Genomic DNA, 72089 nt, shown 5'->3' with positions numbered 1-72089 from the left:
CTTATGTATGTATTTCTTGCAATAAAATATTTATGACAGAATTTTAAAGGGAAGATTGATTGACCAGAGGAGTCAACGGTATTCTGAGTTATTGGAGTTTTGAGTTCTATATTTAATGAATGTAGATTTATCCAAGGTGTGTCCAAATCTTTAAAACCCTCGGCTGTGGTTGGTTGAGCTATTGTCAGTGCTGAGACTGGGGCTATATAAAGCCAAAATAAGAACCTACCAAAGAATCTGGCTTCTCAACCAGCTGTGGTTCATAGAATCATAAATCTATGGATTATAGGTGCCAAATAGAAACACGACGAAGTTCTTACCCAATCATGTCAATTTGCAGAAGAAAAGGCTGGGAGCTAGAAAGGTTTGACCTGCCCAAGGTCAAAAAAGCCCTAACTTGAACCCACATATCCTCCTTCCTAGTCCTGTCTACTTTTCACGGTAGCAGACCTGTTGATTTATCTGATGACTTCAAGTTCTTCATTGAAATTACCCATAGAGTGGCATCATGCAATCACGCCTCAATCTGAGCCACAAGAATCTGACCTGATCAATAAATTCCTGCCTCACTTTTACTCCTTTCTCTTCTCCATCATGGGACTTCAAAGCATCTCTGCCAACAACTACTTCAGGTCCCGCTCAGCTCTTGGCCCCCTGTAATGCCTGTCTTAGCTGATCTCTGCAGAGTCGGAGAGGGTGACGGGTGTGTGTGGTGAAGGGAGGTGGACAGTGACCAGGGAAGACTCTGTGATTTGGAAGGCCCTTTGGTGACACGCATGCACGAAGGACTAGGAAAGAATGGCTTTTTCAAACTGCATAAATAGAAAACCACCGGGCCTGAGCGCTTGCTGCTCCATAATGAACACGCTTGCCTTTTCCTAGCAACATTTTAAGTCAGTAATTGGCCCGACAGGGGATGCGAACTGTACTCTGAGTCACAGAACAGTACAGAAAATCTCAGAATGGCTTCGCCGCCCATCAGGAGAGCCGCCTGTGTGCCAAGCCTTGCAGAGATGCATTCCTGGCATTTGGAGAAATGCAGACGTTCAAAATAAGAAAGGGCTTCGAGGACAACCGTTCCCGGGGTCCCAGGCCTCTTCCACATCTGAAGGCTCTTTGATATGTTCCCCTCCTTCCCTTGGACCCCATATTCTACAGGATGCAACCAGCAAGCTAAACGGCTTTGATTATCTGAAAAATGATGTGTTTCCTACAAAATAACCACAGATGTATGTAACTAAGGATCACTCAGTTAATATGATGCCTTCTCATCTAAAATAATAATGATATCAATAATAATATGATTAATTGGATGCCTACGGGAGCCCAGCTGAGGGATTTGCAAAGCTTGTCTCACTTAATCCTTATTAGAAATTGTCTTCATTTCACAGTTTAGCAAACTGAGGCACAGAGGAGTTCTGTAACTTGACCACGTAGGTTGCAAACTCAGGTTTATCGGACCACAAAGTCACTCTTTTTTTTTTTTTTTTTTTTTAAGATTTAGCTTCAAAAGTATATAGCTCTTAAAAAGTCACGGTTAACCACTACATGCTAAGCCTTTTCATTAGTCTTTTTGAAATACTGACACTTATTAGGGGAATTCTTGTCAATTTCTTCACAAGCTTTTTCAAGGTTGGAGGCTCCAGGTTAAGTATTTTTGTTTTGGTCTCCACTTTTGCCTCAATAGTTAAGACAGTGGAGGCCCAGAGAGGGTTAGAAACTTGCTCACTATTGACCCAACTAAGTAACAGCAATGCTAAATTTAAATCCTAGGTTTGTTTTTAATTCCAGGTTCTGAGCTCTTTATATCCCACTCAGCTGCAGCAAGCAATCCTTGAACACCTACCATAGGGAGAGCCGAGAAGTAGCAAGCATGGCATCAGTCTCCTAACCTACATCCGTGGCAGACATTACTAATCAATCATGGAACTCTTTCCTGCTGCGCCCAGATGTGATTCTAGGCAGGCAACTCCCAATCAGCTGGAATTGGCAAGTGGGACAAATCCTATTTATCATTGGCACCATACACAACACTGTTCAAGGTCCTCAAAATGACACAAAACAGATACAAAATGAGTGTCTGCTTTCAAAAATTTTATCCCATTCAGGAAATTATTTCGGTCCAAAGTAAATTTTTTTTTTTTTCAAAGTATTAAGGCAGACCAACTTCTAATGCTGGTAACTTTTGGAGACAAATGGGCACTATTGTGAGTTGATGTCCACGCCCTGCTCACAAGGTCAAGATAGGCCAGGATGGGGGTAGGGCTGGGGACCGCCTTGAGGGGACTGAATGTGGTTGCTGGGGGACAAGCGCATATGAGAAGACATTGACCCAAGAGAAATGTGTGAGTGCGTGAAGCCAAGGAGGAGGGAAAGGCAATCTCAAGGGGGCAGAGCCAGGATCAGTAGCTGAGAGACGAGGTGGTACCCCCTGGGCTTCATGGACTGCTATAGTTTGGATGTCTGTCCCCCCAAGCCTCACTTTGAAATTTGATCCCCAATTTCGGGGGTGGGGCCCAAATCAGAGGTGTTTGGGTCATCGGGGACAGATCCCTCATAAATAGCCTGGTGCCCTCGTCACGGTAATGAGTTCTTGCTCTGTTAGTTCCTGCAAGAGCTGGTTGTCAAAAAGAGCCTGGCACCCCCTCTTTTCTCTCTTGCTTCCTCTCTCGTCATGTGATCTCTGCACACGTGGTCTCCCTTCACCTTCTGCCATGCATGGAAGCAGCTTGAAGCCCTGACCAGAACCTGAGCAGATGCTGGCACCATGCTTCTTGGACAGCCTGCAGAACCCTGAGCCAAATACCTCCCTTTTTTTTTTTTTTAAATATGTTACCCAGTCTCAGGTATTCTTTTATAGCAACACTAAATGGACTAAGACAGGGACTGCGCTGGGGTTCAAAGGTTGACGGAGCAGGTAGAAAATATTAATGGCTGCATATCCACAACTCCTCTGGACAAGATAGCTCTTCTCTTGGCTTCCTCACCTCTTTTATGCGTGGTCATGGGAAAGGGGAGGGTTATAGAATTGAGAGAGAAGGGTAATATTATACTGGCCCTTCCAAAACCTTTCGGACTCTTTCATTCTCTGAAGTATACTGGGACAAGGACATTTCCTGACTCCTGGGAGTGGTGAATGCCATGTGGTCAGCAAATTCTGGAAACATTCTTCCAGCCAAACAAAGATGGATCATCTTGATTGTTACTTCACCTCCTTAAAGGCCGTGGCTACTGGATGATGCATCTTGAGAACATTAGGAAAGGCAGTCAAAAGAACAAAGGTAAGAGGACCCAAATGTGGAGTGATGGAGATGGAGATGGTGAGAGTTATTAAGACTAGGAGAGCCCAACCCTGGGCTGGGAAGAGAGGGCCTATGAAAATGCCAAAAGGAGTGACTCTATTTCCATTTGGAATTCCAAGAAATGAGGTTTTCTAGAGAAGTTTGTCTCCAGGGTAGAAATTCTATTTCAAGGATATGTCAATGTTTAGAACCAGTCCCCTTCCACAGGCTAGGGGTGCTCAGGTGGGCATTAGTTGTGCCCTCAGCTTGGGGAAGAAGACAGCACGTCCCTGGGCTAAGCAGCTGCTACACCACTTTCCACCAATTCCAACTTGAATAGGTTGCCACTGCCTTCCTAACTCCACCCTTCAACCCCAAGAGGGTGTCTTAGAGATTTAGTCTCACAATTCCGCAGACGGTATTAGTGTTAGCCTCTTCAAACCAATGAGAGATCAGCCCTTGACTGGTGGTTCATTATGTACAATTCAAAATCAACCCCCTGTTGTTCAAACTTCCCTTGTGCCTGGAGCTCTTGCAAGAAGAAATTACATGCTGTCCTAGAGAAAGTTGGAGAAGGTGTATGGGTCCAGCTTGCAATACGTTAGCACATCTTAAAGACACATGTGGTAACAATGTAGTAGATTGTCATGACTGCCTAAAATAGACTTTGCAAGCCGGAATCCTGGGAGAAACAATTTTATGCATAAAAATATTTTTAAATGGTTATTTTATTAGCCCTGTCATCTGTGCAGTCCAGGATTCTGCTCCTGTTGGGAGAAGCAAAGCATTCACCTCCTGGGTATCAGGTGCAAAGGTGATAACTATCTTTCATACATCCCAGGGTCCCTTAATGAGGTCTCTAGGGCAGGGCTCAGGGAACTACAGCCTGTGGGCCAGATCCTGCCCGCTGCTTGTTTTTATACAGTTTCTTCAGAACTCGGCAATTTGTTTGTTTATGGTCTGTGGCTGATTCGTGCTGCATCAGCAGAGTTGAGTAGTTGCAACAGAGACTGAATGCCCGCAGAGCCTGAAACATTTGCTACCCTGGGCCTTTACAGGAAAATGTTTGCCAGTCCCTGATCTGGGGGATCACCTGGGAAACCACTCATCCTCGGATTTTGAAGCTGGGTTCTGTGCTGGTCCATGACCTCCTGAGCTTTTCCCTGCTCTGCTCTGCAAAGCAGGAAACTGCAAAGGGATTGACTCCCACCAGGACATTTGAGCCTCCTGGGTCCACTGGCCTCTGTCTGGGTCCAGCAGCAGTTGGCACCCACAGAAGTCTGAAGAGAGAAAAGGAGGATTACACGTACACACACAGAGACACATATATACACATGCACACACATACAGATATGCACACATGTACATAAACACATGCATGCACACACATACACATACACACATACAGACATGTGCACACATACATAAACACACATACACATGTACACACATATGTACACACAGACACATATACACATGCACACATACAGATGTGCACACACATATATAAACACATATATGCACACACATACACATGTGAGTGCATGCACACACATACACACATACAGACATGTGCACACATACATAAACACATACACATGTACACACATATGTACATACAGACATATACACACGCAAATAATACACATACATACCCATGTATACATACACACTCATGTATACATACACATATATATGCCCATGTGTGTGCACATACATACACATATGTACACATATACACAGGTGTACTCAAACATATACACATATACACACATGCACACACATACACATATGCACACATAGCACACCCACATATATATACTTTGGTCAGCTTCTCCAGTAGCCACCGTGTCCCCTCTGTGGCCCCAGCTCCTGTTGGACTGGCCCGCTGCAATGCCAGCTTCTGCTGAGGTACCCCAGCCCCTGGACTCTGGTAACACTGCACCCCCCACCCCTGCCACCCTTTGAACTTTCAGCCGAGTGGTGGTAGGAACTTCCTGCGATATCCCACCATTGCTATTCAACTGCTCAGCCCTTCCGTCACATATAAAACCAGTTCTCTGTACCAAATTCCCTATTTTAAACCCATAGGTTTGTTTCTATTTGCCTGGTTGGATCTTGACGGGTCCAGGTCCTGAATCCCAGGCCAGAACAAGAAAGTCCTGCTAGAGTCACCTTTTGGTTTTCCACCGTGATGGCACTGTTAGAGTTTTGCTTTGAGTACAGATGGCTCTGTTCTCCCAATTGCGGGGAGCAGACAGCTCCATTAGCTAGGAAATCCTTCTAGGACCATGGGCTTCTCTACCCTCATCAGATGAACACCCATCTCCATCCTCCAATAGCGATCTCCTGCCCACAGTGAGATCAGCCTGCAAGAGGGTGGTACTATCCGTTCTCAGCTCCTGGCTCTCTTGGCCACTCTGGCACACCTGTGCGCTGTGCCTCTACTAGCCAAGAAACGTCCCTTCTGATGCTCTGCTTGTTCTCCAACTGCTCCCACTCCCAGTGCAACTCTGCCCCACTCCAGCCTCTTGGCACAGTGACCCTGACCTCACTCCCACCTCAGACTGTTTGGCCTTTGTGTTCTCGACATTTGAATCTTGGCCCTCGCTGCCCCATCAGTTTTCCAAGATTTTAAATTCAATCCTGAAAAACAAAAGGATCAGTGGTCAAAACATTTTAGAAAATTCTGGTTTCAACAAATTGAAAGAGGCCTCTTCCCTGCAGGACTTCTCAAAGCCTCTAAAATATGAGGCAATCAAGATGGCAGTGGTTTCAAAGCTAATCTGAGTATGGCACTTCCTTTCTCCATGTGGATCATCTCACGGGACACGGGTTCCATGAAGCCTTATCTGCGATAAGATGACTCTTTGTTGATTTGTCCATCCGGATTCCATCCTTCCCTAACCCTCTTCTTTTGATGACAGGATACCTCTCTTGAGTCAGAGACCTTTGATCCCCACCACCACCTCCAACAGCAGGGTTGAAATGTCGCCACGTCCTGTCCCTGGTGATTGGCTGAGGATGGGAATGTATCTAAATTGGGCCAACCAGAGTCCTTACTAGGAATTTCCTAACAAGGGTTTCAGGAAAGACTTGTTCTTTCTTCTACTGGTGATGTTGAGTTGCTAGGATATCAGCCTGCCAGGGGGTCAGAGGGTTGCCAGGTAGAGAGAAGCTACTGGAATAGAAGCCCAAGCCAAAAGAGACCACAGAATTGAAGACAGGGAGAGAGCAGGACCATGACAATATTCCCAAGGCCCTGGACCCAAGCAAAGTCTGAAGCTGGTGTCATCCTTTTGACTTCCTAATTACATGAGCTAATAAATCACACCACCCCATTTTTAAATTTTATTTTTGCTTAAGCTAGTTTGAGTTCACATTTTTTCTCTCACGAATGAAATATGCCTGGCTAATGGATGGAGAAGTCACAGGCTCCTCTGGCTCAAAGTATGTTCCATGCCACTGTGAGTCAGGCATCCCCTGCTGGCCTCGAATCGTCAGAATGCAACCCCCAGCATCAGGGCCTGTGCCTGGAGTTCTGTGCTACCCATTCCAGGTCCCCCAAAGAGAGAAGGCCTTACAGAAGCGGGGGCTTAAACAGGAACAGACAGGTAGAGCAAGGCACAGGTTATCCTGCATCCATAATTCATCTTTCCAAAGCCAGGCCACGTTCTCAACATCCTGGAGCTTCGTCTCGTGCAACCCCACTGGCTGGGATCTAAGGGGTCACCCGGCCCTGTGCCTCCCCCTGAGCTATGCCATGATTCCACATTGGCTCTACATTTTCAGCTTCTCCGCTTTACACTGTTCCAACATCAACAATCATTGATTCCAGCTCTGGAATGACTTACTCAGTGCAACTAGAAAACAACATATGTTGACTTGAATGATGTTCAGATTAATAAATGAGAGACTCCCAAGGCCTTCCAGCTGAGCGGCAGTTTTAATTTGGAAATTACTCATGTGGAATGGCAGAAGTGCCAAGAATACAGGTGTAAACAAGTGGCAGAAATGAGAAGAACCGGATGCGTGAAGAGAACAATGAAAATATCACCTTGCGCGCTCAACACCACTCAACGTTGGAAAAGAGCTTCCGTAAACAATCTTGTTGATACTCAAACCACCCTCTGAGCAGGCACGGATGATTATTCCCATTTTGCAGAGGAGATCATCGAGGTCGCCAAGAATATGAAGTGACCCAAGGTGCCCAAGGTCATGTAGCCAGAGGGGGACAGTCAGAGCTTGAAGGTGAGATGCTGGCTCAGCTCCAGGTCCCTTTCTGCAGCATCCAATGGCGCTGGCTGGCTGGTTTCCATCTCTGATCAACATGGGGCTCTATTTCCCATCTTTCCTGCTACCCCAAGGTCCAAAGTTAGTCCCTCATCAGTAAACACCATTTTCTGGGAATGACTGTGTTTTCCTTCCACTACGAACCTTCCCAGTTGCAACCTGTGGAAACTGTGACTCTAGATTTCAGCTCACAGCATAAAAGGTCAAAGGCTAAGAATAGTATGATAGCAATTAAGGCCTTTTAATTTCCTAATCATTTATTTCTTGATTTGGTAGCTTAAAGCCTATTATGGCAACTTAAGAAATCAGAAAGTATTTTTTTGCTGGGGAGGAGGGTGAAGTTTACCAAAGACAACTCTTAAAATACGGTGGGCACAGGTAAGTTTTATCTCTCTTTACAAATCCAGCCACCTCCATTAAGATGGGCCAATGGTCCCTAATGAGGACAGCAGCTATCGGTTAAGCAATTAATTTTCATTTCTTCGGTGTCTGTCTCCCCAACTCAACCATAAGCTCCAGGAGAAACTGTACCTCCCTTGCTCATTATTCTACTATATATGCCCAGAAGGAGCAGAGCACAGAACACATAGTAGGTGCTTAGATTTGAAAGCAATACAATGATTGAATCCATCCTCCCAGCCACAGGGCTTGGTTGAGGCGTGAGCAATGACTGAAGTTGGTCCAATGAGGGTCAGCCCTGAGACTTTTGCTGAACACTGGGGACAAGAAAACTCTTCTGCCTACTGGTGATTTTAGCTGGACAGGAGCAAACTAGAGCTGTTTGTGGCCAATTTAACCAACTTGCACCTCTCTAGGCATGGAGTTAACACTTTGACTCTAGCAAAGTAGAAGTGAGAAAAAAGAGAATGTGGGACGGCAAAACAAACTGGTAATTGTGTGAATGTCTAGATACAGCCACACCTAATGCTTACGCACCTTTGTATACAGCAGCCAATACATCCTTTGTAGTTTCTTTCTTTTTAGAACAAGATCTCACTCTGCTGCTCAGGCTGGAGTACAGTGGTGTCATGATAGCTCCCAGCAACCTCAAACTCTTGGGCTCAAGTGATCCTCCTGCCTCAGTCTCCCAAGTAGCTGGGACTACAGACATGCACCACCACGCCTGGATAATTTTTTTTTTTTTTTAAGAGATAGGATTACACTATTGCCCAGGCTGGTCTTGAACTCCTGGCCTCAAGCGATCCTCCCACCTCAGCCTCTCAGTGTGCTAGGATTACAGGTGTGAGGCACTGCGCCTGGTCTGTTTGTTTGTGAAAGCTATTTTGAATTGAGTTTCTGTCTTTTACAACCAGAAGAGTACTGATGACTATATCTAGGATATGTAACATTGAGCATAGTGTTAAAATGTAACAGGTGATCACTACAAAGTGAATATTGTTACTAATTATTTACGTGATAGCTGTTTGAACACCTGCTCTGCATCAAGCATAATGCTGATTGTTACGTGCTGAGAATAACCACGACGTACTTGAAGACTTAGGTTCCAGCCCTGCACTTACCTGTGATCTTGGCTAAGTAATTGTCAATCCTATCTGAGCCTCAGTTTCCCTTATCTGTAAGAAGACAGAACTGGAACAGGTCAAACATTGCACATTGGTGGTGGCCAGCTAGCTAGATCCAGCCCTTCTTTCTATGGTTCATTTGTCCTGCACGGTATTTGAAAATTTAGAAAGCGTCATATGAAAATTCAGGTGTCCGGCTTCCATAGGAAAATTGGAAGATCAGCCACATCGGGCCCCCAGGGCCACATGGCAGTGACAAGCGGGTGTTAGGAGAGGCATACAGGCTCTCAGTCTCCCCAGACCCCACTTGTGCCTCTTACCGTATGTTTGTCTGCATGAGCTGCCCCCTTCAGCTCATGCTTCAGCCACAAAAGCATTTGAGTTTGAGTTTTCCAGACCATTCTCTCTCAGCTCTCACATCTTCTGAGATGGAAGAGGGTCAAGGGAAAGAGATTGAACCCAAGAGGGAAAACACCCACCCCGGAAAGCAATCTGTTATTCTAACCTCTCCAGCGGCACTGGTGGGTCCTGGGGCCCAGAGAAACAGCCACAACCAGCGGGCAGAGACAAACAAGCCGAGACTGTCTTTCTTTGCTTTTCAGCCAGACAAAGAAAATCCCTCTCCGGGTAAAGCCTCCTCAGCCGGCTTTGATGTCCCCCTTCCCAGCAGCGGCGCCACTTCAGACAAGAGAGGCAGGCAGGGGCAGGGAGCCCAGAACAAAGCAGCGTTTCCTGGGCTGCTAATTATTCTCCTTCTGTGTAAATAATTATCTGGAAGGGGGAAAAAAAAAACAGTCCACAGCTAAAGAGCTGGAACAGCCAGAGGAAGATGAAAAGAAGTAGGGGATTTGATGTGTCCCTGGGAGCAGTTCTTGAAGGGAAAAGCCCTTCTTACTTCCTGTGTTTTAAACACCTAGTCTGGGACTTTCAAAGCCCCTGGCACTGGCGCTGTAATTAAATCACGGTTCTGGGAGCTGGCGAGGGAGATCCCACCGTGTCTGTGTCTGGCTCCTGCTGGACTCGGCCGCAGTAGAGGCAGGAAGCTTTAGAAGGGAAGGCCTGGAGTCAATTGAGTTTGAACCTGAACCCACCGCTTATTATACATGGAAGTGGGGTCAACTTGCCTATTACAGATGGGATCGGGCACAAGTTGTTTCTTCCCACAGGAACACGGGCTCTTCTAGGGCCTGTGCAGAGGCGGTTCCTTCTGCCTGGAGCACTTCCTCATCCCCTCAACTCTTTGTGTGGTTGGTACATACACACCCACAGTGGACACTGCTGTTCCACCATTGCCCCCTGCACTTACCTCTTCTGTGCACGCCACCCAGCTGCCAGCCACCTGCACCCCTGTCCCTGGCTGCAGTGTTGCCCCTGGGCACTTGAACCCTGGCTGCTCTTGCACGTGGCACATAGAATGAATGCCTTCTGGGAGCATCCCACCACCAGCGACTGATGGGAGTCAGGAGGTGAAGATGGCAGCTCTCTCCTCCCCTAACTGGCACGAGTCTGAGACGCATGTGTGAGTAAATTCTAGTTGCCTGGAGCCATTCCTGGCTCAATAATGCACCTTTTTAAAAAAAAAAATATATATACATTTTTTTATTTCAGAATATTGCTGGGGTACAAAATGTTTAGATTACGTATATTGCCTTTGCCCTACCTGAGTGAGAGCTGCAAGCGTGTCCATCCCCCAGAAGGTGCACACCGCACCCATTAGGTGTGAATATACCTTTTATTGGCTCTTTCCTTTCCCTGTCTCACCTCCTCACGCCTCTGTAAGTGCTTCCCTGGGATCACCTCCTGAATCCACTGCTTTCACTCAAATCCCTGTCTTAGGGTCTGCTTCTGGGGAACTCAAAGTAAGACGGCAGCCTTCAATTCTCAGCTCAAATGTCATTTCCTGGGGGGAGAGCACTCTGACGTCCTGGAACTGATCAGGACTTTGAGTCAAATGTGAGCAAGGTCCCCTCTATATTTTGCTTTTAGCACTAAAGCCATTTGCAAACATATTTTTATAGGTTCCTTTATTTTATTAATGGCTATCTCCCCTGGGCCAAATATAAACTCTAGGAGGGAAAGGACTGTGTCTGTTTTGTTTATTGCATTCTCAGTTCCTGGTATAGAACCTAGCACATCATAAGTGCTCAATAAAAACGTGGTGAGCCTACGTTTCCTTTTGTATAAAATAGGGGCCAATAACAATGTCTATTGCATGGGAAGGATATGAGGATTAAATAACGTAATCCATACAAAGTGACTGAGGTGTGAATTGACAGTGCCTGGAGCCCGGGAGTATTCCAAAAGCTAACAGTCTCTGCAGCCTCGGTTTCCCCCTCTCTCACCCACCACTGGTATCATATACAAAATTTAACTGCTCCTAAAATTTTGTGCACTTGGAATGATTATCCCTGGGTCACAGATGAAGATAATGAGGCTCTCAGAAAGGCGAAGTAACTTGGAAGGAACGGCCAAGATTCCAAATTGGCTCTGTCTGACGCCCGACTCTCCCAGCTCCAGGCTCATCCAAGGGTAAACCCAGACTGAAGGCAGAAGAGGCTGGTGTCTGGGAGGCCCATTAGGAGCAGGTGAAACAGTTCTGGGGATAAACAAATGGCCGAACCAAAGAAGACTCTCACAGTCAGAGAAGCAGGAGCTGGGTGAGAGGAGGCCAACAGATGCCCAGTGGGGGAGAAGTTTGGTAAGTCCCCATCTTTTTGTCCTGGGTGCAAAGAGACGTTTGAGTTTCTCCCTGGAGGCATGGGAGGGACAAATGAATGGGTGTTGGAGCCTCCTCCGGCCTAGCAGAGGAAGTGAGTCAAGTCACAGGAATCTCTCCCTGTCCCCTCCTCTCCTCCTGACAGTGGGGCATTCATCAGCAGGGCATTCAGACACATCCAGGGAGGACATTCAGAAGAAAGAATGGGAAACAGGACACCCCCAACGGCCCAGCCATCCACAAAAGATTCTTTGCAACCCGGGTGTGTACACCTGGTGGGCAGGGGAAGAAAACTTTGCATTTGGCTGTTTGGACACTCCCAAGTCACACCTCTGAGTAAGCACGGCGTTATCTCACATCTGTGAACTGGGAAAGCTGAATCCCAAACAGCCTGTTCCTGAGTCTCTAATCAGCGCCAGATAACTAGAGCCCCTGGCTTTGTGAGGGGCAGGGGGACTTCCTCCCCTCTTACAAGGATCAAAAGAAAGATGACACTTGGTGTTCAGCCCGAGGGACACATTGACATTGTGCTGTGGCGGCTGAGAGCCCTAGCTGCATGGCGGGGCTGGCTGTCTCCGATGCTCCATCCAGGGTAGCAGGAGAAGGTGACAGGATGGGTCTCAGGAGGAATTGTGGGCCGAGCAGCAAGAGTTATTGATGAAGGTGCAGAATTAATTAGCACAGGCCCCAGGTGAGCCTGGGAGTGAAAATGAAGGTGGTTCCTTCCCTCCGTGTTGGAGGAGACAGCAGGTCTGCTGTGGACAGGGTTACTAACCCTAACCCTAACCCTAACCCTGACCCCATTTAAATTTGAATTTGAGATTAAAAAAAAAAAAAAAGAAAGAACAAATAACTGTTAGCATAAGTAGGTCCCATGCAATATTTGGGACATACTTCTACTAAAAAATTATTCATTTTTCTAAAATTCAAATTCACCTGGACATCTTATATTTTATTTGCTACATCTGGCAATCCTAGCTAGTAACTTGGTGGAAATTTAGTGGAGGCTGAGGATTTGTAGCCTGCAGGCTGAGATGTTTTGGTTTGACCAGCACAGTGCTTTCAAAATAAGGAAATTTCATATAAAATCCAGATTTTCACCTTCTCTCGAAATCTGGTCGCATTTTGTTATCAGTCCATCCCCTGCTGTCATCCCCCTAATTTGCTCATTTATTGTTGCTTGCCTGGCCCCTGAATTGTTTGAGTTTGAGACCTGTTGGCTTGGCTCAGGATCCTCGGGGAGAGACTCTGGTTTACCTGCTGCAATGGCGAACCTTCTAGATCAAGAGCCTGAGGTCACGGGGCAGAGAGCAGCTTCATCATGGTGCAGCTCCATTCTCCCTCTAGGCACCTTCACCTGCTCACCTGTGAAACGGAGACAAGTCTCGCTGCCTCACTCTGGAACGTGATGAGGATGGGGTGAAAGCATGAGCATGAAAGGTCTCTGATAAAGAACGTGATCTTGAGCACAGCCTTCGCCAAGACCTCCATCCACGGGTCCCCAACCCCGCAGCCGGCAGGTATTTCCAAAACATGTATCCTGCCACGCTTGCTTGCAAGAGTAAGTTTGAACTCCCTCGCATGGCACTCAAGGCTCAGTGGTTTGGCCACCCCATCCCACCCTGTCTAGCCCAACCATTTTCCACTCAGTACTTCAGGCACTGGATGTCTCTGTTCTTCAGACTCACCCTGTGCTCTCAACACTGGGTCTTTGGGCACAATTCTCCCTTCCCCGGAATGTGCTCCCTGCCCTTCTCAGTTACAACATCAATGCCACCCCTTCCCCATCCCACGCTTTAATGGGATATAGTTGTCACTGCTACATGTCCCACTTCACTCTTCCTCCCCAGCCAAGACATTTCTCCTACAGGTTCCGGCTTGGCTCTAAGTGTCAGAAACCAACCCTCGCTTGTTTGAATCAGAACAAGGACTCATGAGAAGACAGCACCATGGTTCTGGAAGGACTTGGACCCAGAAGGCTTCAGGGACCATAAAAGCAGGAGTTGGAGGATAGTCTCTCTAAGACATTGCCATGGATGACACAGTCCCAACTACTTTCTGTCCCTGAGTGTCTTTGGTCAAAATTCAAATTCTTGGCCAACAGGATGTCATTGGCCAGGCTTGGCCTATACGCAAGTGTGGCCATCTGATTGGCAGTCCCACCACAGAAGTTCTAGGGGGTGTTGGAGAAGAGTTGTGCAAAGACAAGGAGGGGATGCTGTTATCCCAAGAAACAAGGAAAGGACACAGGTAGAAAAAACCAACAGGTATCACTATTTTTGCTTTTTCTTTGTATCACTCTCACCACCAAGACTGGCCCTTCCTTGAGATCAGAGCCTTCTCTTCTCTAGCAGACACATAACCTCATGGTCCCAGGAACTGAGTGGAAGCGTCATAGAGATTTGTAGGATGAGTGTCAGTGCTCTGAAAGGGAGTCTTTGCAGAAAAGATTTAACACAACAGGCCCAAGATTGTGATCTTTAGGAAGGCCTGTTTGCAAGGCTGCTCCTTGGTTGCTGTCTGGGAACTTGGGTTTCAAAATATTCTTCCCATTCTCTAATTGATAAGGTGGATTCTCGGTGCCCAGGCTGTTTTTATGAACAATTTGATTTATGGTGAACACCTGCTTTTCTCCTGGGTATCTGGAATTTTGGGAGTTGCTAGATAGAGAAATCTATACATGCACTTCCCTCCCAAATGCCCTAAACTCTGGATCTCAAACAGGCTACCCTGAGCATTACAAATATTACAAATGTGTTATTGCATTTTTCCTGCTGGAGGGAGAGGGTGTCCTGTGTGGTTCCCCATTAGGGGGAAGAGACGTTAGGAATCCTGAACATGGATTTCTGCAGATCCTGCCTGTGTCTTTTTCCCTTCCTGAGCCGACTATGATCCTCACAGTGTCACTTTAGCCGTGAGTACAACTACTTATGGATCCATTAGTGCTACTAGAGAATCAGTGAATGTGTGCAGTTATGGGAACCCCCGCCATGCAGGACCAAACCTTTAAAGCAGGGTCTACTGTGTGCAGGCCCTTTGCGATGTTGTTGCCTTGGTCTTCTTAACCACCCCATGAGGTTATGTTCTCATTTTAAAGATTAGGACACTGGCCAGGTGCGGTGGTTCACGCCTGTAATCCTAGCACTCTGGGAGGCCAAGGTGGGAGGATCCCTTGAGGTCAGGAGTTCGAGACCAGCCTGAGCAAGAGCCAGACTCCATCTCAACTTAAAATAGAAAAAAATTAGCTGAGCATAGTGGTGCACACCTGTAGTCCCAGCTACTCGGGAGGCTGAGGCGGAAGGATCACTTGAGCCCAGGAGTTTGAGGTTGCTGAGAGCTAGGCTGATGCCATGGTACTCTCTAGCCTGGGTGACAGAGCAAGACTCTGTCTCTAAATAAATAAATATTAGGACACTTAGGCTCAGAGAGGGGAAATGGTTTAGGCAAGGAGGCAAGGCTGGTACATGGAAGAATGAGTGTGTGGACTGAGGTTGTCTGATTCCATCACAGTATAGTGGCCTCCCTTACAGGGAGGAAAGGCTGTCTCTGCCGCGCTAACCATCTAGTGACCAGGGCCACCTCACTCTGTGCGCCAGGAAGTCTGGGCTCTTCCTTTGGGGTAAATCAGTGGAATGAGTCAGTCACTCCTCCTTTTGTCGGTAGCAGAGCTAATATTGAAACTTAGGTCCATTGGAGTATGGGTCCCCCAAGTTCAAAACCACTGTAATATTTTGGCTGTGTGGCCTCTGACATCTCACTCCATTGCTCCAAGCATGCATCACTTTCTTTATAAAAGGGAATTAGCCACCATCTCATCGATTATGAGAAGAGCACAACCATCCCCTATGAAACACCTAGCAGGAAGCCCCCAAATGCTGGCTCCCCTCTGTTCCCCACCCCACCCCTTACTCCCTGTGTGAGCCCCGCCATTATCTCCGTCTGTTTCCCCATCTGTAAAATGAGCGGGTTGGTTCTGATGCTCCCTGAGTCCTTCTGGGGCTGCCAACCCTATATCAAAGAATGAGCCTTTCTCTCGAGCAGTCTTTTAAAATCCTGCCAGCTCGGATCCTAAGAGGCAGCTCAAACCCACCCTCTGCCCATTTAAGAACAAGGCTGCGTGTAAGTTGCACAAAGACAGTGAGGAGAACAGCATGCTCCAGCCTCTCCCAGACACTGGGCCGGAGAAAGGCAGGTCAGAGGGTTGAAAAGTTCTTTGTTTAACTAAGGCACAGGCAAAGGGAAAAAGGACAGTAGAGCTTTTATAGATGGAGTTTTACTGTCTGTATTCAGGGTTGTCAACCTAAATTCTTATAGAGCACAGAGGGCAATTTTTATAGAACATTATGGACAAGAGTGAAAAGGCCAGGAGCAATAGGGAGTAGTGGAGACTATGGCAAACTGCAGACCCTGCGCTACCCTGGGAGGGGAAGATTCTTGGCTCTGAATGATTCCTGCCAGGTGGGAATGCAGGCACACTGTGGCCAGGTCATATCTATCTCTCTCTATCTCTTTCTCTTTCTCTCTCTCTCTCCCCGCCGCCCTCTGTTTTTGAGAAGCCTGAATTTTGAAGTAAAGTATCTCAATTTTAAAGTGTTGTCTTGAGTTTTCTTCTTGAAAACTCCAGTGGAACTCTTTGGGTGTCTGATGTGACCCACAAGCTATTCGTTTACAATCTCTAAGCAGCCAAGGCTCATTTGAAACATCTTTGTCCCTGAATCCTGAAGAATCTGTGACCACAGTTTTCCACATCTTCCGAGTTGGTCACTTTCAGAAACATGGGAGGATAATTTTAAAAAAGAACCAGCATCATTTAATTTTTAGCTCTTCTCCCCAATCCTGTGTCTCTACATACCCTCTACCTTTGCTCAGGTGCATCCCTCATCAGTCTAACACCTTTCCAGAAAACTCCTAGTCAGCCTTCAAAACCCAACTCAAATATCTACTTCTCTGTGAAGCTTTTACTGATCATCACCCTCCCCTCCCAAGGGTCAATTCCCTGCCCCAGCTCTCTTCAGCCACCACTCCACTCTGTGTGTTCACATCGTGTATTAGTCAGAGTCCCAGCTGAGAACAAATGGCACACTCAAACTGGACGGCATGAGGGGACTTTAATTAAGGGGCTGTTTGCAGTGGAGTGTGCATTGCAATGGGCAGGGTCTAAGAAAACCAACAAGACGTGGTGCAGCACCCGGGAGAAGCAACACTGGGGAGCTGTTACTACCTCTAGTCCTGAAGCTGCAAAGGGAGGAGCAGCCACGAAAGTCACAGAGACTAGAACTGTAGAGAAGATTCCCTGAAGAATCTACACATCTTGAGAGAGGGACACACTCACCTCCTAGTGACCTGTCAAGGAGGGCACCAGGGGAATCAACTCCCAACCCCACTTCCTTCTGACTCTGCAATATCTCGTTGGTGCCTGTCCTTGGCAGAACACAACAGGTAGAAGAAAGACAAGGGAGTCTGCTGATGTGGTCCATGTGGCTCAGGCTCTGGAAGCCTGAGCAGGGTGAAGAAGGGCAGATGGGCAAACAAAAGATGTCCAACCGCCACCATTCTCTGCACAGCCTCTAATGATAGCACTTGCTGTTTACTTCCTGGTCCCCCAGAGGCCAGGAACTGCTAGCGGACGGAGGATGTATTCACTTATATCTGCACCCTCAAAGTCTGGCTTATAGTATGTAATCAATAAATGGTTAGGTGAATTACCAAGTACATCATATAACATCTGATAAAACAAAAATATTGGGGATTATCTTTAGTTTATGCATAGGCATAAGCTAATCATGAACTTCTCATCCAATTTTTTGTCAGTACCACTGTGTGAGGTATTATTCCTGACTCCAGAGTTCTTAATCTCAAACTAGAGACTCCTAGAGGCAGCTATACATCTATCTCAAATTTCACCAATGTGTATGCCATAGAACATTGGTTTGATGTGAAGTTGAGAGATATTATATCAGGGTGGGGGAAGACAATTGTCGTGTGCAAGGCCCTATGTTGTAAGCAAATGTCTTCCTTGCAGAACTTGTCAGAGCCTTTAATGTGCCAAGGTATGATATGAATCTCCAAAAAGGGGCCATAGTAAGTAACCTTGTCCAAAATTATTTGGCCTTGGAATCCTCTTTCCACAGAGTATCTTACAAATCCAGTTAGTTGGAATATGCTGTGGAAAACATTGCCCCTCTTTAACCAGGTTAGTCTACAGATGAGAAGGCTAAGGCTCCAAAGTGCTCATCACCAATCATCCTAGCAGGGAGAAAACTTGCTTAAGGAAACAGATGTCAAACTTGCTTCCATTGAGTGGTTCCTCGCAGCCTTCTGGTCTTTCTCCACGCTATCATCAGTTCCCTCTCAATGGGCGTCTCTCCCAAACCACGACTGGGAATGGACAGGTAGTGGCTGGTGGCTCTTCCCACTAAACACTTACGGGCCTCTGGTTGTGGCTGTCATGAAACATCAACCTCTTAGTGGACAGGCCTGATCTGTTGTAAGATGTTGTCACGATGATGGGTCATGCGTGGAGAGAAGATGCCACTGAGTGAGGGGAGGGGGTGGGAGGTGAGCACTGCTCTCCCTTGGGCTGACAAATCACTGTCTCCCCGGCAAAGCCCCATGGCCACCAGCACCAGGTACGGGAATCCCATTCTCAACAGGGCGGCCAGAATGCTCGTTCAAAATAATAAGCCTGATGACAGCTCTCCAATGCCGAAAACTCTCCAGTGTCTCCTCTTTGCCTCAGGACAAAGCCCTGATTTAGGATTCCCTATGATAAATTTTACCTTTCTCTTTGCCTTTATCTGGTGCCACCAACTGCCTCCCTGACCCCAGTCCACTCACCCTACGTGCTACATTCCAGGCAATGTGCACAGCATCCAGGTCCTCGGACTCACCGCCCTCAAGCTCACCTGCAGATCTGTGCGTGAACTTCTCCCTCCACCTAAAGTTCCCTCTCACCAGCCTATTTGCCCACCAGCTTCCATTGTGAGTGGCAGTGTGGTAGCTGGTCAATGCATTGTGCTCTGAAGCCTACGGGTCTGGGTTCAAACCCCAGCTCTGCCTCTTCCTAGCTGTGCAGACTTGGGCAAATAGCTTAAACTCTCTGGGCCTCAGTTTCTTTGTCCCTAAGATGAGGATGATGATAATACTACCTGTCTCGAAAACTGGTTAAATGAGGTAATTTTTTACCCAGACATACAGTAAGTGCTCAAAAATGGTAGTTATGATTCTTCTTCCTTATGACTCAGTTCAGGTACTCATTCTCTGGGAAAGCTTCTCTGACTCCTTTTAACACACACATACACATGTATGTACATGCATGATCACATACACATGAGCACACGTGCATACATGAGCACATGTGCATATACACATGCACATACAAGCATTCACAGGCATGCATGCACACACATAGACATAGCCCTTCCCATATCTCCCCAAGGCTCCTGTACCTTCTCCAACCCTGACCCCAACATTATTTTCATGGTAAAGCAATTACCCACTTACTTGTCTATACCTCTGCTTCCTCACTCACCAGATCTAGGCACATAGGAGCTATATTGCATCTCCAGCGCCCAGCACAGTGCTGGACCCAAAGTAGGTATATTTGACGCATCTTAGACTATTTTTATTACTTACTTTTGTGTTAGGACAGGAAAAAGCCAGTGCCAGAGCAGGAAACTGAGTACCAGACTCAGGGAAGGTGTGTGCCCAAAGTCCCACAGCTTGTGCACGGCAAAAGCACCATTGAGCCAAGCCTCTCAGGTTTTGCCTGGGATACCCTCCGTTCCTATTGAGGCCGTACAGAGTGACCCCAGTTTTCACTGTTGCCAAAGCCTCCAGATTCACGTGTTCTCTCTAAGTTTCAAAGGGGGTAAGAAAAAAACCTGCTTTGCTTTTATTCCCTCAATTCCCTACGCGAGCATCCATTTCCTGAAAGAAAATGGATGCTGGGTCCTTTTCAGTGTAGCAGCAATGAATGGTCTCCTTGTCCAATGGCAGCCACTGATGGCTTCTCTTACACAGAGGGCACTCAACGCAGGAAAATGTGTGACCTAAGTAAAATGACTCCTTGGGGGAAAGAGGGTGATGTCCAGGAGAGTCTGTCTGCTTCGATGTTCCCAAATGAAATGTGGAGCACATGCGTCTGGTTTCAGTTGTGAATTGTGTTTTTCAGGCATCCCAGCTTGGGGCTGGGCCACCAACACGGCTGCCCACGGGATCATCTTGGCTCTGTCCAAAGCAAGGATCACGTGTTCTATGATGGTCCACTCCTCTCTGGGAGCAGCTGCAGGGGGTTCTGAGAAGGACAGCCTTCATTTAGCACAGAGATTACTCACAGTGCTTCAGAACAGTCGGGAGGGCTTAGAAGTCAATTCTTGCCACCTCTTTCCCGATAGGGAAGTGAAGACTGGGAGGTGGAAAGCAATCGGTATGAGGTTGCTCGGCAGGTAAACGGCAGAGCCAGCTGAGAGCTGTCCAGCTTTCCACAGCACCTGGAGACTCTCGCTGGCTATTTCTGGATATCTACTGGGGGATGAAGCAGTCAGATTGCAATAGATTTGGAGGAGCTACACAAGAAAATGACAGAGCGCCCACTTAGCAGTTGTGGGCTTCCTCATGACATCCCTTCATGGCCCACGACACGAGAATGAGAATACAGAAGATAAATGTCTTAGCTGAAGCTTGTTGAGTGCTGACTAGATATCAAGAGCTCTCCTAAATGTTGCATGTCCATGGCCTCATTCACTACTTCCAATGGCCCAGTGAGGTGTGATCGCCCTTTTACAGATGGGGAAACTGAGGATGATACTTTAAAAGACTTACCCAAAGTCACACTGCTGATTGACATGTGGCAAAGGCAAGACAGGACCCTGTTTTTCTGATAGCAGAGCTTATGCTGTTAACTATTTGACTATCTCATCTTTTGTTCTACAAACGTTTAGTGAGGACCACTCTGCGCAAGACCCTAAGTCGGATGCTAAAAAGTCCAGGATGAATGAGATACAGACCCTGTCTTCAAGGAGCTCACCTTCATTTGGGAAAGAAAGACGCATCTACAGATAATTACTAAATTATTTGTGATTGGAGGCAAACACGGGAGCTATACTCCCTTGGGTTTACTTTTTCCAAGTGCTCATATCATGTCTACCTATGATTTCATTTGGTCTCACACAGTCCACCAAGGAAGCTAAGGTAGGTGTTATCCTCACTTGGCAGATACAGAGGCTGCAGCCCAGGGAGGAGTAAAGTCTAGCTCAGGTAACAGACCATGTTGGTGTCATGCCCAAATCTCCATCTTCCAGCTCAGGTTCTTTCTCCACTAAGCCACCAGGAACATCGAAACAGGATCCTGGTGGCCAGAGTTAGTCCAAAGACTGAGCATTAGTAAAAGCTGCTGCAGAGAGAAACTGCTCTATTTATACCGTTCATCTGTGAATCCTCCTCAGTTCCAGCGAGAAGGACATCTAAGGAGAAAACTCTGAATTCAGCAGAGGTGTGGTGAAGTTTCTGGAAGATCTTATTGTGGTCCTTTGGCTTCATTCTAAGGAATTAGAACAAAGGGCTTTCGGGGCTTCTCCTAAGGGACGCACTCTTCTTGGTACTCAGGTTTTGGCCCAGAAATCCCAACAAATGAAATTTTTGGAGTTGTACTCCTAATGATCTAAGCCATGAGTTTGCTGACAGGTTTTGTGATTTTCAGCCTTCCCTTTGTATCTTTCCCCCAGCCCCAGCCCCTCCCACACATACGCCTATTTCCTGAATAATGAAGGAAACCTTATACTCTGCAGCCTTAATCTCACCGCTGTTTCTTGTGAAAATGAGTTTTGACCTTAATTAACTGCTCAGAAACTGGACACATGCTTCCTACTGCGATCAGAGCAAAGAATTAGCCCTGAAGATAAATAAGAAGAGTGTAGGACGGGAGAATGTCTCACGGAATTACAAAGTGAGTAAGGAGGCATTCAGACTCCCCCTGAAGATGCTATTTAATTTGTTGCAAGGCTGATAGCAGTCATGCCAGAATGAACATTGGGGGAATGCTCCTCTGTGACTGAAGTGCTTAATTCTCTCAGAATACGCATCACTGTCCAAGGTTCTGACCAAGCTATTGCAGCATCCAGACTGTAGACAATTTACAAGGACTCCCACATTCTAGGTAGGGGCACAGGGCAATGTCCTGGCCTGAGAGTGGGTTTAAGGACTCATGGCTGAAAACATGTAAGAAGATGTGGATTGAAATGGCAAGGCCAGTATTGATTCTGGTTACACTGGGCAACTCTCTCAACCTCTCAGGGCTCTAATATGTCCACAGAGAAAAATGCCTGTGCTACCCAGTCCATGGAGACAGTCAGAAGATGCAATATCATTGAATGTATTACAAACCCTGGTTTTGTGCCCTGAAAATGTGATGATGATGATGATGATGATAACAATGATGGCATGAAACTTTCAATAATATTGAGGGTTGTGGTGCCTGGCCCAAATCTAACTGCTTTACAAGGATGAATTCACTTAATTGTCATAAAACCCCCTTATGTTACCAGGAAATATTATTCTGCTCATTTTATAGATAAGGAACCTACAGTGCAGAGAGATTAAATCATTTTCTCTGACTCCCACAGTGAATGGAGTTTGTGCCAAACACATAGTGTGTAGTTGCTATTGGGAAGAAAAGGATAGTTATGAACACAGACTTTGAATTCCCTTCTGGATCCTCAGCTCTGCCCAGAGTGGGGTCCCAGACTTCAGTCCTCTCAGAAGGGAAGGTCCATGACTGTCCCTCAAGACTAACCCTCCATATTGGACACAGACATTGTCCTGAAGTAGAGCCTCGTTTTGTCACGTTCATGACAACCACCCCCATCTGACCATGTCCAAACACCTTAGCTTGGCATCCAAGACCACCCACCATCATACTTTTCTCTCTCAGTGCTTCCTTGTCCCGCTTAGCTGACATTCAAGCCATCCCACGCTTCTCCCCACTCTCTGAACATGCCATGACTTTCCTACTTAAAGATCTCACCCTGCCTTGTCCTCCTGTCGGGGATGCCCTCCCTTGTCTAACGGGGTAACACCTCTTCAGCCTTCCAGTCCCATCTTAAACGTTTCCTCCTCAGGGAGGCTTCCATGATTTCACTTTCTCTTTTGTGCTTCTAGATCCCTCTGTAGTTCTCGCTGCTATAAAGCCTAAGGAATATTTTAACTCTCGGTAGGAATGTCTGTCTCCTCTCCCTACACTGAGAGCAGTTCCAAGGCTAGGTGTGCCTTATTCATTTCTCCAGCCACAAAATCTTACTCAGGGCTTGCCATTTACATTGTGTGTATGAGAAGGTGAAGGTGACTTCTCCCAGAAGGAAGAGAAGGGAGGCATTAGAGCCATTTCTCTAGGAAAAAAGAATAAAAACAGCACCACAGATTCCAATTTAAAAGGCTGTGCTCCATAGCTGAGGTCTCAGAACAGAACAGCAGAAAGACCTGGAGCTCGAAGGTCAGATGGTTCTGGGTTTGACAGCTTTCTCTGCATGTGCCAGCTGTCATCTGGGAATGACTCTTCCTGTCTCTCAGTTTCCTCATCTGTAAAACCAAGAAGATCATATTCTACTTGGTGGGATCTCTATGGAGAGTAAAGGGGAAACTAGAACCAACCCATGTTTCCAACAAGAGAAGAAGGGATGTAATGGAACACTACACAGCTATAAAAATAAATAAACTACAGCTACGTGCGTTAATGTGGATGAATCTCAGAAACTTAATGTTGATCCAAAGAGATAAATCCCATAAAAATCCATAGCATCTGTGTCCATGTATATAAAGTTCAAGAACAAGCAGAACTAAATGCTACTTTGAGAGACAGGATAGGAGAGTCATTATGGACTCTGGAGCCAACAGTGGGTTCATGAATGGGCATCCTCTTCTCCTAGCTGAGTGACCCTAGTGAGTTACCCAATCTCTCTGTGCCTCAGTTTCTTCACCTATGGACTGTTGAAGACAGCGATGGTCCCTCCCTGAAAGGGTCGTGAGGATTAAAAGAATTAATATATGTAAAATACTTAGAAGAGTGCTTGGCACAGAGTAGCATTATGTAAACATTAGCCCCTGTTATTAATTTTGTCTGTTTTTATTATTGCTTAATGATGGTGATAATAATTGTATTAACAATCAATATTATAATAATAATCATTATTATCATTATTTAGGAACATGTACATTTTGATAAACCTATAAGGAAAAGCAAGGAAATGATTGACACAACATTAAGGGTAGTGATATCTTTTAGGAGCTTCTACATTATTAACAATGTTCTATTTCATAAGCCAAATGGGGAGCACACAGCTATTCACGCTATTGTTATTCTTTAACTGTGTCTCTAGGTGTTCACTCTTCTGTAGGTATGATATATTTCACAATAAAGTATTTTGAAGATTAAATGGGATTAATTATGGAAAGGACTAACACGTTTCTCCTCCTCCTCCTGGCTGAAATCTACCTTTTTTTCTGCGGGCCTCTGGATGATGTATCTGCCTTCACAAAAGGAGCTCAACCTTCTGGAGAGGGGCTGATCTGTTCAGCTGCACATCCCATCCATCATCCCCCAAGCAGCGTGTTTTACATTTATCTGCAGATGAAGATAAAAGGGTGGTGTGTTGCCCTCTTTAAGATCGCTAACAGGATAAGCGTGAAGAGGAAGCCTTTCATATTTTACCCTAGGTTTCCTGCAGTTCCCTTCTTCGGAACTGAAGAAGCTTGGCTTGCTTCTCAAGTGCTAGTTGAGAAGCAAAATGCCCAGGGAAGAACAGAAGATCCGAAGTTCCAGAAATGCAACATCTCTAGGTTAGATTTTATTGCCCATGACATCACGTTTCCCTGGAGCAGCCTGACGTTCCAGGGATTTTCCCAGCATGCTTGGTGGCTGTTATTCCACTGTGGCTTTTTGAGCTCAAAAGCTTTATAAAAAAATAATGATGGTATGAATTTATTAAGCATTTACTATGTACCAAATTCTGGGCCAAGCACTTTTTATGCACGGTTCTTGGAATCTTCAAAGAGCCCTATAAAATACTCACAGTTATGGCCATTTTATGGCTCTACAAACAGAGGCACAGAAAGGTGAAGACATTTGTCCAAGGTCACACAATGACTTAGGAACAGAGCCTGGATTTGAATAAAAATCTATCTCCTTTATACTCATAACTTCTATAATTCTGGGAGTGGGAGACTCTTTCGATCCCTACTTGACAAATGGGTAAACTGAGTCCCAGAGAGATGAAGTTTCTGGCCAAGTTAGACCCTTCTTCACCTTGCCTTCCTCTTCCATTAGCAAGAAAGAATAGCTTCTTAGGAACATGCACCCAGCTCACACTACACTCAAAAGAGCAAATGGGGAAAGATGACTACCTTGCATGTGGAGTTTGGGCAGAATTGCCTTTAAAGTCCTAGACCACAAGGATGGCATCGGAACCAGAGTGGGAAGAGAAGACATCAGAGAGTGTGAAATTGATTCAGAAAGGGCAGTGAGTGGGCACAGTATGCAGGTCCAGAAGTGAGAAAAGACACAGGAGTTTCTGGGGAAATTTTTATTTGGCAAGAACATGGCTAAGAGGTAGAAGTACTAAAGTAGAAAAGGCAAGGACAGGTCATGATGGGCTGTTTACAAAAATTCCTGGGACAGATATGTCCCCTTAGCATCCATCCAAGTGTTGGGTATCATACGGTTGTAGTGGGTCCTGTTTGCCCTCCACCCCCATCTTCCCCAACCACTCATTCATCCATCCATCCTTCCATCCATCCGTTGATTCATCCATTCATCTATCCACCCATGCACCCATTCATACATCCATCCTTCCATCTATCCATTCATACATACATCCATCCATCCATTCATCTATCCATCCAACCATCCATTCATTCGTCCATTTGTCTATCCATCCATTCATTCATCCATCCATCTTTCCACCCATCCACTCCTTCATCCATTCACCTATCCATCTATTCATTCATCCATTCATCTATACACCCATCTATCCATCTATCCATCCACTCAGAATATGAGCTCTTTATGAGTAGAAACCTTACCCATTTTGGTCACCACTGTATCCTCAACAACTAAAGAGTGCCCAGATATTCAATAACTACTTGTCAAATAAATGAATAAACCCCTCCACTGAGTGAATAAATATTTGGTAAGTGTCTATCAGCCATCCTGAGAGGAGAGCATGTTGCACTTTTTCCTGGAGCTTATATTCTCGTGGGAAGAGACAGAAAATAAAGAAAATAGATGGACGAATATACAACATGTCCTTTAAGTGCAATTGATAAAACAGTAGGATTTAGTGTAGTTTCCCCTAAAAGAAGACCCTGAGTGGAAGGTTCAAGTGGAGGTTATTTACTTAGGAGGTAATCTTAGAAATCACCATTGGGGGAATGGGAAATTGAGACAAGAAAAGGAATAAAGTCAATGGAGGATGTGCTAATAAGTAGGTTTTGCTGGGGAGCCTTTCAGAGACTTTGAAAAACACATTTTATATTTTCCCACCAAGGGAGCAGGGGAGCTGGAATATTTTCTACTGACTCTTGCCTCTCATGGCAGGGTGTGGTTGTGAGTGCATTAGAGGAGGGAAAGATATTTTATATGATGTAGTTGGAAAAGTTCTCTCTGCTAAGGTGAGATTTGAGAACAGACCACGGGAAGTGAGAGTAATTCACGCAAACATCCAGGAGAAAAACGTTCTACAAAGCACGAGGTGCAAGTGCAAAGGCCCTGAGGTGGGATTGTGGCTGGTGTGTCCAAGGAGTTGTAAGGAGGCCATGTGCTGGGTGGAATGAGCAAGGAAGAGGGAGGTAGCAGATATCGGATCGTGGAGGGTCTTTGCAGCTCATTGTAAGAATTTTGGCTTGACTCCACGTGAGATGAGAGACCACTGGAGAATTCTGAGTGGAGAAATGACATGAAATGTCTCATTTTGGAAGGATCCTGGGGGAAAAAATCTCTAAGGCGTGGCTTCAAGACGGCTGCTTCGAAGCACTTTGTGCCCATCTCCTCCACCTAGAAGAACCAAAATAGTGTATAGACAATCACACTTCAAATACATTATCCAAGAAAGAACACTGGAATTCAACAGAGAAGTGACAGGAAACACCAAAAGCAGGCAGGAAGAAAGAGAGGCAGCCCATTTAGCTGAGATCAGCTGGGAGCCAGGAGTGACTTTCCAATGTGGGGAAGGGGTGGGGGAGAGATTTCCAGCGATCCACATCCCCACCGTGGAATCACACAATCTTGACCCTGGGAGAACCTCTGGACCCTCCCAATCCCTGACACTAGTATAGGGGGCTGTCAGGAGATCAGGAGACAGAACTGCTCCAGGGAGAAAGCTCGTGCTTGGTCCCAAACCTTTCTGAGACCTAAGCAGCTACACTTTCAAGCCTAGCTGTTGGCAGACTCCACGCTGTCCCGCAGCCCATTGGTGCCAGGACAGAGGCGTTAGGGAAACTCGGGCTGTCACTGCTGGGATGGGGACACAAGCTGAGAGTGCTCCCGCAGCTGGGGCTGAGAAGCGAGCAGCTGTAGGCTGCAGCTGCTGGTGCGAGGGAGCAAGCACCACTGGGACAGAGACTGTAAGGCAAGCAGGGTGCAAGCTGCCACTGAGACTTGGTCACGAGCTGGGTACTCTGTTGGTGGGACTGTAAACTAGTAGGGCCACTATAGAACACGTTATGGAGATTTCTGAAAAAAACAAAAGTAGAATTACCACCCAATCCCCCACCACTGGGTACACACTCAGAAAACAAGACATCAGTGTATCAAAGTGATACCTGCACGGCCATGTTTACTGCAGCACTAGTCACAATAGCAAAGATACGGAATCAACCTATGTGTCCATCAACAGATGAAAATGGATACAAAAAATGTGGTGTGTGTACACAATGAAACACAATTTGGCCATAACAAGAATAAAAGCATGTCATTTGCAGGAACATGGATGGAACTGGAGGTCATTGTCTCAAGAGAAATAAGCCAGGTACAAAAAGACAAATATGGCATGTTCTTACTTATGTGGGAACTAAAAAAAAACAATGTGATCACATGGAGGTAGAGATTGGAAAGACAGATAACAGAGACTGTGAAGGTGAGTGGGAGGGGAAAGGGAGGATGAAAGGAAGTGGGTTAAAAGATACCAATATAACACCTAGTTAGATAGAAGGAGTAAATCCAGTGTTTGATAGCAGAGTAGGATGTCCATAGATAACAAAAATGTATCATACTTGGGTGACAGGTGGCCTAAATACCCAAACTTGACCACTACACATTATATACATGTAACAAAATTTCATATGTACCCTGTATATTTGTACAAATTTTTAAAAAGAAGTATGCTCCTGGCTGCTGTGTGGAGAAGGAACAGTGGGAACAGTGAGGGAGGCAAAAAGAACACAGGCAGTCTCCCAGGTTATCCAGGTTAGGCATGATGGTAGCTTGGACCAGAATAACAGCAATGGAGGTTTTAAGAAGGTGTCAGTCTTGCTTATTTGAGAGTTAGGGATTTCCCAACATTTTATATATGAGTGAGGAAAAGGAAGCAGTTAAATTGACTCCCAGCAGCTGGAAGGGTAGAGTGGCCATTTATGAGATGCTGGAGGTGCAGGTGCAAGGAGGGTGTGGATATCTTAGGTTAGATGCCTATTAGACACCCAGGCGGAAGATGCCAAGCAGGACTGTACGTGTCTGGAGCTCAAGGGGGAGACTGAGGCTGCAGATACATGTTTGATATGGGAGTTTTCAGAGCAGACCTTGTAGTTAGTGCTTGGAGACTGGATGAGACCCCGCGTGACTGAGAGGAATGCAGAAGAGTCCCCAGCCCTGAGATGTGCCAGCGCATGGAGGACAGCCAATGAGGAGGGGCCAGGGAAGGAGCAGCCAGGTGGGGAGGACAGAGAGCAACAGCAAGCTTGCCCTGGAAGCCAAGCGAAGAAAGCATTTCTAGACAAAGGGAGCAATTGATTATAACAAAAACTACTGATGATTCAAGTCAGATGAACCTAACGATGGCCCACTGGATGTGGCAAAATGAAGATGATTGTTGATCTTGCCAGCAGTGGTCTCTGTGCAGCCTGATTGGAGTGGACTCAAGGGAGAATTAGAGAAGTCTGGAAAACTCTTCAGAGTAATATTTTTTTCTAAATGGAACAGATGGTGGCTGGAATGGGATATGGGGTCAAGGGAAGTTCCTTGTTGTTTTTGTTTGGTTTTGTTAAAAAAGTTGTTGCAGCAAGTTTGCTTGCTGGCGAGAATGACCCGGTAGCAAGAGAAACACTGATGATTCGGGAGTGAACGGGATTAATTACTGGAGTGACGTGGCTTGACTAGGTGCGAGCAGAGGATCCCAGCACTCCAGTGAAGGGGCTGGAGGCACGGATGAGCATCTGAGGGACAGGGAGGGGGCAGGTGCATGGGCTCACCTGGGGAAGGTTGGCAGGATGAGGGTGGCTGAGGCACAGAATACGGGAGATCTCTTCCTGTTTTCTCAGGGGAAAGGAGGAAAGGTGATTAAGCAAGATTGAGGAGGAAGAACTGAAGAGTTGAGGAGACAGGTATGAAAGTCATCTTGCAGCCGGGATCATAGGCTTGCAATAGGATCGGGAGGGTAGTGAGCATAAATACGAAGTGAGACCAGTTGACCTGGGCAGGATTGTTTTCTCCAGCCATGTGGATTTGTGTAGCCACAGGTGTGGATAAGGCCAGTACCTTGATTTAGTCTGGGTTGAGGTCTCTCTGAGTGAGCGTGAAGGAGGAAGAACAAGAATATTAAGGTTGAATGCAAAGGAGTGATTATGACAATGGGTGTCTACCTGTCTCCCCCCATATTTCTCTCTCTCTCTCAGACACACACGCACATGCGCGAACACACACACACACACACACACACACACACTTATACACCTAGACGCCTTGAGGGGACATGGTGGTAGGTGTTCGTAACTTTCAGAAATGTGATAGAGCTGTCAGCTACATGACAGCTGCGTAATTGTGAAGCAAGCTTCATCCATTTTGATCGGAACGTGACTGCTGCAATTTGTTCTGCATCAGTGTATTATATTTTTTCCCATCAAACCAGAGAACAAAAACAAAGAAAAACTGTGATTGTCAGAGCAGGAGGAAGTAGGCAGCGACAACCACAAAACTCGGAGTGTGTGGCTGAGACGGTTCTCTTCATTCGCCCAACCCCGTGTGTCTTTAAAACTAAGTGCCACACACTCGAGGAGTCATGAATGATTCTTTTTTCCTCTCACCCAAATGCCCTTGAGTTCCTCCCCTTGCCCTGCAGAGGCATAAATCTCAACAGGGCCAATTTGAGACAAGCAGACTCTCATCAGCTTTTAATTCAGGCACAAGAAAATTGCCGGACAGAGGCAGAGGGCAGGAAGCTAAATTCAGCTGGGAGGTGGGAAGGGTGTGGAGAACGGCCACCAGTACAGGTGGGAGTGTTAAATCTTACTTGGAAGGGCTCCTAATTATGTGATTCAGCTTTTAGATAAAGGATTATTTTTAAGCACAAATAGCTTTTTCTGTAATAGCTGTTCTTTTTCTCAGGCAGAGAGCCAGAGGACAGGGAAGATGTCCCAGTGACCCAATAGACTTGGAGCCCTGTGTGTTCAGCAAGGCATAGCGGCCCCTAGATTCATGGGCTCATGACTGCCCAGAGCAGGAGACTGGGGGTAGAGGTGAGGGTGGGATGTGGGCAAAGAATTGCTGCTCCTGAGCCCAACTCCCGTCTGTTGTAAAGGGCTGCCCAGAGCCCTGAGCAAGAAAGGGTCTTGAGGCTCAGTGGGAAAGACTGTAGGGATTGATTAGCAATGTCTGCCATGAGCACAGAAATGGAGAGCAATGGTACCTATGCCATGGATCAGCCATTTGTGATCCAGAATGTTTTTGTGGAAAGCATATCAGTCTAGCTAGATGGGAGAGCTGCTCTAAGGCAACAGGGTAGGGGTCAGTAAACTCTTGCCAAAAGATAAATCCAAATCCTGCCTCCACCACTCTGTTTCCCATGTGACCTTGAACAAATAACTACATCTCTTGGAGCTCCTTTTTCCCTCTATCTAAATCATGGGAAGAACAAGCTTACCTCATTGGTGATTGTGAGAATAAAACAACAGTTAAAGCCCTTGATGCAATGTGAATTTCTGTAGGGGCTCAAGGCATTGTTATTATGGTTACAATTATTTCTATTATTAATTTTTGATACAATGTCAACTATGTGCCAAGTATCCTGCTTGGTGTTTTTGTGTATGTTAATTTACTTGTTTCTTATAATAGCTCTGAGAGTTAGGTACAGATTGTTGTCTCCATTTTACAGAAGGGAAAACTGAGTTTCACAGAGTGTTGGCGACTCACCCGCTGACGCACAGGCAGCAGGGATGGATCCAGGGTATAACCGAAGCCACTGGACTCTCCACTCTGTTGCTCTCTTAGTACCGCCAGCCTAGGAGCCCAGTTTCCTGGGTCTCAGTCCCAGTTCCTTTGAAAACATGTGTCTCGAGGCAAGTCACACCCCCACCTGGAACTCAGTCTTTGCCTCTTGGAAAGAGATATTAGGCTATTAAGTATGAAATGCCCGATTTCCTTAAGTGCTAAGTTTGACAGTTGATATCTCTGGCATTTCACCTTGACACCTCTTGGTTTTTTGTTTTTTTTTTCTTGTGAAGGTACATACTCAATCTTTCAAATTCACCTTTTGGCTTGCGATTATCTTTCAATTTTGTTTTTATTTTTTGAGCAATTTTTGTGAAACCATGGATAAGTCAAAAAATTCGTGTTATTTTTGAATATGAGTTCCATCATGGAACTCGAAATATCATCGACATGTTTGGGAAGGATGTGGCTAATGAATGCACAGTACTTTGATGGTTTGAGAAGTTCCATTCTGGTGATTTTTAATTTTGAAAGTGAGCCATGTGGGTGACCTGAGACCAAGGTGGATAATGATGAACTGAAAGCTATAACGGAAGTGAATCCATCTCAACCCATGAATGAATTAGCAGCAAGGTTTGACGTTACTATGCCAATAATATTGGACCATTTGAAACAAAGTGGCAAGGTAAAGGAGCCTGGATAGATTGGTTTCTCATAAATTAAATGAGGATCAGAGGAGAAATCATCTCGAAACTTGCCTTTCTTTGCTGTCACAACATAAAGGTGAACCATTTCTACAGCGTATTGTTATGTGTGATGAAAAATGGATTCTTTTCAACAACCACAGGCATTCAGCACAATGGTTGGATAAAAATGAAGTGCTGAAACAGTCCAAAACCAAATATTCATCAAAAAAAAAGCTAATGGTGTCTGTTTGGTGGTCCAGCACTAATGTTATCCACTACAGCTTTATGAAACCTGGTCAGTCGATTACAGTGGATGTCTACTGCAGCCAATTGGATGAAATTATGAGGATGCTTGTGATTAAGCAGCTGAGATTGGTCAACAGAGACAGGCCAATCCTCTTGCAAGACAATGCTCAACTACATGTCTGCACAAACAACACTGCTCAAACCACAGAAGCTGGACTTGGAAACTCTCGGTCATGCACCGTATTCACCAGACCTTGCACCAACTGACTACCACTTCTTCCAGGCTTTGGACCACTTCTTGCAAGGGAAAATATTCAATTCTCAACAAGCTGTGGAAAACACCTTTCATGATTTCATTACTACTCATTCTCCAGGCTTCTTTGCTGCTGGCATAAACAAGCTACCATTAAGAGGGCAAAACTGTGTCGATAGTTTAGGCGTATACTTTGATTAATTGCACTGCTTCTTGTTTGAGATATAATAAACTCTCGATTCGAAATTGGACATTTCATATTTAATGACCTAACAGTTGTGATATATACTCTTCTAGACTTCTAGACTATGCTCTTTAGAATTCCAGGGATTTGAAGAATTTTCTCCAAGCCCAGAACGAGGGCAGATTTGGATCATCACCTCCACTCAGACCTGAGCATCTCTCATTTGCTCTATTGCCCATCCCAGAGTTCCAGATATGATTGACTTTGGAAAGGGGTCCTGCTGTTAAAAAGAATTTTGGAAACCATCTCCTTAGGTGATGGTGGTGGTGGCTTATTCGGTATCTATTATATGCCAAGCCTTTCACATATGGTATTTACAACCTTCAGTCACAAAACAAGGTAGGCATTATCAATGTTATCCACATTTTTCAGAAAAGAAAACCAAGATTCAGAAACATTCAATCCCCAGCTCAAGGTAACCTTGGTAGTTGTAGGAAAGCAGGGATGCTAATTCAAATCTCTGATTTTGAAGCCCAGGGTTAAACCTGCAGGCTGCTACACAACATCTCTTATTGAAGACAGTATCTAATTAGTATTATTTCATTGTTGTCATGAGAAAAGACATTCCCAGAGAGTAACAGTCCACATGCTGACGGTGAGGTCAGCCGAGAGCTGTTTGGATTCCTCAGCTGTAAATCTCCACAGCCGACCAGGGCGGTAACCTATTTTAACAAGCAATGTTCTTATTCTTGGAGAACTAGCTAAACATAGCGAGCATTAGTCTCAACGCACAGCTGAGAAGGGGATTTCGCCAGCCGAGACTGCATGCCCAGAAAACTTTTTTAGTCTTTTGGGAGCATCGCTGGCAAACATAATTTGAAAATCTTTCTCTTTAACGCGCTGCCTCCTGTCAAAGAATAGAATTCTCATGCATATTTCATCCTGTTACTTTTTAATTAAAAGCTATCATATATTTATTTTTTCAGCTGCTGTAGAGGGAGGGAATGTAAGCATTCATTCAATGAACATTTGCTGTGTCCTTTTGATGTGCCGGCCCTGTAATGGCGCTGGGATGTGCAAAGGTGAGTACACCACAATTCCTCCCCTCAGGAGGGTTACAGTCCAGTCATGGGGGAGGGAACAGATATGCAAATAAGTAAATATAATAAGGGGTGCCAAATGCTATGATGGGATCTTATCCATTGGAAGGACTTCTAACTGGTGCCCTCTGAGTCAAATTCAACCCATCAGCATATTTTGGGGTTCTCATAAAAATTGAAACTTGTGGCCAAAAATCATCAGCAAGCATCACATAAAAATCTATATTTAAAGTTCCTCACAAAAAAATCAGAAGATCTGGCAATACCAGGTCTGGATTCCCATAAGGCAGCCACCAGCTGGAGTTCAGTAGTAGCCACCCTCTCTAGAGGGCTCAAGTCTTCACTTTGCTCCAATCTCCGCCACTCCCTATTGTCCTGCACCTGGTCTGCTGGACTCATTTATACTGCTTTTCCTGACCTCTGGAAGACTTTATTTTATGTTCCTTGATGGGAGCATAAGACGGAAATATAAAGGAGTCGGTGGTTAATTCTACACGGGAGAGAGTCAGGAATGGCGTCATAGGGGAGTCACCATAAGAATCATTGCCACCTTGGAGCCGCTGGCCTTGGCTGCTATGTCTCAGATTTTCCCCTGAGCGACACAGCCCGGGCTCTAACTCCAGCACTCGCTGTCCTTAGACAAACAGCTGCTTCTCTCTAGAACTCAATTTCCCCATGTTTTATAAAGGTTGCATGCTTTTACAGGTAGGCATTCAAAAAAAAAATCGTTGCGGGAAGGAAGGGAAGGAGGGAGGAACTGCTATATCACCTTAGACTTTTTGTGAGAATCAAACAGGGCATTATGAATGTGCTTGTAAAATTTAAAGTAATCTGCACATGTAAGGTGTTTTAATAACCATTATTTTTCTGTGTTTTTTTCAGAAAGGGTGCTGTGGAATCCTAGAACAGTGAGAGTCTCTCAGGGGAAGTGACATGCTCATTATCACGTTAAGAGAGACTGACAAAAAGTGTAGGTGCAGATGTCGAATTTTAGTCCGCCGTTATTGGAACGGTAGTGGTTTCTCCAGTGATCCTTCCCTAACCACCCCCATTCTCCCCACCCTTCAGGCTGATCTGAGGTCTCCCCTGGACGAGCTCCCTGCCCCCCCAGGCTTCCCCAACCCAGCATGTATCAGACAGGTTGTCATTCCCTAGACAATAGGTTCTGCGAGGCCAGGTCGCCTCTGTCTCATCATGTCTGTCTTTCACATCAGCGGTCCCCAAACTTTTTGCCACCAGGGACTGGTTTCATGGAAGACAAATTTTCTGAAGACTGGTGGTGGGGCAGGGGGGTTGGGGGTGGGGGAGGGGGGAGGGGTGGGGGAGGTGGAGGCGGAGCTCAGGCGGTGATGCGAGCGATGGGGAGAGGCCGTGAATACAGGTGAAGCTTCGCTGGCTCTCCCACTGCTCACCTCCTGCTGTGCAGCCCCCCAGTTCCTAGAAGACAATTTCATAGAAGACAATTTTTCCACCACGAATTGGGAAGGGGACAGAGAGGGTGGTGGAGCTCTGTGGCCTGGTCCCTAACAGATTATGGACCAGCACCGGTCCACAGCCCTGGGGTTGGGGACCTCAGTTTTACACCTCTAAATCCTCAGAGCCTGGCACAGTGCTTGATACATATTAGATTTCCTCTCTCTGTGATACATATTAGATTATCTTATATTAATTTGTTTATACATATTATATTCTCTAGATAGAGGATATAATCGATAGATTATGATATATAGAGAGAATCTAATACATATCAAATATATACTAGAAAGACAGATGATAGGTAGATAGATGGATGAAATCTAATATATATCTAATACATACCCGAATGATAGAGATTATAGATAGAATATAATATATCTACTATGTACTCAGTATCTAATGTATAGATCGATAAGGATAAAAGGAAATAATAAAAAATAAACCTCTCTCCATGGTTGCGTTGCCACATAAAATTTGAGGATGTGAGATCTTTCTTCGAGCACCCAAATAATTCACGAGGTGAGGGAGAAACAACATCTCCGTGCCAATTACCTGACAGATTGCCGGGTATTTGTCCGACTTGCCTTCTGGGCCTGCTGTTTGGGCGCAGAGACATGGGCAGACACAGCCTCGCTCTATTCCAAGTAAATTACCTTCTACCGGGTCGATCACAGTGTTGCAAACATGATGGGATTTTTTTCTTCTGCTTCACAAAGTGTTTCCTCAAAGTTTGCCTTTGATTTGCCTTCTCAGCCTCCCAGCTTCTCCCAGGGTTGTTCCTTTGATAAAAGTGTTCAGTTTTTCTGGTTTCCGTTTTGCTCTGAGCATTGGAAGCCTATGGGGAGGCAGATTTTGCTAGAAATGAGCCCGTGCTTTTCAGCTCATGGGACCTGAATTTCACGGTAGCTCCAGGCTCCTGGCTCTGCAGCCGGCAGCCGAGGGTCTTGCACAGAAACCCAGGACTTCCAGTGGGAAAGGGCAGCAGAGGACATCTCCCCATATTCCAGATCAGGAAACTGAGGCCCAGACAGGGGAGGAGACTTCTCCAGTCTTCTGAGATTACATTTCCCTGAGACAAGAAGAACTGTGTATTTTTTCAATGTTTCTCTTTAGATTTTTCTGTATGTGTGGGTGACAGTGTTTGTTTATTTAGTTGTTCTTTGTTGGGATTTGTTTGTTTGTAGCCACAATTTTCTCAGCCCTGCCTTGAAGGAGACAGTATAGCATAGGAGTAAAAAGCATGGCCCCTGAAGTCAGTTTGCTGGAGTCCAAATCCTGGCTCCATTAACATTCCCACTGTGTGAACTTGGGCAAGTTACTCAACCTCTCTGTGATTCAGTTGCATCATCTGTAAAATGGAAGTAATCACATGATTGCTGAGAGGAGTTAACTGGGTCCATTTGTGTAAAGTACCTGGAACTTAGTAAGCACTATACATGTCCTTGCTACTTTTATTACTCACAAATGCCTTCATTTTTCCTATTTAATAATACAGCCTCTTTTAAGACTTAAGTTGCACGTTAAACATGTTTGCATGAAAAGCCTCTGTGTATTTTTTAAACAGAGTTTATATAGTCCTTTATCAGCATGATGGCTACATTTATTTGTTCAACGTAACACATATTCGCAGGCCTGCTAAGTGCAAAAATTGCCCTAAGTGAAGGAGTCCCAACAGTGAACAAAACAGACAGAGCTCCCACTCTCTCGGCTCTTACGTTCTAAGTCTTACACGTGGGCAAACGATTATGACCCTCGTTAGAAAACTTATCGTATTCATTTAAAAATACTTCTGGGGAGCTTGCTGTATTCTAGGGAGTGTTCTGGGAGTTTCACAAATAGTAACTCATTTAATCTTCATGACAACACTATCAATATCATCTCTACTTGACAGAGACGGAAACTGGGTCACAAGGAGGATAAATAAACACATTGCAAGGATCACACCATTAATAAATGGCGAAGATACACCGTGCAGTCTCATCCCTGGTTTGCTCAGGCCTGGCCACAGGCCTCGGCCTTCCGTTGGATGTCATTAGAGCTGCTGCCTTGCTGAGTGATGAACCCATCCTCCGCGTCAGCGTGTTTAACATGTCAGCTTGGTCCTGATCATCAGCCGTGCAGTGTCATGCTTACCTCTCACATACTGACGTGGTAAATTACGGGAAAACGTCTTCAGAAAAATATCTCTGATTGCTCAGACAGGCCCCCATCAGAGAACAAGAGAGGAGGGCTCAAGACTCCTTGGTCATCCTTCAGGAAGGCTCTTGGAGACATTTAAGGAGGAAGCAGGTAGCTAAGTCTTGCAACCCTCCGCTAAGGGGACCTCAGCCAGTTGGAGGTGGCAGATTGTTCCTCGCTTGGGTTCAGCAGTGAAGAAATCCTGACCCCAAGAGAGACAGGGCACAGTGCAAGGGTTCACAAGCGTAGGAGGCAGGGCTGACAGCCGAAACCATCTTCCGACTCTCTTTCCAATGCTCCTTCCATAGAGGGAGGAGGGAGGCACGTAGAAGAAGCTGCAAGGGTGGAAAGCAACCAGGGAAACCGTTCCTTAGCTCATCAGTGCTTGTTTGCTTTCCACAGGCCCTTCCTTCCACCCCTGCGAGGGCTCCCCAAGCATCATGCTTTCATGCACTCAGTCATTTATTTATTCAACAAACACCGGTTGAGCTCCTGTCCTCACAGGGGAGACAGATCACCAGAAAACATAGTGAGGGGAGCAGCAGGGCTTCAGCAGCCTGGAGGAGGGGTCCAAGCCAGGCTTGGGGACCAGGAAGGCTTCCTGAGGCCATGATTCACAGGAGGGAGCTTAAAGAACGAAGCGAGGGAAAGCCAGGACCCGCCTGTCCGAAGCATGCAGCTGAGGGGTGACAGGGCATTTGCAAGGAGCCAAGAGGAACCCAATCTGCCTAGAGCAGAGGGCTGGGGAGGGGTGGGCTAGTGACAGGCACAGCCTTGAGTGGAGCAGGGCAACTCAGGCCCCGTTCAGGGCACTGACATAGGAGCTGGGGACCAGGTAGCAATTCCTGCTCTGTCTCCAACTCCCCCTCGCCCTTTGAGACCTCAGTCTCCACATCTGTCAATGGCAGCATTGGACCCCTTTGTGATCTGCAGGCTCCCTTCCCAGTCTGACATTCTAGGTTGAACTTCCCATGCTGGCTTCAAAACCTTCTGCAGCCTCCTTCCTTGTCCTTCCTGGATAGCAGAGGCCTTTGAAAGAGTGGGGCCTCTGAAGACAGGGAGGCCCAGATTGAAATCCCAGCTTTGCCACTGTCTACCTTAACCTCTCCAAAGCTCAATGTCCTTATCTGCAGGATAGGAATGGTAGCGCTCCCATTGCATGGGACGGTAGTGAGAGCTGACTCTGCTCATGAGGATGAAGGGTTAGAAGGGGGCCGGCTTCTGACCCCCACTCTTCAAGTGGCAACTCTTGTACTGTCATCTGGGAAACTGGTCTTGGCCTGTCCCAATGCAGAACCCTAGGGAGACACCAAGACCTCAGAGGGGCTCCGTCTGAGGCCAAGAGACTGCATACGTCGGGGAGAAAGGGAACTAACATTTGAGTCCCTACCGTGTACCAGGCTGTCTCGTTTACCCCTCACCATATCCCTAGAAGAAAGGTCAATTCTTATCCCCAATTTAGAGATGGGGAAAACTGAGGCCCAGAGAAGCAAAGCAACCTGCCCCACAACCATCAGGACAGAGGCTATTAAGCTCTACCCAGATAGTAAATACTTCCGGCCTTGAGATCATTACTAGTTCTGTAGCGACTACTCAGCCCTTTCATTGCAACACAAAAGCAGCCGCAGATAACACGTAGATGAATGGGCATGACTATGTTCCAGTGAAATTTCATTTACTTTCTTTGGCCCACGGGCCATGCTTTGCCCCCGTGCACTACATGCTACTTCCCCTGCGGCTGATTCCTAACACTATCCTTCGCTATGGAGCATTTATCATGCGCTGCACACGGTGCTATGCCCTTGAGCTGCATTTCCTGGTTTTGTCCTTGCATCAGTTCTGACATCATCCCGACATTTGCACATCCTTATTGTCCCCATTTTTGAGCTGGAAAGACGGAGGCTCCCCAAAACGTGTGTGTTGCACAAAGCGGCACTGCGGGTCGAGCGCTCTATCTGCAAACACCGTCTGGCCTCCGTACACAGACATCGCCCAGCCAGCGCCAAGGGAAACTGGTGGGGTCACTCATATTTCTCTCCTACCACGTGGGCTTTCACATTTTCCTCTGCGGCAGAACAAAATAAGCAGCAGACGTGTGTTCGCAAAGGTCACGGAATTCAAATAAAGTGTGTGATGTTTCCTTCCCTCCCGCAGAAAGCACGAGAAAATATAGCAAGATGGCATTCACTCGGCATGCGTTGCCAGGTCAGTTGGAGCTGGAGGAAAGCCGGGGACCTGGGGAGGGAGGGGCGCAGAAGGGAACGGAAAGGCCGCTCCCCGAGAACGGAGGGATGAGTCCAGGACGCTTCCTGTGCCTGCAAACAAACAGGAAGTGATGGGCGTTGCCACTTCCGGCAACAATGGGGGACGCTAGCTGCTTCCTTCTTGGGAAATAAACATACGCATCAGAGATGAACATACACGTGGCATGGGCCAAGTGACACCTCTTATCCTCAAATGTCCCCCGCGGGCTGCCACAGTGCAGACTTCTACCATTACTGTTACCTTCCTAAGGGTAACATAAAGGCTTAGTCCATTAGTAACAGAGTCTTGAGAATTAGTTAGGTCTCAGCAGAAAAAGCCTTGAAATGGAAGCAGAGGGACATGACTTTCAAACCCTTGTGTCCTCAGCTATTCTATGAACTCTGCGGCTGAGGGCAAATCGCATTTTCCTCTGCAGATTGTGAAAGTTGAAATAGATCCAAGGTTACAAGTGGTATGTGAGCCACTTGGAGCCCAGAGATATGTTTTGTCTCCGATAATTAATTTTCTTTTTTTTTTTTTTTTTTTCAGATGGAGTCTTGCCCTGTCACCCAGGCTGGAGTGCAGTGGCATGATCATAGCTCACTGTAACCTGAAACTCCTGGGGTCAAGTGATCCTCCAGCCTCAGCCTCTCAAGTAGCTGGGACTACAGGTGCGCACCACCATGCCTGGCTAATTGTTCAAAATTTGTTGTAGAGACGGGGTCTCGCTATGTTGTCCAGGCTAGTTTTGAACTCCTGACTCAAGCGATCCTCCTGCCTCAGCCTCCCAAAGTGCTGGAATTACAGGCATGAGCCACTGTGCCTGGCCTAAAAATTTTTTTTTTTTTTTTTTTGAGACAGAGTCTCACTTTGTTGCCCGGGCTAGAGTGAGTGCCATGGCGTCAGCCTAGCTCACAGCAACCTCAAACTCCTGGGCTCAAGCGATCCTACTGCCTCAGCCTCCCGAGTAGCTGGGACTACAGGCACACGCCACCATGCCCGGCTAATTTTTTCTATATATATTTTAGTTGTCCATATAATTTCTTTCTATTTTAGTAGAGACGGGGTCTCGCTCTTGCTCAGGCTGGTCTCGAACTCTTGACCTTGGGCGATCCACCCGCCTCGGCCTCCCAGAGTGCTAGGATTACAGGCGTGAGCCACCGCGCCCGGCCTAAAAATTTTTAATTGAGACAATGTTAGGGAAGGTTTGCCCCAGACACTGTGTTCCCGGATGTCTCATGTGTGGCTGCCTCTCTCATTCATGATGACTGCCTGGCCCCAGAGTTATTTGACTTTGATACTGGATTGTAAACATCATCTCTGGGTTCTGGTGCAATGATGAGCTGAAGGCCAAGCCCTGGAAGGATGGGATCTGGCCAGGTAACTCTGGATGAAGGGGACAGCAAAACATGTCTTCACAAAGTGCTTTCTGTGGAAGGGAGGAGGGTGGAAAGCACCAGGTGTGGTGGCTCACACCTGTAATCCCAACACTTTGGGAGGCCGAGGCAGGAGGATCGCTTGAGTCCCGGAGTTCAAGACCAGCTTGGACAATATAGCAATACCCCAACTCTACAAAAAATACAAAAATTAACCAGACATCGTGGCACATACCTGTAGTCCCAGGTACTTGGGAGGCTGAGGCAGGAGGATCCCTTGAGCCCCAGAGTTTGAGGTTACAGTGAGCTATGATCATGCCACTGCACTCCAGCCCAGGCAGCAGAGTGAGACCCTATCTCTAAAAAAAATAAAAATAAAAATAAAAAAGAAACCAAGAGGCACCAAAGGGATAGACAGGGTGCCATTTCTCCTACAAAAGTCTGATGTCCTCACTTTAATGCCAGGTGTGCACATGATGGAAAGAACCATGGAGTCTAGTCTAAAGGCCAAGGTTCAAATGCAATTCCAAATGCACAAAGAATGTTTCCTACCCACCCTGGTCAAAGGAGAGCACTGTGCCGGGCACGGTTGCGGGTCTGCAGGCACTCCTGGATCCCGGTTGACTGCAACGTGCCCATTTCATCTAGAAGATTCTTGCTCATGAAGAATTCCGTGTCCTGTTTCTGGTGAATTCCATGCAACAAGGAAGGAGATGCCCAGAGGAATCCATTTCTTGCCAGCTCCCTTGATTTAGTAAGCAATTACCAAGCTGCTACCCACAGGCTGCCCGCAGACCTGTGAGGGAGGAGCTGCCTGGCTCTCTGCCGAGGCTGTTGTTTTCTTCCAATTGGTAAATTCTCTGGGCTTGTTTCTGAGAGGGAGACTCACCCTGAAAGCAAGATGAGAGCCCTGATAAGCGGTTTCCTTTCAGAATCCATCTCGAGACAAAGAGGAGGCCCCCTGAGGAAGGAGGGAGCCGGGTTGTGCTGGAAACCGAGGTCACTTGCACCAACTGTGCACAAAACGAATGATCTGGAGGTGGCTCATTCGGAGGATGGTGACAGCCATCGGGCCTGGAAGACTGTGCGAGCGAAAAACAGTCACAGGGCACTACCCTCAGCCGTACATCATCCTAGTTGATCCAAGTGGTTTTGTTTTTGCTTTTTTATTACCATTATTATTATATTATCATTATCATTTTTCTCCCCATTGGGTTTCATGGCTTATTGTAAGGGGTTTTCCTCTGGAAGAGAATGGGACATAAATTCTCTGAACATTTCCTCCCTCTGCCTGCAAACACAATGATCCTTTTTCTGAGCAGATTGACTCTTCATGATTAAGAGGAAACCCAGAGTTTTCCAGGAAATGCAACAAGGTGGGTCCCCAAACCCACAAATAATAAGAAGAATTTCTTACTTCCTTATACCTATTTTTTTTTTTTAATTTTCAAAGCCTGATCAGGACCATGATCTCATTGAAGCCTCATGCCAACCCTGCAACCCCGGCAGGTAGGAAGGACAGACGTGTTTCTTCCCTTTTTACAGGTGGGAAACCTGAGGCCCAGAGTGGTTGAGTGAGTTTGCCTAAGGTCACACAGCAAGTCCCAGCAGAGCCGGATGTGGATGGGTCTTCTGATCCCTCCTTCGGGCTTGTCCACGGCATCCTGTCCTGCAGGTGGCAGATGGAGGGGTGCTTGTTTTCCCGTAGATACAGACTGGACACCCAGATGGGGTGCCCCAACCAGGGGGTGGGGGTGTGGACCTCCACTCTGATGGTGGCCTCTGGGCTGTCTTACCCGGAGGGCCGGGATGGGCAGGGAAAGAGGGCCTTGGGGCAGATGGGGGCAGCTCAGAGATCCGCTGGCACTGAACCTGGGCCTTCACTGAACCTGTCCCCGTCACACGTGTCTCTCCTGCTTTTTCTGCGTCTCCGCCTCTTTCTAGTTCTGCTTCTCTCTCCATGCAGCACCCCCCAAACACACACACCTCTGATGTGACAGTTTTTCTCTTCTTCCCCCAAGTGATACCAAGGAGATAAAGGCAGCTCTTTCTTGCCAAATGGGTAGAAACCTTTGATCTGCAAGGTGTTAAATTGTCTACTACCTTGTTCATTTTCAAGGTAAGTTTCACGTCTCTTTGTTCCCTCCCTTTGATAACATAATTGGGGCATTTTCCCGATTCCTTAATCCGGTGGCTCAATTTGGAAACATTCATTCCATTGTCCCCTCTCGGGTCTCCTTTCCCACGCTTGGCTCCCCTCGCCCCTCCATTCATTCTGCACCTGCTTCTCATAGTATCCTTACAATTGATAACCTTCAGGGAAAAAAATAATGATTTGAAATATTTTTGGATTGTTTTATAGCTGTTTGCAACAGGACTACTGCTCTAGGCAAAAAGACTGCCTGCAACCCCTCTTCTTGCCATTCAGGGACAGAGAAGTAGGTGAGGAATAGAGAAAAAAATGACTGTACAAATCCTACGTTTTGGGTCTTTGTTCCTCGGGTTCCCTATCAAATATTAGCAACTCACCTCAAGGTGAAAAGAAGGAAAATGAGGTCTCAGTCGGAAATAGCAGGTGTCACCAAGCAGTATGTTTCCTGGCTCCTGGATTGAGCTCACCCCACCCATGGGACTCTCTGCTTAGGACTCGGGCAGAACTGGGTTCAAATCCCAGCTCTGCCACTTAATGGCTGTGTGACCTTGGATACTCATTTTATCTCTCTGAGCTTTGAGTTTCTGTTCCATTTCCCGTGGGTTTATTAGAATAGTAATGATAGTCTATTCTCAGTGATAGTATCGTTAGTGATACTGACATGAAACAGCCAGTGGGCGCTAAGCATCCTGGGATAGGATTCTCACTCCGCCCTCACTGCAGTCCAACAGTGTCAGTGTGACGATTATACCCATTGCACAGGTGCAGACACTGAGGGCTAGAGAGGTTCAGTCACCTTCCCAAGGTCACACAGCCAGTGTACAGCATGCAGGAACTGACTCTGATACCTGTGTTCTTAACCATACGTGAAAACATCTGGACTCTATCTCTTTCCCTGGTACATACTTAGAATTTCTGTTCCTGCTCTTCTCCCGAGAAGGACACCATTAGGAAGAGGGATCAATCTCAGTCCTTGGCATAGTAACTCTGTGTGTGCCTTCTCCCCAGAGGGCTCTGGAATAAAGGCCACATTAATTAGTAGAATGGTGCTCTTTGGGGCCAAAGTAAAGAGACAATAAAGTAACTCCCAGAGCTGACAAGCATGGGACCCAAGCCAAGCACTCTGTCCTGACACGGGGAAGATTAATGGCCAGGAAAGTGATGCAGTGACTATTAGGTCCAGACTGCTGCTTCTAGAGGGCGGTCAATCTGCAGTGGTTTGGGAGTTGCTGATTGAGCGGGTGTCAGACCTCCCTTCCCTCGTGTCCAGGACGGTCAGCTGTGGTCATGGAAGGCCCATCTGGCCTGGATCAGCAGTGCCCACTGTGGAGTGAGGTCCAGAAACCCCACTGCAGTCTTAGCACTGAGGCTGATCCCAGCCACCCAAGGGGAATTCTGAGCGCGTATGTGCCTGTTCCATTGTAACTGACCAGGCTCTTTTCCTGCTCTCAAACTTGCTGGTCTCAGGACTGTTTATACTCTTGAATGATTAAAGACCTTAAAGAGCTTTTGTTACTGTTGGTTATATCAGTAACATTTAACATATTAGAAATGAAAACAAAAACACTTTTAAACACACGAATTTATTAATTTATAAATAGCAATAATAAGCAAATAATAAGCAACTGCAAGAAACATAGTCCAGGGAAAAATAACTATATTTTTGCACAACCAAAAAAAAAATACTGAGATGAGTGGCATTGCTTTACATTTTTGTGATTCTCTTCAATGCCTAACTGAATAGAATGGCTAGACTCTCCTAGCGCCTTCTACAGTCAGTCCTTTGCGATGTGTTGCTTTGGTTGAAGTCTGTGAAGAAAATCTGGTCTCGTGCAGACGTGTAGTTAGAGAAGGGAGGGCATTAGGGACCCTCTGAAACGTCCTTGGGGACTGTCAGGAGTTCTTGGACTACACTTTGAGAATCACTGAATTTAGGGTCAAAATTATTTATGTAGTCGTTTATTCAGCAAACAGGTAATTCTGCTTGTATTTTAGGTACTCCAAAAACCGGAGATGTAGAGGTGAATAAACTGTGGTTTTTATTCTTAGTATTTCACTTCCCAGTTGGGGCTACAGACACATAAAACTTGGAAAAGTGACATCTGAGCCTCAGTCTCCCCAACTATAGTTGCTCTGTCTCTTAATCACTCTAGCCTTAGGATGATTGACGTGGGGGAGTGTGCCTTGGTGGTCTGTATAACTTGAGGATGATGATGATGTGATGGTGATGATGATAGTTATGATGGTGATGGTAGTGATGATGATGATGACAAAGATGATGATGGTGATGCTGATGATGGTGGTGATGATGATGATGGTGATGATGATGGCAATGAATGGTGATGATGGTGATCATGATGATGGTTATAGTTATGATGGTGATGATAGTGATGATGATGATGATGACAAAGATTATGATGATGGTGATGCTGATGATGGTGGTGATGATGATGATGGTGATGATGATGATGGTGATCATGATGATGATTATAGTTATGATGGTGATGATAGTGATGATGATGATGATGATGACAAAGATGATGATGATGGTGATGCTGATGATTATAGTGGTGATGGTGATGACCATGGTGACAATAGTGCTGATGATGGTGATGATGATGATAGACGGCTCACTTGCCAGATTCTGTCCTATTACACTGAATCTTTACCAAAGCTCCATGAGGTAACTCTGTTCTTCTGTTTATTTTATCAACAGGCACACAGAGAGGTTGAGCAGTTTGCCCAAGGACACACACCAAAGAGCAGAGCTGGGATTCGAACCCAGGCAGTTGAGCTTCAGGTACTCTGTTCTCGGCCATGACGATGTGTGTACAGTCCCTGTTACTTATAAGCAGCCCCAGGCAGAGAATCGTGTTGGCCAATGTGGTAAAGCTCTGGAGTTTCACTCAGCAACTAAAAATACCAAGTGCATGCTAAATAGGCAAGGCTGGGTTTATTCAGTGTTGTGTTTGTTAAATATTTGATCTGGGAGAATTAAATGGCATCTTCCCTCTAGAGAACCGAGGCTGACAGGCCCCCAAGAAATAAAGCTGATGAAAATAGCCCTAATTGTAATCATACTTGAATGAGTAGAGTTTACAGAGCCCTTCCATATATGTTTGCTTAGTTAATCCTCTATTTAAATGATGCTCACCAGTCCTCTCTCAAATCTACCCTCCCTGTTTGTCCCCACAGCTTCAGTCCTGAGCCAGTATTCATCACTGCTGATCTGGACTTTTGCTACAGCTCCTCCAATCCCCATCCTCTGTCTACCCACTGGTCCATGCCTGGCCCCTACCACTTACTGTGCATTACTAATTGTCTGTGCTCAGGTGATTTCACCTTTATGAGCCTTGGTATCCCCATCTATAAAATGGGTTAGAGATAACTGGTTATCTCTTCTCACGAGGCTATTCTGATGATGCGGGGGGGGGGGGGGGGTGGAATTCCCTGGAGGGAAGGGTAGCAGAGCTGTCCAGGCTCACCTGGCCACTGACCCAGGTGTGGCCATAGAACTAAGGATGCTGTTGTAGGATGCTTTCACCAGGATACTCTCCTGATGCCTGAGACCAGGAAAGGCCCAGGTGTCTGTAAGAATTGGCCTAGCAAGGGAATAGCCTACATAGGTTCTATCTGAAAGGACACACCAATAAATGGGGCTATAGGACTGCAAGAAAAGAGCTTCTCGTGGGTCTGGCAGGCCCCGTGGTTTCAGCATGCAGGTCAGTTCTCACAGAGCACGTGTTGGGGTTGGGATGGGACAAGGTCTTTCCAGCCAATCCACAGCCCACCTGGGAGCCTGCAGAGGGGTCGGCAGGGTAATCCGTGAAAATCACTTACACAGCGCCTGGGACACAGTAAGTGCTTTATAAATGTGGCCTGTTTTTAGCCACAAGAACAGCACAGCCCTGTTCTTTGTCTTCCGCTTGAGGCATCTCCCCATGGTCTCTTTGGGTTGAGAACCCGGGTCATCTCCCTAGCTACAAAAACAACAGTTCACCAAGGCAAGGGGCCCTGCTGGGCATTTGAAATGACCGACGTGAAACCTGTGTGTGTGTCTGTGTGTGTGTGTGTGTGTGTGTGTCTCCACGCCTGCACAAGCATCCCATCTAGTGAGCCCCCACTGCACACACACACACACGTGCACACACACAATGCATTCATGCGCATGTGCACACACACCTTCGCACGCACACACAGCCTCCCTCTCCTCACATCCGACAGTCCCTGCCAGGAGCTTGCTCCCTCTCTGCCTGACCGGCCTCTGCCCTGTGAGTCCTTCTCCGTCCTCCTCGCAGCTGCATTTCCACCATCCTCTCTCCCTTCCAGCTCTTGCCCGTTGCCTCAGGAAAATCTCACATCCTTCCTAAACTCACTGCCCCTTTACTCTCTAGCATTTCCTTCTCTTCCCATTTCTGAGTCTCCCCCTGTCTCCAGCCCTACATGGGGACCTTCAGAACCCCCAGCTCTCTCCGTTGAGGGGATGTTGCTGCCTCCAGTGAGGTGCAGAGATGCTACCAGCTGGCAGCACCACCATCTCTGAAAGGCGCTATGTGCTCAGCGGTGGTGAGATCAGAGCCTTCCCTCTGTCCACCACCAGGGACTGTCCCCACGCCTGGGCCTCTGGACCTTGAACTTGTGACATCCTCTGCCTAAAACTCCCATTCCCACCCCCACCTCCTCTTTGCTTGTCTGACTCCTCCTCTAACGTCAAGATTCCCCCTAGACATCACCTCTTCCAAGATGCCTTCTCCAATCCCTACACTGAGTTAGGTGGCTCCTCTGGACTCCAAGGTCCCTCAGCTTCCCCATTACAACTCTCGATATACCAAATGCTAATGGCCTGACTGTGATTCCATAAACCACCTTGTTCACCATGACATTCCAGGACCTGGCATGTAGTAAGCCCCCAGTCGATTTTTTTAAATGAATGATGAAAAGCATGCAGTCCTCCCTACGTGAAACGTGATTCGAGTGATCTTAGACAATTTTCTAGAATGCTTCCTCAATCTGCCACCTGCCCCAGAGGCAACCACGCCAGGCTGCTGTCCGGATCAGAATTTGCCGCCTCATGATATGAAAGCACTAAAATGACAGAGGGCACGGCTGAGAACCCAGCCATGCTCTTCCTTGTCCATCCTGGCCCTGGGTGAACCCTCTGTTGGTTTGGGCAGGGACTGAGTGAGGGGGCGTGAGCCATTGTCCTCCCTTCTGTCCAGCTGGGAAAGTGTTCTCTTCCAAACATGATATGCGCTGCTGGTTCTTCACTCTCTTGGGATGAGAGTAACCAGGGAAAGGGGATCCACAGTATTCTCTCTGCTAGGGGCCTTGGGGAGCCCTCGTATGATGGGCTTGTCTCTTATAAACTCCTTTTGGGCCCCTGTGATCACAGTGCATGGAAGGTTTTGTCTTGGGAGGAAAATGTTCTGTTGCAGAAAGGTGCATGGTTTCTATCTATTGCTCTCCAAACACTGTTTTCTCTAGGGACCTTTGATGAGATATTTTTATATTTGAAGAGCCATGGAAGAACTTGGCAGGTTGTGTTTTTCAAGAATGTGTGTGTGTATATAAAAATGGTGAAAGTGATGCTATGGGACTTCCAAGATGAGGTCCTAAAAGGATACAGTTCCGTCCTGCAGCGACCTTCCACCTCCCTCTCCCCGCCTCTTTCTTCCTCTTCCCCACCTCTCTCTCTCTCCACTCACTTTTGGAACCTATCCATCAGGTTATGAAGAAGCTCAAACCAGCCCATGCTGAGGGACCACATAGAGAGGACCATACAGTGAACTGAGGCTGCAACCAAGAGTCAGCATCATCTGCTACACGGCAGAACAAACAGGGCTTCCGATGGTTCCAGCCCCAGCCTCCGGGTCTTCCACTCAGACACCAGGCATTGTGGAGCAGAGACAAGCCACCCCCGTTGGTGTCCTGGTCTGAATCCTAGCCCCTAGAGTCCGTGAGCCTCAAAATGATTGTTTTACGCCCCTGAGGTCTGGGGTCATTTGTTCTGCAGCCGTGGTAGCTGAAACAAGACTGGACCTCAAGAATATATGGAGATGAAAAGAAATTGTAAATGCACAGAAATTCACCCCAGAGGCCATCTGCCTCCTATTTTCACACAAGCAAGGGCTTTGAAGTCAGAACTCATCAACACGGTGGGAATGTCAAAAGAGACTCCCTCCAAGGATCATGATGATTAATACCCACATCGTATAGATGAGGAAACTGAGGCCCAGGGAGACGGCCCACGAAATGATCAAGTAGAGACTCACCCACATCCAGGGGTGTAAAGCATCTGGCGTACAATAGCCACAATGTAAGTGTCCTTTCCTGGTGAGAATAGCAATAATAACGAGTATCTATTGAGCATCCATTGAGTACCAGGAGCTTCATCTACTTCACTAATGTTACCTTCACTGTGTTCTTTCAAGGTAGGCGTTATTGTTCCCGTTTCACAGGTGATAGAGTAAGTCTCAGGGAGAGGGGAAGTGGCGTGCCCATCGTCAGACAGCTGGGAAGTGATGGGGCTGAGTTCAGTACCCAGATCCGTCCAGCTGCAGTGGCTTCTCACTATTTGTACTGCTTGTTCCCTCATTGTCACTCCTATTGTCCCCATCCCCAGAGCATGCGCAGTGTTTTCAGCGTTAATGCACGTGGAGACACTAAGCTAGAAGAGGGTGTGGCTACTGCCTTCCCAGCCAGATGCCCACGAGTCAGCCTTTCGTCTGATATTTACGACCTGTGCGACTTTGGGCAGGATGTCACTTCACCTCTTTGAGCTTCAACTTTGTCAGTAAAATGAGATTAAAATACCTTCTTGATGTGAGTTTCAAATAGAATAAGGAGTGTAAGGGGCCCGACACAGCTCCCAGTAGATATTAGGCACCCAATCCATGTAAATTTCCTTTTTTTAATCCCCATTCAAGCCCACACATCCCCCCAAAAGGCTTTCAATAATAAAAGGGACAGCGTACAGTGACGGTTGCTTACAGAGTACTAAGCACTGTTTAAACTGCTTTACACAAGTGGCTTTTAAACCTCTCAACACCACTGTGAGCTCTAGGTACTGTTGTTATCTTTACAGATGAGGAAACAGAGGTGCAGAGATGTTAAAGTTCTTCTAGTAGTCTCCTCCAGTTGCCATAAGAAAATACCCCAAACTGGGTGGCTTAAAACAAAACAAACGTATTGTCTCACAGTTCTGGAGGCCAGAAGTCTGAAATCAAGGTGTCGGCAGGGCCGTGCTCCCTTCGAGGATTCAAGGGAAGGGTCTGTTCCAGGCCCCACCCACCCTGCGGCGTTTGGCTGGCAGTCTTGGGCATTCCTTGGCTTGCAGAAGCATCACCCTGATCTCTGCCTTCGTCCTCCCTGTGTGTGTGTCTGTGTCTAAATTTCCCCTTTTTATAAGGACACCAGTCTTGTTGTATTACGGGACCACCCTATTCCAGCGTGACAGCGTACTAACTAATTACAATTGCAACCACCCTTTTTCTAAATAAGGTCATGTTCTGAGACACTGAGGGTTAGGACTTGAACGTATACATTTTGGGAGGACATGATTCAACCCATAACAGGAACCTTGTTCAAGATCACAGAGCTACTAAATGGTGGAGCCAGGCTTCAAATCCAGTTAGGCTGTCTCCAGCATCTGTGTTCTTGAACACGCTGCTAATAATCATCTGACTGCCCCAGAGACAATGGGGCAAAGGGTTCCCCGGGAAGAAGACGTAGCTTTGGAGCCCAGTTGGGCCACCTTGGAAGCTCTCTGGCTCCCCATGGCCAGCCCCCATCCCAGTGGTGACTCAGAGGCAGCTTGGGAACACCGGGGGTGGCTCCTCCAGCATCTCCACTCGAGCACAAGAACAGTTCGTTTGCGAAAGTAATTAAAAACATAATCTGTGCTATTAAATTCCTCCTCCATTTTTCTGCCGTGCGCGTTCCCCAGCGTGCCAAGTTATATGCCTTCCCTAATCATTGCTGACACGTGGGCTCTACCCACAGCTCCCTCTTAAACTGCCATCCATTAGAGATGACGGGGGTTTGAGACAGTTTGTTTTAATGTCAGGATCTACATCTCTGATAATTATATACACACACCCCATTTGCTGGAAATTCACTGCTTGAATAAGAGGCTGGGTTGACAGCTCTGACACCTCAACTCTCCCATCAGCGGCAGATAGGGGTGCACGCCCAGGGCACGGGTGGTAGTCTCGTCGCCGTGGGAGTTCACTCTGAGCTGGCTTTCAGCAGCGTCAATGACAGTCGCTGTGGGGTTCAAACTGGAGGAGTCAGTCCTTGACAGCCCAGACCGTGCAAGGAAAGATGATCCAGCCCACTCACATTGCCTCTCCCACAATACGTACCTTTTTTCATGGCAGAATAAGAAAAAATGAGAGGTGCACTTAGTAGAGGATACTTTAGTTCTTTTTTTAATTGAAAGTATTTATTGATGTGGCCTATCGTGGGGGTATGAAAGGAAAAGTATCACTTATTTAAGCAGCTACTATGCATCAAGCTCTACTAGACCATCCATACTGTCTGAATCTTCATAATGGTCCTGAAATGGTATTTTATCACCATTTCTGGATGGTGAAACCAAAGCACACAAAAGGGAAAGTTCCTAAGCAAGGTAGCTCAGCTAAGTTGAGATTTCAAGACTCCTGCTATGATTTGACCTCATTTTGCCACTTTATATTCTTGATAATGCCTTTCCATGAAACTCCTCTTCCATTAGGCTCTAAAGCAACTCTTTTTCTTGATTTCATTCATATCTCTCTCGTCCTTTCTCCATGTTTCTTTTTCTGCTGTTTTACCATTAAATGTTAGTGCTCTGTGGGGATTTTTTAAGTTCAGCCCCTTCCTCTTCTTGCTACCCGAAACTCTTCCTGTAGAATGCCACCCAAGCCAATGGCTTCAACCTTCAGCCACACACTGGGGGCTCCCAAGTCCATAGGTACAGTTGGTGTTTCTTACTTGAGCTATAAACCCACAAATCAAACCACCTTCTGTACATCTCCACATGGGTGACACATAGTCTCCCTTCAACATACACACATGCCACCTCCAACTGTCTTCTCCTCTACTGTCCTCAATTTGGGGGTTGGTGTCACCATGTGATCCATTGCCCATTTCTCTGGATGCCTCCTTCTAACTCCCCATCCAAGACACACATAGGTAATTGGCCCCCAGGTTCTGTATCTCTCCCTCTTCTCCATAAACATCTTCTCCCTGAAGAGTTGTAACTGCCTTCCAGTTGCCTCCTTTTTGTCTCCCACTGTGGTGGTTTTAAAATAGATCCATGAATTCTTAACCAATCTTCCCAAACAAAAGTGGAGCCTAATTCCTCTCCCTGTAGGTGTGGACAGGCTCAATTCTAACAAGTAGAATGTGGTGGGAGTGACAGTGTGTGACTTCTACGAGTAGGAGATAAAAGGCATTATTCTTCCTCTCTCCTTTCCTCTACTCTCCCCTCTCCTCCATCCTCCATACTCCCTCCTCTCTTCTCCTCTTCTTGTTCTTCCTCTCCTTCTCCTCCTCCTCCTTTTTCTCTCTTATATCTCCTCTTCCTTCTCCCTCCTTCTCTCTCTCCCTTTCTCTCTCTCTCTCTCTCTCTCTCGCACTGGGAAAATCCATCTGACATCTTGTGAGGACACTCAAGCAGCCCTTTGGTGTGATTCAGGTGACAAGCAACTAAAACTGCCTGCCAACAACCAGCAAGAAACTGAGGCCTCCTACCAACAACTACGTGAGGGCGCCATCTTGGAACAGGATTCCTCAGCTCCAGTCAAGCTTTCAGATGACTGCAGCCCCAGCCAACATCTTGACTGCAACCATATGAGAGACCCTGAGCCAGAATCACCTCATTAAGTTTCTCCTGGATTCTTGACCCACAGAGACTGCGGGCTAATAGATGCTTGTTGTTTTAACCTGCTAAGTGTTGAAGTAATTTGTTCCAATAAATAACTGATATATTTATCAATTTATTCTCTACACAGCAGAGAGTAATCTTTCTGAAATGCAATTGTTATCACAATACTCTCCTACCTAAATATCTTCAATTGCTCTCCTTGGCCTTGGAATAAAGAATACAATCTATGACATGGGCTACACAGTCCTTTAGGACCTGGCTGCTGCCACCCTTTCCAAGAACTTTATCTCTATTCTATCCTTTCAAAAAAAACATCCTCTGAAACAGATACACCAAAATACTAGATTTTTCCTGAATATGGCATACACCTGCAAACTTCTGTGCCTCTCTCTTTGGTCTGGAATGTCTATCTCAGTAGAATTCAATCAAATAACTCTTATTCATCTGAAATTTCACCTATTTGGACTCTCTGAAGTCTGGCCTAATGGATAAGTTTGATGATTAATTAATTAATTGGCCAATTACTCACCCATCAAATATTTGGGGGTCCTACTATAGATGAGTGATCTTTCTGGGTTTCTGTGTGTCTTCTAGCACAACTTTTAACACATGAATTATAATTTTTGATTGATTTCCCTGTTTTCTCAAATAGACTGGCAAATCCATGAGAATAAGAACTACTTCTGATTTCTCTGAAATAGTTCTGGTTATATCAGGATTCTCCAGAGAAACAGAAAGGCCACATTCCCTCTTCCTCGAGGGAACCTCAGCCTTTTTCTCTCTTAAGGCCTTCAACTAATTGGATAAGGCCCACCAACATTATGGACAGTAATCAACTTCACTCAGTCTACTGACTTAAGGGTTAATCTTATCTAAAATAAAATCCATTCACAGCAACATTTAGACTGGTGTTTACCCAAATATCTGGGTACCATGACCTTGCCAAACTGACACATAAAATTAATCATCACATAGAGCAAAGGCCAATGAATCCTTTCTAAATTTATTAAGAAAGTAAAGGAGTAGGCCGGGCGAGGTGGCTCACGCCTGTAATCCTAGCACTCTGGGAGGCCGAGGCGGGTGGATCGCTCAAGGTCAGGAGTTCGAGACCAGCCTGAGCGAGACCCCGTCTCTACTAAAAATAGAAAGACATTATATGGACAACTAAAAATCTATATAGAAAAAATTAGCCGGGCATAGTGGCGCATGCCTGTAGTCCCAGCTACTCGGGAGGCTGAGGCAGTAGGATCGCTTAAGCCTAGGAGTCTGAGGTTGCTGTGAGCTAAGCTGACGCCACGGCACTCACTCTAGCCTGGGCAACAAAGTGAGACTCTGTCTCAACAAAACAAAACAAAAAAAAAAAAAAAAGAAAGTAAAGGAGTAAATTAATAAATTAATGAGCAAAGAAATGAGTACATTGGTGGATGGATAGATAGATGAAAGGATGGATAGATAGATGAATGGATGAATATACCCAGTTGAATGAGTGGATGGATGTTGGATAAGTGAGAGGATGTGTGTGTGGATACATGAACATGGAGATGGGTAGTTGAATGGATGAGTGAGTGGGAGAGTGGAAGGATGGATGGATGAATGGGTGGATGGATGGATGGATGGATAGAAGGATGGATGGATGAATGGGTGGATGGATGGATGGATGGATAGAAGGATGGATGGATGAATGGGTGGATGGATGGATGGATGGATGGATAGAAGGATGGATGGATGAATGGGTGGATGGATGGATGGATGGATGGAGAAAAGGGCTGATGGATGGATGTGGTGTAGTCCCTAGAGAACATTTTTAAGAAACCAGTGACCTGGTGTAGGAGGAGACATGTCCAGAGCTGATGGTATCATGGCTTAGTATCCTTATGAGTCCTGAGGTATAAGGGTCACATCCTGTAACTAACACAGAAGAAACATCAGTTGAGTAGAGAAGGAGAGTTAGAAGAGGAACCCAAAATGGGTCTGGAATACTGGTAGGAATCCCACAGATGTAGCTAGAAGGGAAAAGCACTTACTCTAGGAAGAGATTGATGAGATGCATATTACACCTAACCACTCTATTTTACAGCTGGGGAAACTGAGACTCAGGTGCAATGACATGAGAGGTAGAATTTGATTGCCAAGTTCGCACAGTAACTAACCGCCATGAAGTGGGATTTAGACCCAGGCTTCACAATCCTGACAGTGAATTTCTGTGAGTTACAGATGACTTGAGAGTAGGAAAATAGCCAAATATAAATCTTTCCCCAAGTTTGGATGAAGGGGGCACTAACCTCCTACTGTGGGCCATGGTGTGTGATTCCAAGTGCCCCACCGTAGCCAGCCTGAAATGAGAAGCAAGCTGAGACTCTGATGTCCAGGGAGAGACGGGAGCAGAGGCTGAGGCAGAGGCTCTTGAGATGTTGTGGCCCGTTCGCTCTGGCACACCGTCCCATAGGGACAGGCAACTCTGCTCCCTATCAGACAAGCCAATCAGGTAAGTCAGACCCAGGATCGGGGGCTGGCATAGGATGGAGGGATGGGCCTCACTACTAATCACCTACCCTGTGCCACGCACTGCAAAAAACTCCCATTTATTGAGCCTTCACTGTGTACCTGGTACTGTGCTAAGCCCTTTGTGGGGAAGCATCTATTATAAATATCTCCATTGCATAGATGAGGAAACTGATGATTAAGGAAATATAAGGAACTGAACCAAAGTCACACAGCTTATTAATGACGAAGGGTGACATTGAGTTCAGCTCTGTCTTATTCCAGGGCTTGGACACTTCCTCCCCACATCAGAATAGTTAAGTGCCCCAACCCCCGATGGCATAAGTCGCGTCTCATCACCCTCCTCAATTTACAGAGGTTCAGAGAGGTGTTGTAAGTCACAAAAGATCACACAGCAGGAATAGATGGGGATTTAAACACAAGTCTAGCTGAACTTCAAAATGTTTTCCTTTACGTCAGTGCAGCTTCAGTTTAGATGCAATAAACACAGTGGGATGGGAGTAAGATGGGGAGCATATGGGATGTGTATGCCTCCTTCTATCCTGGACAGAGGCAGGTGATGTATCTAGACCAGTGGTTCTCAACTGGGGACAATTTTCCTCCCCAAGGGACATTTGGCAATGTTTGGGGATATTTTTGGTTGTCACAACTGTGATGGGAAAGGGGGAGCTACTGGCATCTAAGGTAGAGGCCAAGGAAGCTGTGAAACTTCCTTCAATGCACAAGACAGTCCACCACAGCAAAGAATTATTCAGCCCAAAATTGAGGCTGAGAGCCTTTGAATGAGACCCTCTCTGAGTGGACTGGGGTTTAGGATGCAGCCATGTTCTTGGGGTTCCAAATATGGCCGAGTAGGAAGCTATAACTTGGGGTCCAAGACAGAGGCTATGCTTTGGGTCAGAGAGGAAGAGAGACATTCCTCTTTCCTATCAGCTGTGTGACCTGGGGCACGTGACTGCACCTCCCTGAGCCTATAAAACAGAGAAGGTAATACCTGCTCCACGGATGGTTGTAAGGCTTTAATGATTTGACACAGTGGTTCTCAAACTAGAGTATGCATCAGCACCCCCTGGAGGGCTTGTTAAAACACAGATCCCTGGGCCCCATTCCCTGAGTTTCTGATTCGGTAGGTCTGGTGCCATGTGGGGCCTAAAAATTTGCATTTCTAATAAATTCCCAGGTGATGGTGCTGCTGGCCTAGGGACCACATTCTGAGACCCATAACATTAATGCATGCAAAGAATTGAGCATAATGCCCGGCACATAGTAAGTGCTCAATAAATAACTGGCTGTTGTCGTCAGCTTTGTTGTCATCGTCAACATCATCATTATTACCACTGCATGATCCTTTGGGCTGAGAACTTTCTGGCAGGGTATTCTGGATGTTGCCGTCAAGAGAGATGACAAGAGCCAGGAAGGCCATGGTGAGAGTGTGAGACTTTATTCTATGTCTCCTGCTTGGCGGGAGAGGAGAAAGAGCCAAAAGATCTGCCCAGAATGAGACTTCTGAGCCAATGAGGGTGAGCAGAGGGGCTCAGGAATATGGTGGGGAGTATTCATAAGTGGATCCAGCTGTAGGAAAGTTGGGTGAGAGACTTCTACAGCTTTGGGGTTCCCTACAAGGGTTCTGACATCTGGCAGAGCTAAATCTGAATCCTGCTTATGCCTCTTCCTGGCTGTGTGATCCTTGGTGAGCCACTTGCCCTCTCTGTGCCTTAGTATCCTCTGTAAATGGGAATGATAATAACAGTATCTACCTCGGAGGGTTGCTGTTTCAGATCAAATGTGATATTTTCAGAAAGTGCTTAGCATAGTACCTAGAACAGAGTCAGCACTCAAGTACTGAACTCTGTCATTAATCTCCTGCTCTCCTGGTGCACCGAGAATAGGAAAAAATAAAACCCCCTACTTCTCTGAATCCAAGACTCGGTTGGAAAGCCAAAGCTCTGTCTCTGGGTCTGTTTTAATTTCTTTGATTCTTTCCCAAGCAGTTTTTCCTGCCTGTACGTCCTCCTCAGGGCACCTGCCTCTTTGGATGAAGAGTTGAATTGTTACCTCCCAGAGCCAATAACACACCTCACCTCTCTGCCGGCAAAGGTAAATATAATTAAAAAGTGATTATAATCTGGGACTACATTCATAAGCTTTGCTAGACCTAATTATACAGCGAGTGCAAGTCTCTGGGCATCAGATCATTTCCAGATGGAATTTACTGGCACTATCCATTGCGTGCCGGATGGATGCAGGGGTGAGACTTGTCCCACCGGCAGCACAGCCTGAGTCGCGACAGGGGGCATTGACCCAGGGCGAGCCCGTGTCTGGGCTCCAGCGATGCTTCTAGTCCTGAACTTGTTCATTTCAGCATTTAGTGAGCATCAGCCACGGATCAGATCCGGCTCTCAAGGAGTTCACAGCCTGTTCCAGGAGAGGGGCTCGTCGACAGAGGCAGAGAGATGAATTTGTGAAAGGGCGGGGGTTTACCAAAGAGCGTACACAGGTGGCCACTAAGCACAGGGAAAGATGCTCAACATCATTCGCCATCAGGGAAATGCAAATTAAAGCCACCATGAGAGACCACTCACTGCACACCTATCAAAATGGCTGAAACAAAAAATAGTGATAACACCAAATGCCAGTAATGATGCCGAGAAATCGGGTCACTCATACATTGGTGACGGGAATGTACAACAGGACAGCCACGCTGGAAGAGAGTTTTGCAATTCCTTATAAAGCTAAATATGCATATACCCTAAGACCCAGCAATTGCACTCTTAGGCATTTATTTCAGAGAAATAGAAATGTGATGTTCACACGAAAACCTGTGCATGAACGTTTATAGCGGCTTTATTTGTAATAACTCCACACTGGAAACAGCCCAGTCACCCCACCATGGGTGAATGGTTGAACAAACTGTGCTACATCCATACATAGAATACTACTCACCAATAAAAAGGAACAAAATATTGATACCTGCAGCAACTTGGATGAATCTACAGGAAATTATGCTCCGTGGAGGAAAGCCAATTTCAAAAGTCACGGACTGTATGATTCATTTATATATAACGTTCTTGAAATGACAGAATTATAGAAATAAAAAAAAATGTGAGTGGTTGCCAGGGCTTAAGGAAGAGGCAGGGGTGAGAGTCGAGAGGGTGTGGCTACAACAGGGTAACAGGAGGGATCCTTGCGGTGACGGGTCTGCTGTGTATCGTGACTGTGCCAAGGTCAATATCCTCATTGTGATATTGGACTGTAGCTTTGCGAGATATTACTGCCGGGGAAAGCCAGGTAAAGAATGCATCAGAGCTCTGTATCGTTCCTTACAACTGCATGTGAATCTACAACTACCTCAAAGTAAAAAGTTTAATTAAAAAAAAACCAATATTGGTTCTCTGCTACAAACCTTCCAAAGCAACTCATTTAATTAGCTTCCTATTGCCTCTGTAACAAAAGCCAAACCCTCATCTTGGCCTCCAAGCCCTGTTGAGCTCCCCAGTGGCCCTGTGCTGTCCCGCCTTCCAGACTCTAGTCACCCCGGGCTGCTTTTGTTTCCTTTCTCACCTGATTCCCAGTCTTTTCCTATGGTGTTCTCTCTCCAAGAGATGTTTTCTCCCACTTTTCTCCTAGTCGGCTCTTTCTCATCATGTGGGTTTCAGCCTAAACATCACCTCCTCGTGGAGGCCTGCCTTGATTTCCCCCAAAGCAGCTTCCTCTGCAGGTCTCTCTCGCAGTCCTCCTTGATTTTTTTCATAACATTTAAAGCCATTTGTATTTACTAGTGTGTTTTCTGGTTTGCTTGCTTATTTTTTTGTCTTCTCTACCAGACTATAAGCTGCTTGATGGCAGGGGCCGTGCCGACCAGGCTCACTAGGGCCTCCCCAGAGTCCGCTGAGTGGCCGGCACATCGAAGAGACTCCCTGCCTTGCAGGCAGATGGGGAGGGAGGGAGGGAGGTCAACAGGGGAAAAGGATGAAGGGATGAAGGGAGGGAAGATAAGAAAGGGGAAGAAGGAAGGAAGGGAATGATGGAAGGAGGGAGGGAGGAAAAAAGGGGAAAGGAGAGAGAGTGGGGTGGGGTGGGAGATGCCAAAGAGGTGGCTCCCCAGGACTTTGGCTGTGGGTGACGGGGAGAGGAGGTGTGCATGGTGGCACCTGGCTTTGGCTTACGCATCCTGGAAGATGCTGGTGGCATTTGTCCTTCCCGAGGAAGGGAAGTGTTTGCAATAAAAGAAAAGAGAGAAGTGTGCGTTCATTTTTAACATATTGAATTTCTCCTTCTCCCTACCTACCCCAAGCCCTTCTGCGCCTGGTTATCCTGGGTATACAGAGAAGTCCTTTCACCAAATACACGTAGGACTAGGAATTGGTCAGTTAATCAAAAGGAAAATGGGTAAAACTGAAAATGATAAATTCCTGAACACTTTTTTTTAACTTAAAGACGTGTGCATTGATTCACCAATCTTAAACAAAAGGTGAGGCTTTTTCTCTGAGTACATTTTTTTGCTGCTGCAATTTCATGTCATTTTTCTCCCAAAGTCATCCCTGTGTGGTAGGCATTGATTCTGATCCTAAACAGTCACCTCCCACATCTAATGCTGATAGCACTTCATTCACTGTTGACTTAATTAAATTGTGACATTATAATAAGTGTGTCAGCATAAACAGGTTTGGGAACAACAACTGACTTGGAGAAACATGCAACTTGGCTGAGAGGTGCCCAGTGGTCGGGTAATGAGAATGATGTCCACTGGCCATCAGCGGGCAGTGGGCATCGGTCATCGTGTTTGGTAGCAAGAACGAGAGTCTGGGGCCAGGCACGGTGGCTCACGCCTGCAATCCCAGCACTGTATGATGCAGGAGGATCACTTGAGCCCAGGAGTTCAAGACCAGCCTGGGCAACATCTGAAGACCCTGTCTCTACAAAAAAATAAAAAAATAAGCCAGGTGCTGTGGCACACATCTGAAGTCCCAGATACTCCGGAAGCTGAAGTAGGAGGAAAAATTGAGCCCAGGAGTTTGAGGTTGCAGTAAGTTGTGATCACGTCACTGCACTCCAGCCTGGGCGACAGAGCGAGACCCTGTCTCTAAAAATAAATAAATAAATAAAGTCTGTAAACATGGCAAGTTGGTTAAGAGGAAGCTGGCTATGATTCAGTTAGGTAGTTACTTAAATATTTAGTTAAATATTTGTAGAATAAATGAATGGAAGTTGGGATCTAGTCTCAATCATCCCTGCAGCCTCAATGCCTTTGTCTGTAAAATGGGTCCAAGACTAGTTAAGTGGCAAAGTCATGTTGGACATAAAATGACGGCAAAGGTGTATAAACCTGGCACCTGGCTCCTGCCCAAAGCCAGAGCTGGAGCAGACCTTTCCAGAGCCCTCAGCCTGAGAGGTCTACATGTTTACAACTTTTTACAAAAGCAGCCGGGACCCCCTTGCTACTTTCCCTGATGCCCAAAAGACATAAAACAGATATCCGATTTATAATACCCCCAAAACTCAAATGACAAGGGACAATCAAGTTCTTCCCTCGTGGAGAAACCCTAGCCAGCCTGTTCAGCAGCAATGGCTCGGACATTGAGGGCAGGTCAACTGAGTTTGAATCTTGACTCAACTTCATATTGTCTGTGTCTCCCTGAGCAAGTGACTTCACCTTCCAGAGCCTTGGTTTTCTCATCTATAAAGTAGAGTTGAAATGACTGTACATAAAGTGCCGCATTTACGTGTAATACACAGTGGGTAACTCATAAATAATAGCTACTCATGTTATTGTTAATTATTGTTATTATTATTTTTATTGTTGAAAGCCGGGAGAGACAGGCAGCCTGCCAGACAGCCTCTGGTCATGCAACAAATGAATGTTACTTTCACGTCCTAGAGAGGAAAAAGCAATTTGCCATTTCCTCTCCCTCTTGAGTTGATTGTCATTTCCTTCTGATTAATATTTATGAGGCCGGCTTTGTGCCTTTGCAGGGAAAGGGCCCTGTTTGTTGAGCAGAGGTCTATAAATTTATATGGTAATTACCTTTCCCATCCATTCCAGCATCCCCAGAAAGAAAAGATAACCAAAACAGAGGGGTCTATGAGTGTTAGTGGACAGGAGACTTTGACCGTGGAGAAACCACATATGCAAAACCTCTACAGGGAAGATACTGAGAAACCAGAAGATTCCTGGACTTCTGGATGTCAGGGTTAGAGGGTCCTCAGTGGTTATATGGGCTGATCTGCCTGCCTAGCATCGATTCCACCTGCTTCTGGCCACATCACCCTGACTTTTCCTGGAAGCCATCACTCTCCAACTGCAGGGAGATTCCAAGATATAGTTGTGGTCAGTCAGCTTAGTCCAGCCCCCTTCTCCACTCATTTAAAATGGTACACGAAACAACCTGGTCCAATCCAAAACAACCTTGGGACTATCTCCATCACAAAGGAGGTGCTGATAAGCTGGGAGATTGTCAGGGTAGAGGTGCCAGAGCTGCCTGCCCAGGAAGCAAATCAAATCAGAACCTCTGGGAGACAGAAGAAACCAACTCCTGATGCTGATGACATTAGTTGAGTGCTGGATACAGCTGTACCTGAAGTTCTACTCCCTGAACTTTACAGTGGTGTGAACCAATAAATGACCAGTTCTTGCTTCTGTCACTTGCAAACAAAAAATATTAAAGTCTACTCCCTCATTTGACAGATAAGGATACTGAAGTCCGTAGAGGGGAAGGGACTTGCCCAAGGTCGTAGAGCACCCACGTAGTGGAATCCAGTAGGAATGAAGGCACGTAGGTTCACTTTGATTCTATATTTTTAAAACACACATTAGACAAAGCTTTAAAAAAAAGACTTCTGGAAGTCAATCACTATGGTTTGGGTGTGATTTATTTGCTCTCACCAAAACTCACGTTGAAATTTGATTCCCAGTGTGGCAGTGTTGGCAGGTGGAGACTAGTGGGAGATGTTTGGGTCACAGGGGTGGGTGGCTCATGAATGGAAGTGTGTGCCGCTCTCACAGGAGTAAGTGAGTTCTGGCCCTGGCGAGACTGGGTCAGCTCTCTCGGGAATGGATCAGTTCCCAAGAGTTACTATAAAGCCAGGACACCCCTCAGGTTCTCCCTTTTTGCATGTGCCCACTTCCCCTTTGAAGGTCATGCCCTTGAACTTCTCAGTCTGCAGAGCTATGAACTAAATGTACCTATGTTCTTTACAAATTACTCAGTCTCAGGTGTTCTATTACTGCAACACAAAACGGACCAAGACATCAATGTTGGCAGGGTATGAGGAAATAGCACACTCCCCACTAACAAGGCATGCAGAGCAGGAAAACTTCCAGGGTGGGGTGGTTGGCAACAGAATCGTTAGAAATCATGCTGATATTTAATGCGCAAACAGATCACGTTATACCACGGGAACCCTGGGTGAATGACTACTGCCTCAAAAACATGTGTATCTTCTCACCCAGGAATTCCCCTTGAAGAATTTGTCCTAAGGAAATAATTGAAAAGACCTACAAAGATTTAGGAACAAAGATGTTTATCATCGTGTTGTTTATAATAATGAGATTTGAGGGGAGGGGAAACCTGAATCGGGGAAATGGCAAAGTAAGTGCCATACATCTATAAAATGGAATACCATGAAATGATTAAAATCATGTTAGGGAAGAATATTTTATTACACAGGAAAATATCCACAATGTATGAAGTGAAAATGGCACGTTAGAATCTGATTTGTAACATATGATAGCACATGACCCAAATTAAAGAAGAAAGCACCAATATTTATGTACGGATGCACATGTGAATACAGCATAGAATATAGATAGCAAGAAAATAAGCCAAAGCATTAGCAATGTTTATCTCCGGGTGATATTTATTTGCTTCTTTGTGCTTTTCTGTGGTTTCCAAATATACTACAATGAGCATGTGTTACTTATGTAATCAGACAAAAAAAAATGAAGTTTAATATTTTTTTTAAAAAATGATGCAGGTTCGTTAGAAATAACTGGGCCAGCCAGCGATGGGCACAGGGTGCAGCCTCCATCAGCCACTTTGTGGATTCCACAGAGGCTCCAAAATAATTGCCTCGGACATAGAACTGCATTCATAATCTGAATTATTCCAGTAGCAAACTTGGGCTCACAGTTGGGCAGTGCACTCAATGTGTTACTTACAATATCTTAATTCTCACAATGACCTCCAAGAATAGGCATTACTAGCTTCGTTTTACATATGAAATAGTTGAGGCTCAGAGAGGGTGAGCATCTTGTTCAAGGTCACACAGGGGCAAGGTTGGAATTCAGACCCTACCTATCCAATTCAAGATTTAGCTTGAATTCTGGTTTGACTGAGTCTTTACTGGCTTCCATGGTGTAGGAGACCAAAGCTGCAGCTAACATTTCACTGCAAGGAAATTACATCCCTCGTGACAGGCCTGAGACAGCTACTACTCCTCCCTGTTTTGGAGGGCGGGGGTCCTGGAGTGACCCCATTTTACAGAAGGGAATCACTGAGGCTGTGTGGGGTGAAGTAAATTGCCTGAGATCACTCAGCTAGAAAATGGCCCGTAGGTCATCGCTGACGGCCAGATGCCTTCTGCGGCCCTGGCTGGCCCAGCTCAGCTCAGCTCAGGCTGCAGTGGGTAGAGCAGCCTCTCACAGGCCTGGGCTTCAGAGATCTGCCGTGTTAATTGCCAGAATCAATTGTGCTAATCCCCTACCACTCCAAGCCCGCTGAGACCTGTTTGTATGGCCTGCCCGCCTCAAATTGACCACAGGTAATGGAAGTCATTTCTAAAGAGGTCTTTATTGTTATCAACCTCGGCTGTGTTCCGAGCCAGCATCTATTCCAAACAAGCAGTATTGAAAGGGCCTTGGAGAAGGAAAGCAGAGGAGAAAAATGCACCAATTCCATTCGATCATGCTGGAAACCCTGTCCCACTTTCCACAAAACAGCTGCTCAGAGAGTTCTTGCAATTGAAGGTCTGAGAGTGGACACAGGTTTGTGCTGGTTCACCCACGCTCTCTTGCCTGAGTCAGCGTTCATGTGCCCATCATGCGCCTCCCACAATTACTGAGCACCTGCTGTATACCTGGAAGGGTGCTAGGCACTGAGGTTAGGAGAGATGAAAACGACACAGTAGCTGCCGGTGAAGAGCTCACAGCCTGGAGAGAGAGGCAGGCAGAGCCACCATTCGTTCAGAGAGAGATTCCCTCCTCCATTTATTCGCTCAGGAAATGTTTAATGAGGAACTCCCCAGTGTCCCCAAACTGTGCCGGGATTGAAGATGTTGCAGGTCAGGTTCTCGGGGAAGCAGGAAGGAGAGCCCCTAAGAGGAACACCTGTAGAAGGGTGGGGAAGGATGCTGCACTGGGCAAAGAGAAACCAGGACCCATGAAACAGACCAGAGCCAGTCCCGGCCATCCCCAGGAGGGGCCTGGACCTAGGAAGGCCCTTCGGCATTGTCCCGAATTTGGCCAAGGTGCCCAGGCTCTGCACCCCACATCCACCAGTCACTGGACGTGGGCCACCCTGGGAAGAGCATGCCCTTGGGGGAGGCGGCTCTCTGCAGCTGGGGCTTCCCTGACAGCCACCTGCTAACAGTCCCCGAGGAGGGATCTGGGCCCCGCAGCCCCATGTCTATCACAGCAGAGAGAACAATGAATGAGCAAAACGCCAGCCCAGAGCTTCCCTCTGTCTGAGAAAAGCTGTTCTGTGGAACAGGTAACACGGAGCAACCGGGAAGTGGAAAAACATTCATTCATTCATGGATCTTGTCAATGCTGATTAAAGGACTACTATGTGCCACGTCCTGCTAGCTGCTGAGGATGACAGCGACGACAACAGAGACACAATTTCTGCCTTCACGGAGACATTAGACAGACAGTTCCATAAAGAATGATTTTGGTGTAGTGGTGACAAGAGCTACAATGGAGAATCAAGGCATGAGTTATAACAGAGGTAGCCATACTTCTAACAGTGCACAAGGTGTCAAGGCATTATCTATTCGAGGGATTAATGCTGGGGTCAGGAGGGGCATTCAGGAAAGGCTTCCAAGAGGAGGTGACATTTGAGCTAAGTTTTGAAGGCTGAGTAGGAGTTCACAGGTAGGTGAAAGCAGAAAGAAGAACATTCAAAGGGAAAAATGGCTTGTGCAGAGCTGTAGAAGCACAAAGTTATGCCCCCAACTGGATGAAGAGTCTGGACCCCTGAACTGAACTTTGGGAGCCCACTTTCTCCCAAGTGTTGAAGGATAGTAAACATGGGCTGGAAGTCCCTACTTTAAAGAGATTATGGCAAAGGGCTTGGCCTGGTACTTTCTTAACAGGGGGGCAATGCCCCTCCAATGGCTGCTGCTTTTTCAGCCAGGAGAACAGTAAAGTGGCCTCCGTTATTCATTTCCCCATGGCACGACAGTGACTGCATGAGCCTATTTTATGCAAACACTTTCGTAGATGCTCTTGCAGCCCCTGGGAGAAGGTGAGTCGCTCTTAGCCTGAGTTGCTGCCTCAGCCACGCACCACTAACTCCCTTTACAAAGCTCAACAGAGACTCTAGGACAACATCACTCTCCTTTCTAAGCAAAGTGCACACGTAGCCTGCTTCTTTTGGATTAATGAAATCGGGATTCTTTGAGTGGCAACAATTTCTACAAATGTCTTTTTAAGATAGTCCCTTGACAATAATAATATTAATAATAGCTACTGTTTAGAGAGGACAGTCTACAAGCCGGGGACATTGTTAAGTGGTTACCCCACATCATTTTGAATAATCCTTGCAAGCCCTGAGTGGGGACACTATCATTATCTTCTTGTTGCAGAGAGGGAAGAGGAACCTCTCACAGAGAGCTTGAGTTATTAACCCAAGGTTGCATAGTCAGTAAATTGCCTCGCCAAGTCTCACAGTCTGGCTAACACCAAGCCCAAGGCCAAGCTCATAAGCACCATGCACTATGCCTCCTTCCACCACCGTCAGCTCCTCCTGTCCTTCAGCCCGATATCAATATTGGAAGACTTGGGTTCAGGCCATTTCTCCAGTATTAAGCCAACTGGCAATGGTTTTCTTACCCAAGTAAATTTCCCCATTATCAAATGCATATGCATTATAGAAATAGTGTTGCACAAATTAAAGTAGTAACAGTTCCGACACCACAATACAAGAATGGTCAATGTTTTGAGACATTTCCTTCCCGCTTTGTTCTGAATAACATTGGCTAGTGTGGATTTGTGTTTCTGTAGCTGAGATTAATTATACACACACACTCAACTGTATCAGAAGCATTGCCCAGTTTGGCATACATATTTCGTAATTATCATTTTTAATAGCTACATAATATTCCATGGAGTGAAATGGTGTGGAATTTATTGGCTGTAGTTTTGTACAATACAATTAGTTTCTTGTCCATTTTTTATCTTTTAAAAGTAACACTGAAGCTAACCTGATGCTATCCATAAAGCTTTTATTTCATATTTGGGATTATTTCATGAAGATGGGATCTCAAAAGTGCAGTTACCGCAGCTAAAGTCATAAACAATTTAAAGAACCTTAGTATCTCGCTGCTCCCATTGGTTTCTGCAGGCGTTTGCATTGATACATGTGCCTCTGGCAATAAATAGATCCAACAGTGCACTTTCCCCTTTATTTTATTTTTTTACACAAGTAAAACACGTTCATCATAGAGCAGCAGGGCAGGTTTTTAATAAACCTAAATAGACATTGCTTCCCCAAGGTCATACAATCCATCTTTCTTTTGAGATTCTAACAACTTAGTTTGCTCTGTTCTTACAGGGTCTAACTTCCATCACAAGAGGTTACTATAGCAGCACGGAAAACTTAAGGTGATCATTAGCTCTTAGGAGCTCAGCATTGTGAGACAAGAATAGGACACTCAGGGCACCCACCTAAACAGAAGCCAGCTTTAGAATTTTTCAACAATAGCCTCCTGTCAGTTGATCCCTCTAGCATGTTCGCTAGCTTGCAGAATTGACTGGTGCAACGGCAATAAACATATGGAGATATTCCAGCCCTCCTGCACGTCAGGCCTGCCTGGGTACCGTGACGTCCATGCAAGCAGACCGCCAGCATTGAGAGGCTCATCTCTGAGCCCCTTGTCCCAGCCCTTGTCCCCTTTCTTGCTTCCAGTTCTGACCTCATGCCTTGTTTCCACTTAATAACCTCCCCCACCTCAGACCACAACCTGGCACAGGTGCCCCATTGGAAACTTGCTCACAAGAACCACTTATTCGTTGCAGCTGCTGGACGCTCTCTCCAGCCTCTCTGCCGCCCCTGTGTGCCAGCCCACCATCATACCTCCTGGACTAAGACAATAACCTCCTAATTACTCTCTCTCTCCCTTTGCTTTTGCCCCCTACAATCCGTTCTGCGGGAGAGCGATCTTTTTAATGAAGCTGGAGTCAGCTCTGAATCTGGTCTTGATGAATCTGGTTATAACCTTCCAGCGATCTCCCATTGGACTTTGGATGCAGACAGCTACTCTCATCTTCTCTGCCTCTTTGACCTCCCCTCCCCTTGTAATATCTCAATCTTGTTTCCATCTGCCCTACTCACAGACATCTGGCCTCTGCCTAGAGTTCTCTGCACGCTGTTCCCTCTGCCTGGAATGCCCTCCCCTCTCTCTTTGTCTTCTTAACACCTCCCACTCCTCCAGGTCTCACTTTAAGTGTCACCTCCCCAGGGAAGCCTTCCCTGACCATTTATCAAATAGAATTTGGACACCCCTGTCGTACCTGGTCAGAAATCTCTGTGCTTTTCCTACATTGCCCTTGTTACAAGTTTTAAACCATGCATTTGTGTAAATTTTTTAAATTGTGGTAAATTACACATTATATAGAATTCACCATCTTAGCCATTTTTACATGCATAGTTCAATAGTGTTAAGTATAGTCACATTATCGTGCAACCATCACCACCAGCCATCTCTATTCATCTTGCAAAATTAAAACTCTGTGTTCATTAAATGATAACTTCCTGTCCTCCACTGCCCCTAGGCCCGGCAACCACCATTCTACTTTCTGTCCCTGAATCTGACTTCACAGGTACTTCATGTAAGCGGAACCATACAGTATTTGTCCTTTTGGGACTGACATTTCACTTCTTTTACATTCTCGCCAACAGTACACAAGGGTTGCAATCTCTCCACATTTTTTGCCAATGCTTGTTATTTTTTTTTTTTATGGTATCCATCCTCATGGATGTGAGGTGGTATCTCATTGTGGGTTTTGATTTGCATTTCCCTAATGGTTAGCGGTGTTGAGCATGTTTTCATGTGCTTTGCTGATCTTCATTTGAGAAATATCTACTCAAGTCCTTTGCTTAGTTTTTAATTGGGTTGCTTGGTTTTTATTGTTGTTGAGTTGTAGGAATTCTTTCTATGTTCTGGATATTAACCCCTTATCAGACATACAATTTTCAAATATTTTCTCCCATTCCATACGTTGCTGGGTAATTTTTATAGTGTGTTTCTACCCATGACTGTAAGATTCACAAGGACAGGCAGCCTGTCTGTTCTGCTTGCCAATGTATTGTAAGCAACCTGCAACTGTGCCTGGCACACAAAGATTCTCGATAAATATTTATTGAATGAAAAAAAAATCTGTTTAAAAGGCAGATAGAAAAAACTATTTATTGAATGAATGAATGAATGAATGAAAAAACTATTGTTTGGGGACCCCTCCGGCTGAGCTGCCTGTCTGTCCAATGTCATTCTTGGCTTCTGTTCCTGACAAGTCTCCTAGTGACTTGAACCCAAGTAGATTCCTTTAAGCAAATAGCAAGAATGTTACCATAAGGGTTAAGTTTTTACTTCCACTCCTCACCACAGCTTTTCCCTGATGGCTAAAAACCTCTTTTATGGGAAGCTGCAGTCTTTACTGTTGGTTTTTTTTTTTTTTTCCCCTGCAACAAATAACATTTCAGTTCACTGCAAAGCCAGAGCATCTCCAGCAACCGTGCCAGGAACAAAACCTTGAGAGAATCAGAGAGAGGAAAAATCAGCTTGGTCAGGCAAAAATAAGCCATGGAATCCCTGAGAAGTTGCCTGGAGCCAGAGTTCTGGCAGGAGAGCCAGGGCCGGGAAGCCGCTGGCAGGGAAGCCTGTGTGATGTTTGATGTGTGTGCTGGGAATGGAAGCTGGGATGAGTCTTGACTGCAGTGACAAGCGTTATTATTAGATGTGCAGTTCTCCCCAGCCAGACATCGGCTCCATGATGCTGAGAAGAGAGGGATGGGGTGGATATACCACGTGGCGGTGCTTTCCAAGCAGAAACATCCGCACTTCAGGCTGAAGGCAGAACCTCTCAGAGGGAGCAAAGTGCTGCACCTGGGCCAAGAGAGGGCCGACAGGGAGTGGGACCATGCAGTCCTGTCCTTGGTCAGCAGAGGTTCCTAGGGATGCTCATGTGTGGCAGTCAAGGATACCTGTAAGGAATGCAGTTGAGGACAGGCTCTGGGTACCTGGAGGATGCGGCCTTATCCTCAGCCCCACCTTCAGATCCTCACGTGACCCCCTGGAACCTGTTTATCCCATCACCTGGAATGGCCTCTCTCCTTTGGGCCTCCTGATTCCCCAAAGCCACCAACTCGGGGGTGATTCTGCAAGATGCCTCAAAGGCAGGGACCGTGTTTGTGTTGTTCACCCTGCATCCAGGGCTGGCCTGGCATGAAATAGGCTCCCAATAAATACATGATGAATGAATGAGTGAGTCGCTGTCTGACACATAGTAGATGCTCAATGCGCATTTGTGGAATGAAAGGACACATCCCTGTGCAGTTGCTTACGGTAGCGTTTGATGCCTCCTGCAAAACCAAGTCAGAAATGTAATGGATGAATAAATGAATGGAAGAGTCTCCCTTCACCTTCACTACTGTATCTCCAGCACCTAACCCAGGGCCTGGCAAAGCACAGATGCTCAATAAATGTTTGTCGGTGAATCAATTCTATTAAGGATACAGCAGTATGTGCAAGCTACCTCCAGAAATGGCAGCCCTTGTCATAGAAATGTACGTTCATTATCTTTTAACTGCCTAATTTGGGTATAAACGCCCATAAAATAATTATTAATAATTAATAATGCTAAATACTGAGGTTAAGAGATTTTTTAAAGAAGTTTAACCATGTTTTTGCTCTACCACTGGGCCAGGTGTCTTTGAGGTCAGTTGCCTCCAACTTGGAAAGGGTTGGCCGGAAGCTCTGAATATCTCCCCTGTCCCCACCTTCTCATGTTATGCTCCGGGATGCAAAAATTCAACAACACGGGCATCAGCCTTGTTCTCAGGTGTGATGGGCTTCTTGCTGATGTGTCAGAGCCAGGGCAAACCAGAAGCCCCTCTCCCCTCTTCCCCACACACACCCTGGCTCTCACTATTGTGGCCTCAGAGCGAGTGGAGGAGTTTGTCCATCGGGAAGACTCTGATGGAGCCCCCGCCCCCTCCATACTCACACTCACACCCACATACACCCGTGTGGGCTCCCACACTCACACTCGTTCATTCACACGCACCCACACGCTCACACCTGCTCACAGACTCACGCCTGCTCTTACACAGGTGCACAAACGCATAGTCACATGCTGTCGTCCACAACCTCACATGCATAAACTCACACACTTGCATACTCTCGCATACACTCATACTCATCCATAACATACTTATACACACGCTAACACACATTCACACACATTCATACAGACTCATACATGCGCACTCACACACCCAATACATACTCACCCCACACACACATTCACCTGTGCACACTCAGAAATATACTCTCACACTAGCTCAAACACATCTCAAACACATACTCACACACTCCCCTGCACACTCAAATGCACACACACACTGATGTGCACACACACAATTCCTACTTGTGATGTCCTCACCTGCTGCGTGCATGGGCAGGCATCTTGTTAGACAAGGGTCAGGCAGCCTAGTTTGGCTCCTGCCTTCATTCTCAGAAACCCTTCTTGAGGTCCTACTCTGTGCTGGGCACTAGCTGCACCCGTGACCTTGGGCAAATCAGTAACCTCACTGTATCCAATTTTTCTTCCATAAACTGGTGGGTAATTCCCAGGTCCAGGACGTATTTATAGAGCACCCACTACAGCCCATGCCCTGTGCTAGCTCCTGGGGATACCCAAGCGTAACATACAGCCTACCAGACACGAGAACTACATGCCCACAGGTATAACTGATATGGACAGAACTGTGTTCCTCCAAAATTCACATGCTGGAGTCTTAACTCCCAGTATCTCAGAATGCGGACTTATTTAGAAACAGAGTCATTTCAAGTCTAATTAGTTAGGCCAAGATGCAGTCATTAGGGTGAGCCCTAATCCAACATGTCTAGTGCCCTTATAAAAAGAGCAAATTTGCACACAGACACCCATGCAGGGAGAATGTCATGTGAAAATGAAGGCAGAGATCAGGTGATGCTTCTGCAAGCCAGAGAACCACAAAGATTGCCAGCAAACCACCATATGCTAGAGGAGAGGCATGGAACAGACTCTCCCTCACAGCCCTCAGAAGGAATCAACCCCGCCAACACCTCGATCTCGGACTTCCAGCCTCCAGAACTTTAGGACAATAAATTTCTGTTGTTTAAG

Source organism: Eulemur rufifrons, chromosome 21, assembly GCF_041146395.1.
Source record: "Eulemur rufifrons isolate Redbay chromosome 21, OSU_ERuf_1, whole genome shotgun sequence".
Taxonomy (NCBI): Eukaryota; Metazoa; Chordata; class Mammalia; order Primates; family Lemuridae; genus Eulemur; species Eulemur rufifrons.
This window is presented reverse-complemented; position numbering follows the sequence as displayed.